This window comes from Nerophis lumbriciformis, linkage group LG06 (assembly GCF_033978685.3).
Source record: "Nerophis lumbriciformis linkage group LG06, RoL_Nlum_v2.1, whole genome shotgun sequence".
NCBI lineage: Eukaryota > Metazoa > Chordata > Actinopteri > Syngnathiformes > Syngnathidae > Nerophis > Nerophis lumbriciformis.
The window spans coordinates 23180653-23252741 of NC_084553.2; the positions used below are offsets into that span (position 1 = coordinate 23180653).

General features: G+C 40.5%; 2 protein-coding genes across 3 annotated transcripts; one reads left to right on the forward strand and one right to left on the reverse strand.

Annotated features, from left to right (window-relative positions):
* Window positions 1–300: 300 nt before the first annotated feature.
* slc30a4 (solute carrier family 30 member 4) lies at window positions 301–19855 on the reverse strand. Its single transcript, XM_061963926.1, has 8 exons — window positions 19709–19855; window positions 18975–19480; window positions 10924–11070; window positions 6408–6561; window positions 6077–6287; window positions 5454–5559; window positions 5230–5364; window positions 301–1323 (listed from the first exon to the last, which is right to left on the reverse strand). The coding sequence occupies exons 2-8, from the start codon at window positions 19381–19383 to the stop codon at window positions 1169–1171; spliced, it is 1317 nt and encodes a 438-aa protein (XP_061819910.1). The 5' UTR covers window positions 19384–19480; window positions 19709–19855; the 3' UTR covers window positions 301–1168.
* bloc1s6 (biogenesis of lysosomal organelles complex-1, subunit 6, pallidin) lies at window positions 19264–45406 on the forward strand. Of its 2 annotated transcripts, none has more exons than XM_061963928.2 (6): window positions 19264–19410; window positions 20198–20275; window positions 34689–34848; window positions 43688–43775; window positions 43838–43924; window positions 44118–45406. In XM_061963928.2, exons 2-6 carry the CDS (start codon window positions 20218–20220, stop codon window positions 44235–44237), a joined length of 513 nt encoding a protein of 170 aa, XP_061819912.1. In that variant the 5' UTR covers window positions 19264–19410; window positions 20198–20217; the 3' UTR covers window positions 44238–45406. The 2 variants fall into 2 exon arrangements, with proteins under 2 accessions (XP_061819912.1, XP_061819911.1); XM_061963927.1 differs by lacking the exon at window positions 19264–19410 and adding an exon at window positions 19836–19982.
* Window positions 45407–72089: the final 26683 nt, after the last annotated feature.

Consider the following 72089-nt stretch of genomic DNA (forward strand, 5'->3'; position numbering starts at 1 on the left):
TTATCTACATTTAAACCAGTGTGGGTGGCACTGGGAGCAGGTGGGCAAAGTGTATTGCCCAAGGACATAACAACAGTGACTAGGATGGCAGAAGCAGGAATCGAACCTGGAATGCTCAAGTTTTTGGCACGGCCCCTCTGCCCCAATCAAAGTGTGCCAATCAAACCGAGCTCTTGCATTTAATCAGATTGGATTGTGCATGTGTGCCTAATGAAGTGACTAATGAGTGCATGTCCTGTGCAGGGTCACACAGGGTGATCATAATATCAATACATAATTAACACACCTACAGCACTGACATGAAACAAAAAATAAAATATTTTATTACAAACAAATTCAGTAATTTAGATTTATATAATCAATACAACTCTCATCAAAAGTGTCATAACAGCATAATTTGCAAATGTGGAAATACTGCAGTACAATACTGTCAGTCATCACTGAGGTGCAGCAGCCTTAATACTGTAGCCATGAATCCTGTCATCATTCTGGCATTGCTGTGGGAGGCGTTTTGATACGCTCTTAAACATCTGTCCAGATGTTGATGATCAAGATGCGGCAACAAAAACATGACTATTTTCTTATTTAAAACATGAACTGATAATGTGAGGCTGCTGAAAAACAAAAGGCCAGTTGGGTGCCATGCAGAATGGTACCAGTCTCAACTCTTGAGTCAGTATCATACGTTTTTAGCATAAATCATTTAAAAGTATCGTGTGGGTTAGTCTCATCAAATCTACTTTTACAGATTGACAGCTAGAAAAGTGACTTTGGTTAGAGGCTAAAAACAGAAGTGCATTAGAGTGACTCAGTCAGTGTTACATTCCTGGTAAAAACTACTAAAAGCAACAAACACAAAAAATAAAAGTTGCATATAATGAGGCATCATAAAAAAAGTGTAAAATACAAATAGAATAGGCCTTAATGGTGAATTAAGAGAATGTTTTCACATTCCTTAGAAGATTGCAGTGTAGCCGTGAATTTAGTCTGCAAAGGTTACAGTAATCCTTACACGACGTTACTGCTATTAATTGGCTCTTGAGGTTACTTTTAGCACCCTGCAAGTGAACTGTGAGAGAGGTGCAACAGCCCCTTTTTGACTCCCCAACGCCATCTAGCTCTATGGCAATGTATAAAGAGGAAGTGAATGTACAGAAGGAGAGTGTCTTTAAGCGCTAGACTGCTGACATTGTGAGCAGGTGCGCACTGGGGTCTGTCTGTGTGTTTGGACCTGCACTGTGCATCTGGTCACGCCGTACGTGTGAAGAAGTAGGTGGCGTGCCTTTGCTTGGACGTCTTCCCAGTTGCTGGCACTTGAGGGCACTAAAAAAAACATATTAAAAAAATGTCACGTGACATTGGGGCAATGAAGGATCCCCTTACTTTTCCATAAGGGTCTAGTTTGTCAACATTCACATTTGAAAATAAGGGAGAAATATTATCAGTCATGGGGGTGCCTCTTGTTGGGGGGTCGACCAGAAAGAAGGGTAAAATACGTCATCTATTAAAATCCATTGGAATTGTTTTTAAATTTGATTTCATTATTACAAGCATTTAGTTGCAGAGTCCAAAGGTCAAAGACCAAAACCAGCTTTAGTGTGATAAAAATCTCAGTTTACCATCCTGACATGACATTGACACTTTGTGTGGTTATGCTAAAAGAGAAAGAACAAGTTTGGTGCAGATAAAAAAGAACAACCGTTCAAACTCAAAGTGTTTACAAAGTACAAAGAAGAAGAATCATGAAAAACATTTATCATCATATGAAATACAACTTACTTCCCTAATTATCGTTTTTTTGTTTTATGTTATTACTTATGGAGTATATTGTGAATAAATTGAGAACAGGACATGAAAAAGTGTCAGCAACTGCTATGTAAAGGAAAAGTGGTAGGATTAAATAAACTGTGCTTCTTCCTACTCCTTTTCAAACATGTTGAAAAGAGAAACTGGAAATAGTGATGTATCATGTGATGTTTCCATGTTCGAAATAAACTCAAACTCAACTCAACCAACATCAGTGTCACATTTCACTCACTAACCATGTTGCACAGTATCACATTTTGATTAAAAGGTGTCTAGATCAGATATTTATATCGGATATCTGTCCAAAAAACAAGTACCAGATGATACCGACTTGCAAGTGTCCTTAATTAAACATGTCCATGAATGTTCTCATTCATCCAGGTCATCGTAATCTCAGGGCATTCAATCGATCACTGCTGGACTGTTCGGTTTGTCTTAGAAGACGTTCTGCCTCTCTTGCGAGTAGGCTTCATCAGTTCATGCTCATAGACTTAGATTGGTCAGATCTAGTCCAGCCTACTGAGGTATTGGCATCAGCCGCTAGACTAGATCTGACCAATCTAAATCTATGAGCATGAACTTATAATGCCTACTCGGATGAGAGGCGAAATGTCTTCTCAGACAAACCAAACAGTCCAGTTGTGATCAATTTAATGCCCTGAGATCCTTAATTTAACAAAATTGCAGTTTAAAGGCTGCAATATACTCTCGCGTCGCGTAGCTTGCGTCTACCGGCGGCGTCTTGTTTGATTTATAGTTCTTCCGTGGGGGTGAGCGCCAGACTTGTAATTCTCTTCCAAAACACTAAGGGGCAGTGTCTCCAGAAGGAACAACTGCAGCTGTTGTTGATTAGATACTGTAATTTCTTCCTATGAAGTGACGACATCGACATATGTGTCTACACTGGACCTAATCATTCACAATCATCAGATTTCTTTTAATGGATGTTTTACTTATAAACCACAGGGAAAATACATTCGTAAAGATGGACCGTGCAACTTCTGAACAAGTCGCGGCAGAGACATTGAACGCTATTCGCCTTTCGGAACATGGGACTCGAGAGCTATCGTGTAAATATAACTGTTAAAAACTATTTTTAGTAAACGATATGCTTGTGTTAATCTGTATGGTCATGTTCAGAGTTCACAAATGTTTGTAAATATACTGAGCCTGAGAGATTATTGACGGAGAAGTGTGTAAGAGAAAAAGATGTGTGCTCATGAGAGAGAATATGTGTTGGAATTGAACCTGTTGTTAGCACAAGATTGACTACATCACAGCTCTCTCTTGTCCCATGTCCCTTGAGTTGAGTTTGAGTTTATTTCGAACATGCAAGCATACAACATGATACATCACAATTTCCAGTTTCTCTTTTCAACATGCTCGAAAAGGAGTAGGAAGAAGCAGAGCTTATTTAATACTACCCCTTTTCTTTTACATAACAGTTGCTAAAACTTTTGTTCACTTCCTGTTCTTAATGTATTCACAATATACTCCATAAGTAATCACAATAAAAATAAATAAATAATACTCGGTGAAGTAAGTTACATTTCATGTGGTGAGATGAGTAAGATAATTTTGAAAAAGAATGGATGGATGAAATAAATTCAGAATGTTTATCGTGGTTCCTCTTCTTTGTACTTTGTAAACACTTTAAGTTTGAAGAGTTTCTTGAAGTGGATCATATTAGTACATTGTTTGATTGCTTTGCTTAATCCATTCCATGATTGAATTCCACATACAGATATAATGAAGGTCTTAAGTGTTGTACGTGCATACAAATGTTTTAAATTAAATTTTTCTCTAAGATTATATTTCTCTTTTTTTGAGAATAATTGTTGTATATTCTTGGGTAGCAGGTTATACTGTGCTTTGTGTATAATTTTGAATTTTGAAATTTGAACAGTAACACTGTGTTTGGATATAAGAAAAGAAAATACTGTACTTTAATCAAGTGATTATTTGGCATACCACTAGATGAATCCCCGCATGACAGCGTTGGGAATAATGATAGCGTCCTCTGCTGCGACTTGTTCAGAAATTGCACGGTCCATCTTTACGAATGTATTTTCCTCTGGTTTATAAATACAACGTCCATTTAAAGTAAACTGATGATTGTGAATGATTAGTTCCAGTGTAGACACAGATGTCGATGTTATCACTTTACAGGAGAGAAAATACAGTATCTCGTTAACAACAGCTGCAGTTATTTCTGGAGACAGTACCTCCTAGTGTTTTGAAAGAGAATTACAAGTCTGGCCAAACAAGACGCTGTCAGGGGGATGCAAGCTATGCAACGCGAGAGATTTGTCAATATAAAGAATGATGAAATAATTATAGTTGCATACCACTTACAAATGCAAAGTCTCCAGGGCAGGAACTTATTAAAAAGTATCCAGTAGAAAATATTTATTTTTTAATTTAATTAATTATTATGACCACTAAGTGTCACCAAAACAAACAAATGACTAATCCACTTCAAACCCATACATCTGCCATAAGATGTGTGTGTTTTTCATACCTAACATTATTCTCTGAGTAATGTCACTTGACAAAGCCTTTTCTAACATTCTGCACTACAAAATAAGTATGTACTATGATTTGGGCGGATATCGCATCACACTCAAGGCTCCAAGATCAGTATTCATTGGAAGTGTATTGGGACACCCCTATTATTAGGCCCAATCCAAATAAACCTTTGGTTTTGCGCGTTCACGTCAATCAATCGGTGTCTGATTTCTCCGTCAGGTAAGGAGGGAAGGCCATACGTTAGGGCCGCACAGCCCTCTAAACAAAGTGAGCTCGAATACCTCCATGGATATCAAGTGCAATACAGCAAACAAATGAATCACTAGAGTGCAAAATAGTGGATTTCATAAAACCGAGCCAGAATTGACGTATAATGATTTCCCTCAACGAAAATTATTATTATTATTAAATTATTTTACATACCATAAGCTGATGCGTCAGCATTTTCCTATAAACATTGTCTTTTCAACTGTCTTCTTCTTGATGTAGACAAGCAAAATACATTAAAAAGAGCCCCATGATGCAAAGGTGAACATTGCATCCGACGGCATCTTGAAAGTAAGCAAACATTTGTCGCATCTGCGTTACATCACTGCCAGCAGACAGTGAGGTTTAATGACATAGCGAGACTTGAGCAACATCTGAATTCTTAGGGCCGTATTTTCAACAGTTCGCCATGGCACTAGATTCTTAGGGCCAAGGGGGAGGTTTAAAACGAAAGGGGAAAGAGGGCGAATTCGGATTGAGACTTAATGTAGATGTTCAGAGAACCTTAATAAACACACAGTAAAGTATGTTATGTGGAAGACTTAACTGCTGCACATGTAACAAGATATATAATCAGATCGTGATATTACAATATAAATACATGCATGTTGTGTTTAAGAAACTCACATAGTTGAAGATGAACAAGTGCTGAAGTCTTATCAGTAGTCAGCGCCCAAACATTCAACTCATCCACAGACTGGACGTCCTCCAGCTTCAGAAGATCCTCTTTAATCTGCACAGTATCTAGATGTCTGGGAACGCCTACATCCCAACAGAAGTGAAAACAAATACATCAATCCTCTTGCAAGAACACAGAGTCGTTCATTTTGCTAGGAAAAAAGGGTACTTGCCCTCCAGCACTATGATTGTTGTGTCGCGTAAGATGCGCACTGTGGTGAGGAGAACCAGCACAGAGAAGATATATGTACAGATGGGGTCTGCCAGCTTGTACTCAGGCTGTGAAGAAAGTACACTTCATAGTGAGCACAACTATAGATAACTGAGCTTTGGAAATGAAACTTTAGAGCAGTCCATGTACAGTTTGAGGAGCAATATTGGTTTACTATCCACTGAAAATATTTCCACCCACAGCCATTATTGTTGAAACAGCTGTCAACACAATGGGTAGCAAGATAATTGTGTCTCGTACATTCAAGCATTGCAATAACATCAATAACAGCCATGATGAGTGCTGCAAACACTGGGTGTGCTTCGGTTCAGTGAGAGAAACCGGAATTTCAACACGAATGTGACTGTGTGTGTGACATGTACTCACATGTGTGCCCATCTATTTACACAATACACAATGCTGAATTATTTTTCAGAAGTACAGTAAATATTTACTGCTGTACAAGTTGTAGTATCACCCCATGAGAAGATGTAATGTAGTAGCTGAATTGTGATCACTTATGTGTGATACTGTACATCAGACAGAAGTGTGCGAGACATAAGCTGTAGTTCCTAGACAAAGCACCTTGAAGCGGACAACATAGGCCGCTATGAGAACACCAACACTCTGGAAGAGGTCGCCCAAAGCGTGGATGAATGCGGCTCGGACAGCCAGGCTACCGTGTGGCCTTTGGTTCTGTCCGGACCCTGCGGACCGCGACACAACTGCTGGGCCATGGGAGTGACCGTGGCTGTGACCGTGAAGGTGACCACCTTGGTTTAATAAGAAGCCCATTCTGAATAGAAAAGACATATCAAAACATCTCACAGCTGCAGTAAGAAATGAACACGCAAGGAGAATCAACTTAGTTGATTTCATGGTGAACCCACACAGCACTTTGGACATTTAAACTCACATGAGGTTGACAGCCACACCCACAGCCGCCGTGATGAGCATAACGTCGCCGTCAATATTGAAGTCTTGGTGTACCGTTCTCTCGACCGCCTCAAAGAGCAATACGGTCGTCAGGATGTAGATGAGTGCCACACTGAGGACCGCTGATACCACCTCTGCACCACAAAAAGACAGTAAGCACTTATTTAGAAGCACTCGGACTGCCTGAATCACAGATGTAATTGAAGAAAACCTCTAGTTGGAACCAAAATGCAAGCGCTTCGAATTTGGATCGCCATTAAATTGTACATCTTCATAAACAGTGATACACACCTGATGCTGTTTGCCATTATGATTTGAATAATATCCTACTGATTCGAAAATAACAATCCATCTTTTTCAAGGCATGTTTTTGGGAAGTACTTTCATGACTAAATTAAAGACAAGAAATTAAGCTTTTTTTTATCATGTTAAAAGCAGTGAAATACATGGTAGATTTTCATAGCGACTTGAAAGTTGTTTGATGACTGCTTCACTTATCACAATTAACTTGAAATTAGCGTCGTAACTAGAGCTTTGAGGGGAACTGCACTTTTTGGGAAATTTTGCCTATCGTTCACAATCATTATGAAAGACATGATGACGGATGGAGTTGTTTTTTAATGCATTCTAAATATTAAATAAAAATAAATACAAGTCTGTTTACAGCTGAACCAATGGGAGTTCCTCTATTTTGCACGTAAAATCCAATAAATAACCATTCAAAAACCGCCAACAATACTCCATTTACATTTTGTGACTTGAATATTAACCAAGTATTAGTGATATTGTTATTATAAGCGCTAACGCAGACAAACTATTTACAGCGGTGCCGTGATCACTACCGTCTGTCCTTATTTCAACATCGAGTTGTTTGCTGCTTTCTCACTTCCTTGTTCCCTGTAAGTTTATTCTCGATCATGAATCATGCATCTCAACAGGACAAAAGTCTAAGTTGGTAATCCGACTAGTTGGGACACGTTGACAGCCAATTTAGGACCCGGAACTGGCTGTTATGAGGCATTATTCAACTAAATGGGAATATATGAACATCCCAGCAGTCGGCATCCTAATGACAGCAGACCTTGCACAGTAAGTGATGTTTTATTATGCTTGATGGCTCTCATGAAGTCTGCAGTGAGTAATCAGTGATGATGAAAAAAAAAAGCCCACGTCGTGATGCGTTTTATTAATTAATGCGCCACGTATGTTTAAAATTATCAAAATATGTAAATATTAACTGTTACTATAAAAGTGCCCCTTGTTTTTTTAAGGGCCGTATAGGCGGAATTGCGCGGCTCCCATAGGTGCCATTGTAAGCAAACATTTGATCGCATTTATTTAATATTTAGAATGCAAAAAAAATAACATCCATTGTCATGTCGCTCATAATGATTGTGAACGATAGGCAAAAATAAATAAAGTGTAGTTCCCCTTTAAATTGATTATTCGCTTAGAAAACAAATCATATTTTGTTGCTTTGATTAATCATTAAATAAGTGTAACTAATAATTTATATATCAGGACTACATGGAGCATCAAGAACGTTTAATATACGGACATAATTTCCGCATAGGCGCTGCAATAGAGCGCACATTAGAGCAGTAGTGTGTGGGTGCTGTGAACGGTTTGGCAGTAAATAATGGAGGTTTGCATTTTTATGATTAAAAAAAATTATTAATGCACACGTTAAAAGTGCAATCAATTTAATTTTTAAAGATGTGCATTTATTAGAAAGAAAAAAATTATGGTTATGGCAAGCAGAATTGTTTTAATTTATGTTGATTATTTTTCCTAGCTCTGACTAGCTTGAGAAGTCCTTTGATGGGGACAGCATGGCGCAGTTGGGAGAGTGGCCGTGACAGCAACCTGAGAGTTCCTGGTTCACCTTGACACATCACCCTTGCACCTGATGGGTCGTGGTTAGCGCCTTGCATGGCAGCCCCCGCCATCAGTGTGTGAATGTGTGTGTGAATGGGTGAATGTGGAAATAGTACCTCGAGTACCTTTGAGTACCTTGAAAGTAGAAAAGCGCTATACAAGTATAACCCATTTACCATTTGGCGCCTCCTGCTGGTCTGCATGTTTAATAAATCTCAAAATTCAGAATATAAAACAAACCCTTTTTTTTTTCTACGGAAAAAAATACTCTGTTATATTCGGCTCGATACAATATTCTCTGACAAACTAAAGAATGTCAAATGTCAGAAATTACAATTTTTCTTTAAACAAAAGCCAGTACCTGAACGGATTTTATAGAAATGTTGGCAAATCTATCAATGTGAAGAAGAAATATATTTTATGATTCCTTTATATGAATTCCTACAACCTTGTCCGCTATGTTCAGTGGTAATGAGTGTGTTTGTTATGTAATCCTAATGAAGAAGGAGCAAGGTGAAAACAGAACATCCTTGGTGGAGGAAATACATCACACACTATAATTTATTTCCCATAATCATTTCAGTTCCCCTTTCTCCGAGTTGTACTGTAAAATGAATGAAAATATGTGCTGAGTTAAATCATCCTTGCAGATACAAAACATGTCCTATGTGTATGCTCCTTTAATGGAAACATAATTATCTTGGATGGATAACTGATGCAGTGATGGTGCCACTTTACTTACCAGTCCAGCTCTTGTACAAATGTTATGCATTTTTGTGATGGACTGCTGACAATGTAATATGGTAATAATGGGCCACAAGGCCACCTACTCAGTGGCCTTGTGGTTAGAGTGTCCGCCCTGAGATCGGTAAGTTGTGAGTTCAAACCCCGGCCGGGTCATACCAAAGACTATACAAATGGGACCCAATACCTCCCTGCTTGGCACTCAGCATCAAGGGTTGGAATTGTGGGTTAAATCACCAAAAATTATTCCCGGGCGCGGCCACCGCTGCTGCTCACTGCTGCCCTCACCTCCCAGGGGGTGATCAAGGGGATGGGTCAAATGCACATCTAGTGTGTGTGTGACAATCATTGGTACTTTAACTTTAAGGATAACCGCGACAAAACTAGTATTATCCTTTTAAATGAACATAATCAGAGATTGATATTTGCACTTTGATAAACTCACAGACTGAGTGGCATCAGCTTGCGATCTTGAATGCGAACAAGAAAAAAGGAGACATTACAGTCTTTCCCAATTAAGAAATAACATACCCCAATCTGTGTTTAAATAAACCCATGGCTGTCTGAACAACTAAGATATTAAATTGTGTACATTGAACCTACAAGATGTGCTTGCTTAGAACAGAGTGATTCTTCAGAGTGAGCCATCAACGCCCATCAGAATTAATAAATAATAGGTTCTATGTGTTAGAAACTTTTAATTTAAATAAATGTTGAAGTTCCACAGTAAAAACCAATATTTAAAACAATAGAAGCTGAGCCATTAAAACAGATACAATACTGATACTAGAACACTATTAGTGAAGCATAAGAAACACAAAACATGCAAAATAGTGTTTTTTTTAAATAATGTGTTTATTTTATTATTACTTTTTAAATAACTTTGTCAAAAGATTTCAGTGTGTGTGTAAATACTTTTTGAGCACATTTAACTATACCGGGATAATAATGATAATCATGATATTTTTGGTCACAATACCCGTGGTAGGAAATGTTCATATTGCCACATCCCTATAATGTAGTCCTAAAGGTGAGTTTCAGCAATCACTGCTAATAAATAAGCATACATTCATATCTACACCAGATATCAGACTTTTTCTTAAAGTGATTGTCTAAGACTTTTCCAGGACATTTTGAGACACTAGATACTAGTTAACACATCCTACACTAATACATTCTCCTGTCCCCCTCATTCTTAGGAAGTGTTCTTTTCTACAGTTTACCAAGATTGTGTCAATCATTATTACTCTGTGACATTATATGGAGTCTCTGGCAATAATTTGTCTATGAAAAACAATTATGACATCCGTCTGTATAATAGAATATTGCAAACCCTACCGCAGGATAGCACTTCATTACCAGTCCAATCTAGAGTTGCAATGCACAACTCGGCAATTCCAGATCAACTTTGTCTTTTTCCAGAATGACTTAACGGTTTAAAAGACATTCAACTTCTTTTTCCCCCATTTCCCATCCTTTTCAGTGCGCGTGAACCCTGATGTGGTAAATGATGAATCGATTTTACTTCAATAGCCCTTTTCTACCTTCTAAGATACTTAAAACGCTTTGACACTACGACCACATTTACCTACTGATGACGCAGCATCAGGAGCAACTGGAGGTTCAGTATCTTGCTCAAGTATACTTTGACATGGTCACAGTAGGACTGAGGATCAAACCCACAACCTTCAGGTTGGGAGACAACCACTCAACCACATGAGCCATGCTGTCCCATATTCCCTTTCATATTAAAATAATTAATACAATTAATGGTGGTATAAATGTATGTGTTATGAGTGCACATTGATTCTGAATCTTTTCTTTATACTAAATCAGTTTGCTTTGTGCAAAGGGTTCTGAAATGATAGCCTTACCAAGGCGATGCAGTCCAAAGGTGAATCGCTTGGTGGGCGGTTTGGTTGAGAGCCACAAAGCCAGCAGAGAGAACAGGATGCCCACCACATCTGCTAGCATGTGCACAGCATCAGTCATAATGGCTAAGCTGTTTGACACATAGCCACCTGTAAATGAAAGCATACACACTTATTGATTACACATGCCAGTCATCTCATGTGATCCAATACAAAAAATACATCAAAAGAATGAGCCTTTAACATGTTCTGTCAAGCGGACTTGAAAGTTATTGCACAATCCTGCAAACAGACAAGAAATAGCTGCAGGTTAAGGAGTTAACCTGCATGAGAAGGGTAATTATATTGAGGATTTTTTTCCCCAAAATAAAATGCTGTGCTTGCAAAGGAGGGGGTGACATATTGCTGATTGTACACTGGTCACAAAATACAAAAGTTGCCTTTGTTACACAGAGTTTTAACAATAAGTTTATCAATGATTTATTTTATGTGGTGGTGGAAACCTAATTAAGAGGTCTAACATTTTGGGTACCTTAATTAACAACATGAATGGAACAAAATACCTTTAAAAGTCATGAAATTTATCTGAAGCCATGCAAAATGTTTAGCTCAAACTAAAATAATGCATGACTTCACACAAGCCCACATTCTACGAATAGACTGGTCATGCTCTTCGCTTTTTCTTTTTTCTTGTCATTCATTATTGTTAAAGGTGATGGTAAGCGTCTGGTTGTTTTTACCTCTTACAGTGGTTAAATTTTTGTCTTAATATAAGCAGCAAATAACTGACTTTTACACACATACATAAGACAGTTTAAAATGTTACTGAAAACATTGTCTAGTCAGCTAATATGATGACACGTTTGACACTGGTATAAATTATTTACATTTCTGTTATTTGCAAAGGAAAATATTGGTTCCGAATTTGAACAAATCCAATTGACCCACAAACCAGGAACTTATTAGAATAACTTCTCAATAATGCAGGGACTTTTGTACATTGCTACAAAAGTAGCAACACATTAATAAATACTCCCCTCCTGAGAGTGAGACAACTATCTTTGTAAAAATGTAGCAATAATTCTTGTATTGTGCAGTGTTTATCTAATGTTATGGCCAGTGAGAGTACAAACAGTGTGACTCTTATCTTGTGATTACCTCGAGTTGGGAGGTTATGCTTTAACAAGCAGCTGTTGCATAAGACTGTCAAACAACTACCAAGATTACTACAAAACAGGGCAGCAGGGTGCAGGAAGAACTTCTTTTGACATTACGATCATTATTAACATTTATCTATCCATTTTCTATACCGCTTGCCCTCATTAGGGTGAGCTGGAGCCTCTTCCAGTTGAACTTGGGCAACAGGCAGGGTAGACTTATAGAATAATATTCACACTCACATTGGACAAATGTACAAATGTATACTTGGCTTTATGTATGCATTATCACAGTATGCGGTTGTTTAAGGCCACAATCACTAGAGAGATTACATGATTATTGTGACCATTCACTTGAGTACCGTATTTTCCGGACCATAGGGCGCACCAGATTATAAGGCGCACTGCCGATGAGCAGGTCTATTTTCATAAAAAGGCGCACCAGATTATAGGGTGCATTAAAGGGGTCCATCTCCATCCATCCATCTTCTTCCGCTTATCCGAGGTCGGGTCGCGGGGGCAGCAGCCTAAGCAGGGAAGCCCAGACTTCCCTCTCCCCAGCCACTTCGTCCAGCTCTTCCTGTGGGACCCCGAGGCGTTCCCAGGCCAGCCGGGAGACATAGTCTTCCCAACGTGTCCTGGGTCTTCCCCGCGGCCTCCTACCGGTCGGACGTGCCCTAAACACCTCCCTAGGGAGGCGTTCGGGTGGCATCCTGACCAGATGCCCGAACCACCTCATCTGGCTCCTCTCGATGTGGAAGAGCAGCGGCTTTACTTTGAGCTCCCCCCGGATGGCAGAGCTTCTCACCCTATCTCTAAGGGAGAGCCCTTCCACCCGGCGGAGGAAACTCATTTCGGCCGCTTGTACCCGTGATCTTGTCCTTTCGGTCATAACCCAAAGCTCATGACCATAGGTGAGGATGGGAACGTAGATCGACCGGTAAATTGAGAGCTTTGCCTTCCGGCTCAGCTCCTTCTTCACCACAACAGATCGATACAGCGTCCGCATTACTGAAGACGCCGCACCGATCCGCCTGTCGATCTCACGATCCACTCTTCCCTCACTCGTGAACAAGACTCCGAGGTACTTGAACTCCTCCACTTGGGGCAAGATCTCCTCCCCAACCCGGAGATGGCACTCCACCCTTTTCCGGGCGAGAACCATGGACTCGGATTTGGAGGTGCTGATTCTCATCCCAGTCGCTTCACACTCGGCTGCGAACCGATCCAGTGAGAGCTGAAGATCCTGGCCAGATGAAGCCATCAGGACCACATCATCTGCAAAAAGCAGAGACCTAATCCTGCAGCCACCAAACCAGATCCCCTCAACGCCTTGACTGCGCCTAGAAATTCTGTCCATAAAAGTTATGAACAGAATCGGTGACAAAGGGCAGCCTTGGCGGAGTCCAACCCTCACTGGAAACGTGTCCGACTTACTGCCGGCAATGCGGATCAAGCTCTGGCACTGAGCATACAGGGAGCGGACTGCCACAATCAGACAGTCCGATACCCCATACTCTCTGAGCACTCCCCACAGGACTTCCCGAGGGACACGGTCGAATGCCTTCTCCAAGTCCACAAAACACATGTAGACTGGTTGGGCAAACTCCCATGCACCCTCAAGGACCCTGCCGAGAGTATAGAGCTGGTCCACAGTTCCACGACCAGGACGAAAACCACACTGTTCCTCCTGAATCCGAGGTTCGACTATCCGGCGTAGCCTCCTCTCCAGTACACCTGAATAGACCTTACCGGGAAGGCTGAGGAGTGTGATCCCACGATAGTTAGAGCACACCCTCCGGTTCCCCTTCTTAAAGAGAGGAACCACCACCCCGGTCTGCCAATCCAGAGGTACCGCCCCCGATGTCCACGCGATGCTGCAGAGTCTTGTCAACCAAGACAGCCCCACAGCATCCAGAGCCTTAAGGAACTCATCTACCCCTGGGGCCTTGCCACCGAGGAGCTTTTTAACTACCTCAGCAACCTCAGCCCCAGAAATAGGAGAGCCCACCACAGACTCCCCAGGCACTGCTTCCTCATAGGAAGACGTGTTGGTGGGATTGAGGAGGTCTTCGAAGTATTCCCTCCACCGATCCATAACATCCGCAGTCGAGGTCAGCAGAACACCATCCTCGCCATACACGGTGTTGATAGTGCACTGCTTTCCCTTCCTGAGGCGGCGGATGGTGGTCCAGAATTGCTTCGAAGCCGTCCGGAAGTCGTTTTCCATGGCTTCCCGGAACTCCTCCCATGTCCGAGTTTTTGCCTCTGCGACCGCTGAAGCCGCACACCGCTTGGCCTGTCGGTACCTGTCCGCTGCCTCAGGAGTCCTATGAGCCAAAAGAACCCGATAGGACTCCTTCTTCAGCTTGACGGCATCCCTCACCGCCGGTGTCCACCAACGGGTTCTAGGATTACCGCCACGACAAGCACCAACTACCTTGCGGCCACAGCTCCAATCAGCCGCCTCGACAATAGAGGCGTTGAACATGGTCCATTCGGACTCAATGTCCAGCACCTCCCTCGTGACATGTTCAAAGTTCTTCCGAAGGTGGGAATTGAAACTCTCTCTGACAGGAGACTCTGCCAGACGTTCCCAGCAAACCCATTAAACATTAAAGGGGTCATATTATTTATTTTTTTCTAAACTGAAAAAACGTCCTTGTGGTACATAACATGTAATCGTGGTTCTTTGGTCAAAATGTTGAATACATTATGTTTTACAGATCATCTTCAAGCCGCTTTCTGACACTCGCTTCGGCAGCGTCTTTTCTCCGTCATCTTTGTTGTACCGGTGTAGCGTGCAAGGACGGGGGTGGAAGAAGTGTCAAAAGATGGAGCTAACTGTTTTAATGACATTCAGACTTTACTTAAATCAATAACGGAGCAGCATCTCCTCATTCGTGGCTCACTAGTGCAATAACAACGCCGGAAATGTGTCCCGTGAAAAAACATCTGACTGGAACTCTCTAATAACTAATGTTCCTTGGGTGAATAATGCAAACTCACTGCACCGGTATGTTTTAGCGCTTTCATGGCAATTTTACTGACCGATATAAGTAAGAACTTTACGCTACTTTATATTAGAAATGACAACATCGGAGGATGAATGTCCCATAACAAGAAGATAGAGAAAAAGAAGAAGCTTATCGACTACGGCGTCATCACAGACTACAAAGGCGGACGCGCTCAAATTTTCAGGACTTATGCAGATCCCAAATACAGATCAGCAGGTACCAGAAGGTTAGAAAAGTTGCTATTGCATAATATTGCAAAACAAAACGCCAGATAATATGTCTTATAATAATATGATAATATAATAATATACCTTATACACACACACACACCATGATAATACTCGTATGTCGAAGCACAGTACAATCCTTCAAATGGTGCGGCTTCATAGCTTACCAAAGTCGTACTAAAACATTTTGATAGATTTTTGAGCGCTGTGTGTAATGTTCTATATTTTCAATTGAACATATACAATTTTGGTGTCGTTTACTTGAGTCATATTGCAGTCTACATGTATCTCTCATGTGTGACTGCCATCTACTGGTCACATTTATCATTTCACCATGTATCAAATAAAATAGCTTTGAGGTCGGTAAGCACAACCAAAATTATTCTGTACATTTGGCGCACGGGGTAATAAGGCACACTGTCGAGTTTTGAGAAAATAAAAGGATTTTAAGTGCGCTTTATAGTCCGAAAAATACGGTAGCTGATCACCGTGGTTGTCGTACTCAGCGGATTTGTTTGTTGTAATTTGATGGAATAAATTGCTTCATAGATACAATTATACTTTGTTTCTGCTAAACTTCTATTTAGCTGTGAGTCATCCTGTCCTTTGTAATAGTTTTAGTTAGTTTATGCAGCATCGAGGCCGCCTCTATTCAAAAGCCCATGGAGATAATCGCTAATTTAGCATCGCTTTGAACGCCGTCATCATGAGAGGTCGTATTTCTAAAACAACCGTACTATTTAAGTTTGGATTGTAGCCAAACATTTACCCTTAAAATACAGTGTCTAAAAAAAATATTTTCATATTTTTTTGGCCATTTATTGTGTTTTGTTCAGTTTTTCAAATAATGCCCAAGAGGCATAGCAGTTTTGAATTGGCTTCACTGCAGTAGGACATATCCAACACTTTTCTTTTGCATTGGACATAACTTATATTTTTATCCCTTGTTTATATAAACTTTAGAGATTATCTGGAATTTATACAGGACTATGGAACATATGTAATTAAACTGAATTCCATCCATCCATCTATCTTCTTCCGCTTATCCGAGGTCGGGTCGCGGGGGCAGCAGCCTAAGCAGGGAAGCCCAGACTTCCCTCTCCCCAGCCACTTCGTCCAGCTCCTCCCGGGGGATCCCGAGGCGTTCCCAGGCCAGCCGGGAGACTGGCCTGGGAACTGAATTGTCGTTGTCAATGTACTTTTTTTACATGATTATTTAAAGTAAACACAAATCTTAACATAACTTGTAAAATATCAACAGCACATTATTTCCGATAATCTAATTATAAAAATACTGAACTGCAATTTTGTTGGTTGTGTTTTTTATGCGCACACCATTGAAATCTACTTCTGGTCACCAAGAGTGATACAGTAAACTCTTTTTTATCGCTGTTTTTTTGGTTCTGGAACTAACCAAAGTATAATTGGCCATGGTAGGAATTAGGAATTATAAATTTAATATTTTCATAGCTCGAGCATAAAAAAACCTGTTTTCGACTTTTAAAATAACATTAAGGAAGCCTACTAGACATGTGTGATGTGGCGAGAGATGACTATATTACAATACTGACTAGGATACAGTATGATCTAGTCCCTAGCGTTTTACACAAGTAATATTAAAGACTGAAATGGGGCCACAAAACACCCTCCATCCATCCATTTTCTACCGCTTGTCCCTTTCAGGGTCGCGAGGGGGGCGGGGGGGTGCTGGAGCCTATCTCAGCTGCACATGGGCAGAAGGCGGGGTACACCATAGACAAGTCGCTACCTCATCGCAGGGCCAACACAGATAGAGAGACAACATTCACACTCTAGGGCCAATTTAGTGTTGCCAATGAACCTATCCCCAGGTGCATGTCTTTGGAGGTGGGAGGAAGCCAGAGTACCCGGAGGGAACCCACGCAGTCACGGGGAGAACATGCAAACACCACACAGAAAGATCCCGAGCGCGGGATTGAACCACAAAACACCTAGGGCAGTAGTTCTCAAAGTGTGGTACACGGGCTCCATCCAGTGGTATGTCAAAGCCATCTGTAAATATGTACCGTATTTTTCGGATTATAAATCGCAGTTTTTTTCATAGTTTGGCCGTGGGTGCGACATATACTCCGGAGCGACTAATGTGTGAAATTATTAACACATTACCGTAAAATATCAAATAATATTATTTATCTAATTTGTGTAAGAGATGAAGCAAATGGCAGCAATCGTCACTCACACGTCAACCAACAATTATTCGGCGGGGGAGGGTCATGGCAGAAGTGCATTGTGGGTCATGGTATGCTAACTGCTATATGCTATATGCTACTGCCGTAGCTATTAAAATGGATCACATCAACATTGGCGGTAACTTACAAAAACTGAGAATGACTGAACAAAAATGGCACCGAAAAGGAAATCAAATACTGCAGATTACAAGCTGGACGTAGTGAAATATGCAGCAGAGAACGCTGATCGAGCAGCAGAAAGAAAGGACATACCAGAGGCGACATCGGGGAAGAAGATTTCATCGGATTTAGCGATCGGGAGTGACATATTGTTTGGTAAACGTATAGCATGCTCTATATGTAATAGTTATTTGAATGACTCTTGCCATGATGTGTTGCGTTAACATACCAGGCACGTTCTCAGTTGGTTATTTGTGCGTCATATGGCGTACACTTATTCAGCCTGTTGTTCACTATTCTTTATTTATTTTATATTGCCTTTCAAATGTATATTCTTGGTGTTGGATTTTATCAAATAAATTCCCCCCAAAAATGCAACTTATACTCCAGTGCGACGTATATATGTTTTTTTCCTTCTTTATTGTGCATTTTCGGCCGGTGCGACATATACTCCGGAGCGATTTATAGTCCGAAAAATACGGTACTGTATTACGGAGTGTTGATGACGTTTGTGCATTGTGAGTAATGTTACAGCGGCCAACAATATTAATTAATTAAGACTCAAGAACAGTTTCTACCCCCGGGCCATATCTGCACTAAACGCAGCTGGAATGTAAAAAAATAAATAAAAATAAAATAAAATAAAAAAAACTCCCTATTGTGTAACATGAGGAAGCCACCGGTCAATCACGATCTGGGACTGTGCCATCAGCGATTACACGCCAACTGGACAATATTTACCATATTTATTTACATATTTAATCCACAATAAAAGCCTGCACAGCATAGGAGGTAGGAAATACTGACTCCCACCCCCTCAGCACACTGGGAACCAGCATTACTCCTCTCTAGTCAGTTTACTAGTCACTTTATACTTTTTATTGTCTCGTTTTTTTTTTTTACATTGCCTCTTAGAGTGGTCTTAGGCCATATTGTATATTGCATATTGTGTATATTGTGTTGTTTCTGTATATTGTGTGGTTTCTTTTTTTTTTTTTTAATGCAAAGCACCTCAGGGAAGCAACCTAAATTTCGTTGGACCTGTACCTGTACATGCACAATGACAAATAAAGATCATTCATTCATTCAATATTAATTGTACTTTTTAAAATAAACCTCTGCCTTGTTTAAATGAATACTTGGGCATACTGTGCTACTGTATTTTAATCTTGGTCATTATGTTGGTACTTGGAGAGCCAAATGTTTTGGTGAAAAAAGTTTGAAAATCACTGGCCTAAGGCGTGTGTGTATGTAATCTCTGGTTACCTATAATTTCAGCCACCATGAAGAGAAAATAGAGCACAGCCGCAATGGCCAGCCTCTTCATCACTCTTCTCTGCTTGATGTTCTCCCTCTTCTTAGTGCAGCTGTCACATGAGTCCATGTTCAAACCGGGGCTGCCTAAGCTGGAGGAAGAGTCCAGCAGGGAGTCGTCGTCATCGTCATGCCGATGTCCGGCCGCCACCACCACGGTGCTCACCGCCAAACCGCCGGACGCGGGCCCTGCAGCGTAATCCGACATCTCACCGGAGACCACCACCTTCAGCTTGTTGAATTTGGGCGTTTCATCCTCCACTAACTCGTCGGAGAAGTCAAAGGGAGCCGTGTCACTCATGTCGCCCCGCTCTCTCCTGAAGGCAGAGCGCACCTTGCTCAGCAGTTTCCCTCCTGACATCTTTAAAAGGAATCCAGGTGTGTCCAGGTGAGAGCTGCACTGTCCTCTGGGCTAATCATTCACGTTTCCTTGGCGTGCATTGTTACTCCGTTGGCAGCTGAGAGTGACGACAAAACACAAAATAGTTCAGTCACAATGTATTTGTATTACTATAAGAGTATATTACTAATTATAAGTGTTAAAAAAAAAAAGATACATAAAAATTTAAAAGAAGCATAGCTAAACAGTAACAGGCTAGCTCGTAAAGATGAGCAATTAAGTATTGTCAGCAGCTGCCAGATATGTTAATCAGGAAGCGTAGTATGTCGACAAAATTCAAACTCACCTCTCGATATTGTTGTTTTGGAACATTTTATGCCAATATCGTCGTTTCGCCTGGGACACTGGCGCAGTCCCACCAACATGATCTCTCGGTAGGAGGAAGTAAACTAGCAAGTTTAGTGTAGCCATCCGCGATCACGTGACCAACAAGTCACGTGATGTTTGTCCTCCCCAGCAGTCACAATAATGTCAACCCCGTCGGTATTCCGTTTGCTTCTGCCCAACTAAACCCCGATTTACGTACGACTGGAGTCATTATTGAGGAGACATTTAATCAGGTAATGCTTTGAACTGAAATACTAGTTCGTTGGACGTGTGGTCGGCGACAAGGCGTGTTGGCCACACGACGAAGAAGCTAACTTGTTAGCTGGCTAGCTGGCGACACACTTTTCCTCTACTTTGCGGCAACATGTGACCCACGTGACGCGTCACGCGGTTGGTCAAGTCTGTTAACTGATGTCAAAAAAAGTGATTTTTACTGTGTCTTTTACAGATTGTTGAGGCTGGCTGAGTATGGAAGGCATTGAGGATGAAAGACCGTCGTCTCATGAGGAACTTCCACACATAGACGGTGGGTGTAATACTTTGATAACAAATATACATTAACACCAGAAAATGAGACTGTCCATAGGTATTTATCACCATAGGCCATTTTAAGAAGTAACAGGATGACCACCATTATTTGGCAAAAGAGTCAGACACTCACATGACAAATGTAAAAAAAAAAAAATTCACATCTATTTACATGATAAAAAAATAAAAAAACACATAAAATCCATCCATCCATCCATTTCCTACTGCTTGTCCCTTTTGGAGTCGCGGGCGGTGCTGGAGCCTATCTCAGCTGCATCGAGTGGAAGGCGGTGTACACCCTGGACAAGTCGCCCCCTCATCACAGGGCCAACACAGATAGACAGACAACATTCACACTCACATTCATACACTAGGGCCCATTTAGTGTTGCCAATCAACCTATCCCCAGATGTATGTCTTTGGAGGTGGGAGGAAGCCGGAGTGCCCGGAGGGAACCCACGCAGTCACGGGGAGAACATGCAAACTCCACACAGAAAGATCCCGAGCACAGGATCGAACCCAGGACTACTCAGGACCTTCGTATTGGGAGGCACATGCACTAACCCCTGTTGCACCGTGCTGCCCACACATAAAGTATGTGAAATAAAAAAATTACCTTAATTTTGATATGGTCGATTGGCTACTTGCTGCAAATTACTCTGTTTGCTAGCAGCATCCGTGCTTAAGTTATCACACAAGATAATATTATAGGCAGTGGGTCATAGTTAATTGCCATTTGGAAGGATTTCCCCTTAAATTGAATTATAGCCGCCACAACTTAAAAATAAGGAATTTTACGTGAAAACAAATTACAGTAATATAACATATTGTAGCCTCCAAACAAAGTCACACAAAGACATATGCTATTTTTAACTTTTGTTGCCAATAGTATGTTAACAACCGGCCCAATTCCAACAGTATTTCCTTCCGTGCACACAAGTAGGCCTGGGCCGCTAACAAATTTTGCAGGATGATATATTGACTGACAAATAATTGTCGATTATTGCCATCATTTTTTGGGACCAAGTTAACCATTGATAATGATAATGCATGTATATCCTTTTGAAATGCAATAAACTTGTATTTCTTGTATATTTTAACATTGTAATTGGATTGTAAACTTTTAAATCTCTGTAAATAAAACAAACAAATAACAATAAATTATACTTTGTCTTAGGGCTGGGCGATATGGCCTTTTTTTTAATATCGCGATATTTTAAGGCCATATCGCTATACACGATATATATCTCGATATTTTGCCTTAGCCTTGAATGAACACTTGATGCATATAATCACAGCAGTATGATGATTCTATGTGTCTACATTAAAACATTCTTCTTCATACTGCATTAATATATGCTACTTTAAAACTTTCATACAGAGAAGGAAATCACAACTAAAAAAATTACTATTTTTTTTCATACGGTGTTGATCTGGAAATGTTTGCCTCTGCATTTTGATGGTGTGGGCGTGTGGCACCGAACGGAGATGTTGATGTGCGGAGTAAGCACTGTTCATTCTCTAGCAGGTGACATTTCAAATGATGCTACATATTAGCAGTAATGCTACTTTTTATAGCAACGCTTTCGCCCCACACTTGACATATTACGGTTGTCTGTTCGACATATTCCCACTTGAAGCCAAACCACCGCCAGACGATGGACCCCCTGCTGTTTTTGGGGGGAATTAATTATTTCTTCATTTGTTACCAGATTCGCACCTTCTTTCGCTCGTATTACCGCTAGCATCACAGCTAACGTTAGCCATGCTGCTATCTCTTTGCTGCGCTAGGACGTATACGTATGACGTGACAGTATGTGACGTGTGTAGAAGCTGCGCTTGCTGTCTGTGAGAAGGAGAGACAGGAAAGAGCGAGGAGAGCCTGTAGTGTAATACCCGCAGCTAAAAGCAACTGCGTGAGAACGCATACTCGAATATCACGATATAGTCATTTTCCATATCGCACAGAGACAAACCCGCGATATATCGCGCATATCGATATATCGCCCAGCCCTACTTTGTCTGATTGCAAAATTTTGCACTTGAATAAAAATCACAACCAAATGCAATAAAATAGGTTAGAAAATGGTTAGGGGCCCTCAAAAATACACATGCCAAAACAGTAAATAAAATGGCTAAATAAAGTATTGACAAACAAAGTTCCACTTCAATATTGGCAGAGGTAGATTTGTACATTACTTACATACTTACAATCACGTTAGAATATTTTTAAACAAAAGTACAGAGTAAAAATATACACACTACAGTATAAGGAGATGTATTAACAGGTCATATGCAAATAAAACCTAAGTCTGGCAGATTCCGAGCGCAGAAACACCTACATGACATAAGATGACAAATGTCTGTCAAACCTATGCAGCGTTTTAGAAATGCAAGTTTTTCAACAGTTTTAAAAGGCAGTATGTATTTGGCGATGTAGTGATTTGACCCACACTATCTGTGAGTGCACACCATTTTGCACTGTTTCGTTTTCCACTGAACTGGTTCACCAAACGCAAAGTGAGTGTGGACTGTTGGTTGGTTGTTTTTGAAGTGGGCGTGCAGGTTTGTCGTAGTCGCACACATTCGGCAAACTGTGATAGGCTCATCTTGTTCCAAAGATTTTATCTGAATTTACGATAGGCTCATCTTGTTCCAAAGATTTTATCTGAAATTTACACACACTGGTGCGGTGGAATTTGGTTTGGTTTTGTGATCATTTTGTCCATGTTCGCTACTACATGTGTTGGTCACGGGCTAAATTGTTGCACTGTGTGATGTGAGCGGGCCAGCGGCCTCGCCTCGCTGCACAACAAGTCGAAGACTCCTAATGGATGACAGAAGGATTAATCTCCTTCTTTTCATTTGCCTATGGCACAAACGTGCACGGCTGCTGAAACCGATGAAAAGCGTGAATGCTCTTGAACCCATGATTACGCTGGAAAACGTACCAACATAATTTAAATTTATCGTTCGGTTAATTGAGTTATTAAATATCAGTCCAGGTCTACACACACATAGGTCTCCCTGCGTCCACAGACACATAACAACACTTCCTTATTCTCTGCCATGTGTCTCCGTGCTTCCCCAAACACACAACACTTCCTCATTCTCTGCCAAACCCCTCTCAGGCACGGACGGTGAGTTTGCGATCATGGGAACAATTAACATAAAACCAAAACCACAAAAACATTAAACCTTATGACCAGCAGGTTGTTACAGTATGAATGAATATACAGGTAAAAGCCAGTAAATTAGAATATTTTGAAAAACTTGATTTATTTCAGTAATTGCATTCAAAAGGTGTAACTTGTACATTATATTTATTCATTGCACACAGACTGATGCATTCAAATGTTTATTTCATTTAATTTTGATGATTTGAAGTGGCAACAAATGAAAATCCAAAATTCCGTGTGTCACAAAATTAGAATATTACTTAAGGCTAATACAAAAAAGGGATTTTTAGAAATGTTGGCCAACTGAAAAGTATGAAAATGAAAAATATGAGCATGTACAATACTCAATACTTGGTTGGAGCTCCTTTTGCCTCAATTACTGCGTTAATGCGGCGTGGCATGGAGTCGATGAGTTTCTGGCACTGCTCAGGTGTTATGAGAGCCCAGGTTGCTCTGATAGTGGCCTTCAACTCTTCTGCGTTTTTGGGTCTGGCATTCTGCATCTTCCTTTTCACAATACCCCACAGATTTTCTATGGGGCTAAGGTCAGGGGAGTTGGCGGGCCAATTTAGAACAGAAATACCACGGTCCGTAAACCAGGCACGGGTAGATTTTGCGCTGTGTGCAGGCGCCAAGTCCTGTTGGAACTTGAAATCTCCATCTCCATAGAGCAGGTCAGCAGCAGGAAGCATGAAGTGCTCTAAAACTTGCTGGTAGACGGCTGCGTTGACCCTGGATCTCAGGAAACAGAGTGGACCGACACCAGCAGATGACATGGCACCCCAAACCATCACTGATGGTTTGGGTTGGTTTGGTTTGCATTTCCTTTGGAAATCAAGGTCCCAGAGTCTGGAGGAAGACAGGAGAGGCACAGGATCCACGTTGCCTGAAGTCTAGTGTAAAGTTTCCACCATCAGTGATGGTTTGGGGTGCCATGTCATCTGCTGGTGTCGGTCCACTCTGTTTCCTGAGATCCAGGGTCAACGCAGCCGTCTACCAGCAAGTTTTAGAGCACTTCATGCTTCCTGCTGCTGACCTGCTCTATGGAGATGGAGATTTCAAGTTCCAACAGGACTTGGCGCCTGCACACAGCGCAAAATCTACCCGTGCCTGGTTTACGGACCATGGTATTTCTGTTCTAAATTGGCCCGCCAACTCCCCTGACCTTAGCCCCATAGAAAATCTGTGGGGTATTGTGAAAAGGAAGATGCAGAATGCCAGACCCAAAAACGCAGAAGAGTTGAAGGCCACTATCAGAGCAACCTGGGCTCTCATAACACCTGAGCAGTGCCAGAAACTCATCGACTCCATGCCACGCCGCATTAACGCAGTAATTGAGGCAAAAGGAGCTCCAACCAAGTATTGAGTATTGTACATGCTCATATTTTTCATTTTCATACTTTTCAGTTGGCCAACATTTCTAAAAATCCCTTTTTTGTATTAGCCTTAAGTAATATTCTAATTTTGTGACACACGGAATTTTGGATTTTCATTTGTTGCCACTTCAAATCATCAAAATTAAATGAAATAAACATTTGAATGCATCAGTCTGTGTGCAATGAATAAATATAATGTACAAGTTACACCTTTTGAATGCAATTACTGAAATAAATCAAGTTTTTCAAAATATTCTAATTTACTGGCTTTTACCTGTATATAGCAGTGGTTCTTAACCTTGTTGGAGGTACCGAACCCCACCAGTTTCATATGCGCATTCACTGAACCCTTCTTTAGTGAAAAATAAAATATTAGTTTTTTTTCAAAATCAAGACAAAGTTATATGTTTTTGGTAACACTTTAGTATGGGGAATATATTCTAAGTAACAAAGACTTAATTTAGAGTTTTTTGGACACTAGGGGAACATATTCTAAGTAACAAAGACTTAATTTAGAGTTATTTGGTTAGGGTTAGGGTTAGGGCCAGGGCTAGAGGGTTAGGGTTAAAGGCCATGCCGAATAAGGCAGTAATAAGTACTTAATAATGATTAGTTAAGAGCCAATATGTTACTAATTTGGATGTTAATAAGCAACTAATTAATGTTGAATATGTTCCCCATACTGAAGTGTTATCATGTTTTTTTTACTGGTGCACAAAATGAACCGTGCATGAACATCACCATGTTCAAACAACAAAACCAACACATTGCATAAACTCACAACAAACTACACACCTGCAAATCAGTCTGACTTCTGCTGTTGCCGTATCCATAATACGCAGATATGGAGAAGTTTTTATTTACACGATGAGTCGGGTGTGTCTTGACCTCCGCCGAACACCTGAGCCTGACTCACCGAACCCCTAGGGTTCGATCGAACCCAGGTTAAGAACCACTGATATATAGCCTATTATTTGTGCACTATTGACTAGTGATGCATCGAAAAAAGACTGAGCGCCTGAAGAGCGCTGCCGAAAGAGGATGTTGTGATGATGTAAGCAATACGCACGGTATTTCATGCAGTGGATGCAGCATGTCTGCGATGTGGACATATTTTATTATATCCGCAGAGAGCAATTTACAAAACCAGTGAAGTTGGCACGTTGTGTAAATCGTAAATAAAAACAGAATGCAATGATTTGCAAATGCTTTTCAACCTATATTCAATTGAATAGACTGCAAAGACAATATACATAAGGTTCGAAATGGAAAACTTTATTTTTTGCAAATATTAGCTCATTTGGAATTTGATGCCTGCAACATGTTTAAAAATAGTTGGCACAAGTAGCAAAAAAGACTGAGAAAGTTGAAGAATGCTCATCAAACACTTATTTGGAACATCCCACAGATGAACAGGCTAATTGGGAACATGTGGGTGCCATGATTGGGTATAAATGCAGCTTTCATGAACTGCTCAGTCATTCACAAATAAGGATGGGGCGAGAGTCACCACTTTGTGAACAAATGCGTGAGCAAATTGTCGAACAGTTTAAGAACAACATTTCTCAACAAGCTATTGCAAGGAATTTAGGGATTTCACCATCTACGGTCCGTATATCATCAACCGGTTCAGAGAATCTGGAGAAATCACTGCACGTAAGCGATGATATTACGGACCTTCGATCCCTCAGGCGGTACTGCATCAAAAAGCGACATCAGTGTGTAAAGGATATCACCACATGGGCTCAGAAACACTTCAGAAAACCACTGTCAGTAACTACAGTTGGTCGCTACATCTGTAAATGCAAGTTAAAACTCTACTATACAAAGCGAATGCCATTTATCAACAACACCCAGAAACGCCGCCAGCTTCGCTGGGCCCTAGTTCATCTAAGTTGGACTGATGCAAAGTGGAAAAGTGTTCTGTGGTCTGATGAGTCCACATTTCAAATTGTTTTTGGAAACTATGGACGTCGTGTCCTCTGGACCAAAGAGGAAAAGAACCATCCGGATTGTTATAAGCGCAAAGTTCAAAAGCCAGCATCTGTGATGGTATGGGGGTGTATTAGTGCCCAAAGAATGTGTAATTTACACATCTGTGAAGGCACCATTACTGTTGAAAGGTACATATAGGTTTTAGAGCAACATATGTTGCCATCCAAGCAGCGTTATCATGGACGCCCCTGCTTATTTCAGCAAGACAATGTCAAGCCACGTGTTACAACAGCTAGACTTCATAGTAAAAGAGTGCGGGTACTAGACTGGCCTGCCTGTAGTCCAGACCTGTCTCCAATTGAAAATGTGTGGCGCAATATGAAGCCTAAAATACCAAAACGAAGACCCCGGACTGTTGAACAACTTAAGCTGTACATCAAGCAAAAATGGGAAATAATTCCACCTGAAAAGCTTCAAAAATTGGTCTCCTCAGTTCCCAAACGTTTACTGAGTGTTGTTAAAAGGAAAAGCCATGTAACACAGTGGTAAAAATGCCCAAGTGCCAACTTTTTTGCAATGTGTTGCTGCCATTAAATTCTAAGTTAATGATTATTTGCAAAAAAATATATACGTTTCTCAGTTCGAACATTAAATATCTTGTCTTTGCATTCTATTAAATTGAATATAAGTTGAAAAGGATTTGCAAATCATTTTATTCTGTTTTTATTTACGAATTACACAACGTGCCAACTTCACTGGTTTTGGGTTTTGTATATATGTATGTATGTGTGTGCGTGTATATACATATATATGTGTGTATATATGTATATACATGTGTATGTATGTATATATATATATATATATATGTATATACGTGTGTGTATATATGTATGTACATGTGTATGTGTATATATATATATATATGTATATACATGTGTATGTATATACATATAAATATATGTATGTATGTATATATATATATATATATTTATATATATTTATTAGGGTTGTACGGTATACCGTATTAGTATAGTACTGCGATACTAATGAATCATATTCGGTACTATACCACCTCTAAAAAGTACCGGTCCCCCACCCGTCATCGTCATCACGTTGTGTCATACAGACGAGCATGTTGAGAATGGACGGATTTTGGCTTAATAATTAAAGATAAAGGTGAAGTTATAACACTGAAACGCCCTCAGGAAGAGGTGCTTTAAGACATGGCTAGCTAGCTAGCGGCTAATGTCAGTCCGTAGTCAGCAGTGTTGTAACTACATCAAAATCACTAATCCTTGTCACAATAGAGACAAATCAAGAACATTTATTTCAAGTATCAACCCTGTCGGACGAGGGGTCGCTATACATGCTCCACTACACACCGGAGTCATGACAACAAATTTGTTAAAATGAGTCGAGAGTTGACAATGTCAAGACAAGATTTTATTATGTCTGATCTTCAACCATTAAGACGATCAACTTAACTTTGAACACACTTAACATATGTGAATGAAGGCCATACTTAGTCAACAGCCATACATGTCACACTAACTGTGGCCGTATGAACAACGCTAACACTATCAGAATCATGTGCCATATAGTGAAAAAACACTAAACCACAATGACAAACACATTTTGGGAGAATATTTGCACCGCAACACAACATAAACACTACAGAACAAATTCCCAGAATTCCCTGCAGCACCAACTCTTCTGGGACGCTACAATATAAACAAACGCCATTGGTGGATCTACACCTAACATCCACTGTAATGAGACCAACGTCAGGAGCGTATCTAGTCGATACTACTATGATTACATTGATATTTTTTAGCATCACAAAATCTTCTTTCGTTTAAAAAAAATGTATATTATGTTTATAAACTCGGGAAATATGTCCCTGGACACATACGGACTTGGAAAATGACCAATGTATGATCCTGTAACTACTTGGTATCAGATTGATACCCAAATTTGTGGTATCATCAAAACTAATGTAAAGTATCAACAACAGAAGAATAAGTGATTATTACATTTCAACAGAAGTGTAGATAGACCATGTTGAAACAGAAAATAACCAGATATTAACAGTAAATGAACAAGTAGATTAATAATTAATTTTCTACCACTTGTCCTTAATAGTTTTGACAAAATAATAGAATGATAAATGACACAATATGTTACTGCATACATCAGCAGAATAATTAGTCTTTGTTTGTTTACTTACTACTAAAAGACAAGTTGTTTAGTATGTTCACTATTTTATTTAAGGACAAACTTGCAATAAGAAACATATGTTTAATGTACCGTAAGATTTCTTTGTTAAAATAAAGCCAATAATGAAATGTTTTGTGGTCCCCTTTATTTAGAAAAGTACCGAAATACATTTTGGTACCGGTACCAAAATATTGGTATCGGCACAACACTAGTATGTATGTGTGTATATATTAGTGTTGTCCCGGTACCAAGGAACAGTGTAATTTGGCCTGTCTCCATCTCATCGCTGACACCACAGCCTGGGGGGCAATAGACTACAGACTGTGGTGAAGTAGGCCGGCTTCGTCGCGTGATAGGACATATATCTCAATATTTTTTCCGTAAAGTAAAAACAAAACAGTCCTAGTTACCTGAGATACTAAGTATGTCATTGTTTTGACTTACCGGTAGTAAATATTGACTTACTAAGACAAAATAATGACTAAGTCAAATGAATGATTTAATGTAAATAAGTGTTTGCAATAAGCGTTTAGAAAAAAAGAGTTAAAAGTGGGGCCACATGCTGACATATGCTCAACTCATCATGCTTAATTTATTACAGCATTTGGGAAGTCTGTAGTTGATTTTTATTATGTAAATGTTATATTTTTATCAACATGTGATAGCAGGGACCCTGCCATTCAAAACTAGGCTGCTACTTTACTAATGATTAATGTAACTATAGCTGAAAAAATAGTACAATAGCAAAAGGAGAGACTATTCATCCCTGAACACCATGGAGTTCATGTAGGCTTTATGATGCAGTTACATTATTACATCAACTATCAGAGACAGAAACTCTTCATTTAACATAATGTCCTTTTTTGAGGCTTCAACACAGCTCAATCAACACAGAAAAAGGTAAAGTGAAATAACTTTGTTTTTGTAGGTCAATAATGCTTGTCTTTCTCTCAGACAGACAGGGCTTTGCTGTTGGTAACACACACACCGCAAAATGAGCTAATGTTAAGCTAAAAGCTAATTAGCCTTCACCTCAAGGACTGCGAGCGAGCTGAGCTGCCGCTTATATTTCTAGAACGTCAACGGGCTCATAGTAATATTACTAGTAGTTGACTGGGAGGTGTTTTATTATAATTTGGGGAGAGTCCACTGCATTATGCTCACCTGCTAAATAATGTTGTGTCGTTCGCGAACGATTCGTTCGAACGAACGAATCTTTTGAGTGAACGTACTGAACCGAATCACTTCATGAACTGATTCGTTCCTTTCTCAGTTCAGTTGAGCTCCGCCGCGACCATGCCGGTATGAGTGGAACTGGCGCATTCTGTGACGTCGGCGAACGACGCAGCCAGCTACTCATCATGGGGGCGGGGGGAGGGACTGAGCGAACGATTCGTTCACCGCGGATTAACGACATGAATCACTCAGTGAACGACAACGCTCTCGCTCTCTGCTCTGCTTGCCCCAATGCCGCGGGTGATTCTCCTCCCGTCGCGGGGATATGTTTCATGCCATTGGCATCCATTCTCCATTCATTCTCCAAGCTAACGGCTAATGTTGACTCAAGCCACATGAAAACAAACACACACATTATCTCAACATATAAAGTTATGAGAGTAGAGGAGACAGAAAGAAAGTCAGTGCAGGGCAAGGCTGAGCAGCAGCTACGCGAGGGGGAGGGGCGGGGCGTAAAGTGTAGGGCAGGCTGTTTGAGAAGATTTAAAATAAAAATAATAACTAATGTATGTACATATACATAGGCTATTATTTATCTTGATTTTTATATTATTTAAGCTATTTATTTTCTTTTTTATTGCATATTTAAGTTGATATTTCCATTTTTATATTTTTAAATATAAGCTACAGAAATGTTTGTTTTAATGTTGGCATTTCTGGCTCTTAATTTATTTGTTTTATTTTGAAGGTATTTATTTTCTTTTTGTTTGCATATTTAAGTTTACATTTTCTTTGCTACAGAACATTAAGTTTTTATGTTGGCATTTGTTAAGCGTTTCTTAATTTAATATTTGTTTTTGCACTAAACAAACGAGGCCTATTTATTTAACTGTTGATTGCAAGCATTTTAGTAGGCTATTACTATTTTTTTATTTCCCACTTTTATTTATTTATTATTTTCATTTCAGTGCAATAAAACATATTTAACAACCAAGACATTTAGTCACATTTTGTTTATTGGACAGGCCGGAAACGCACACAGTGTTTTTAAAAGTAACGGAATCTCTACAGCTGCAATGTCTGTTAATTTGCGAACGTCAAGGGGAGTCTGTCAGGGCAGAGAGCGATTCACGTCTGTCGCCCTCTGGCCCACAGAACTGTAGCTGCTACTGCACAAGTGATTCGGTGATTCGCCGACCTGCGCACAGAACTGCTGCTGCAGAAGTGATTCGGTGATTCGCCGACCTGCGCACAGAACTGCTACTGCACAAGTGATTCGGTGATTCGCCGACCTGCGCACAGAACTGCTACTGCACAAGTGATTCGGTGATTCGCGGACCTGCGCACAGAACTGCTACTGCACAAGTGATTCGGTGATTCGCCGACCTGCGCACAGAACTGGTACTGCACAAGTGATTCGGTGATTCGCCGACCTGCGCACAGAACTGCTGCTGCAGAAGTGATTCGGTGATTCGCCGACCTGCGCACAGAACTGCTGCTGCAGAAGTGATTCGGTGATTCGCCGACCTGCGCACAGAACTGCTACTGCACAAGTGATTCGGTGATTCGCCGACCTGCGCACAGAACTGCTACTGCACAAGTGATTCGGTGATTCGCCGACCTGCGCACAGAACTGCTACTGCACAAGTGATTCGGTGATTCGCTGACCTGCGCACAGAACTGGTACTGCACAAGTGATTCAGTGATTCGCCGACCTGCGCACAGAACTGCTATTGCACAAGTGATTCAGTGATTCGCCGACCTGCGCACAGAACTGGTACTGCACAAGTGATTCGGTGATTCGCCGACCTGCGCACAGAACTGGTACTGCACAAGTGATTCGGTGATTCGCCGACCTGCGCACAGAACTGCTGCTGCAGAAGTGATTCGGTGATTCGCCGACCTGCACACAGAACTGCTGCTGCAGAAGTGATTCAGGTTCACGTACTGAACTGTGCTGACTGTGGTGCTGTGTCAGTCACTCACTGCCTGGTGTACTGCATGCACAGAGCTGTGTAGGGACTCGCGTTCACCCTATTTGCTGCTTCTCCCACGAATGTCTGCACTGTACTGTACTACGCACGCCCCCCCCCCCCCCTCCTTTTTTTTTGGGGTGGGGGGGGGGTGATTCGGTGAACGAATTTTTTTAAAGAATAAATTTAAGGAACTGATTCTAGTGATTCAGTACAGTCAAAAGAACTGCCGATCCCATCACTAGCACTGTACTGTACTACGCACGCCCCCCCCCCCCTCCTTTTTTGGGGGGGGGGGGGGGGGGGGGGTGATTCGGTGAACGAATCTTTTGAACGAATCAATTTAAGGAACTGATTCTAGTGATTCAGTACAGTGAAAAGAACTGCCGATCCCATCACTACTGCTAAACACCTTTCTGCTCACTCCACTGTCTGTCCTTTCTGCCTGTGCCGTGAGCATTGACTCCATGGCTCTGAATACGCACTGCTGATTGGCTGTTACCGCTCTGCGTGTAACCAACCAGTTGGTTCTGTGGGTGGGACAATGCTGGGTGCTGCATAGACTACTGACAGAGGCAAAACTAAGCCGAGCAGCTTTTTAAGACTTTAGTTTAGGCGGTGGCTCTTTGTTGTTAAGGCAGCCGCCTTAGCAACACAGCGCTGCGGGAAACCCTGATGTACGTATATGTATACATAAATAGATGTGTATACATGTAAATAAATTTATGTATACATAAATAGATGTGTATATATAAAATAATATTAATTACATTTAGAATATAAAATAACATGATATATTAACAATAGGGGCAGCACGGTAGAAGAGGGGTTAGTGCGTCTGCCTCACAATACGAAGGTCCTGAGTAGTCCTGGGTTCAATCCCGGGCTCGGGATCTTTCTGTGTGGAGTTTGCATGTTCTCCCCGTGACTGCGTGGGTTCCCTCCGGGTACTCCGGCTTCCTCCCACCTCCAAAGACATGCACCTGGGGATAGGTTGATTGGCAACACTAAATTGGCCCTAGTGTGTGAATGTGAGTGTGAATGTTGTCTATCTGTGTTGGCCCTGCGATGAGGTGGCGACTTGTCCAGGGTGTACCCCGCCTTCCGCCCGATTGTAGCTGAGATAGGCTCCAGCGCCCCCCGCAACCCCGAAGGGAATAAGCGGTAGAAAATGGATGGATGGATGGATTGAGTTAGTATCAATAAAAACTGAGCATTTTTGTTTGCGTGAATGCTGATTTTAAAAGATAAAGCACTAGGGCTGTAACGGTACACAAAAATTTCGGTTCAGTACGTACCTCGGTTCAGAGCCTTCACCTCAAGCCAGGACTGCGAGCGAGCTGAGCTGCAGTTTAAGTTTCTAGAACGTCAACGGGCTCATAGTGATGTTACTAGTAGTTGACTGGGAGGTGTTTATTTTAATTTGGGGAGAGTACGCTGCCTGATTCATTTTCGGTACAGTAAGAAAACAACAAAATATAAATTTTTTGGCTATTTATTTACCAAATGTATAAACAATGGCTTTATCCTTTTTGACATTGGGAACACTATAATAATTCTGCCCACGTTAATCAACATTAAACTGCCTCAAGTTGTTGCCCAGATTAAATAAAATGACAAAACTTTTCTTCTACATATAAAAAGTGCAACATTAAACAGTTTCAAGTCAACTCATCATGCTTAATTTATTACAGCATTTGGGAAGCCTGTAGTTGATTTTTATTATGTAAATGTTATATTTTTATCAACATGTGATAGCAGGGACCCTGCCATTCAAAACTAGGCTGCTCCATTACTAATGATTAATGTAACTATAGCTGAAAAAATAGTACAATTGCAATAGGAGAGACTACACATGCACACACGCACATGCACACACACGCACACACACCGCAAATTGAGCTAACGTTACGCTAAAAGCTAATTAGCCTTCACCTCAAGCCAGGACTGCGAGCGAGCTGAGCTGCAGTTTAAGTTTCTAGAACGTCAACGGGCTCATAGTGATGTTACTAGTAGTTGACTGGGAGGTGTTTATTTTAATTTGGGGAGAGTACGCTGCCTGATGCTCACCTGCTAAACACCTATCTGCTTGACGCTGAAGCGCTGACTACATGCGCTCTGAATACGCACTGCTGATTGGCTGTTACCGCTTTTTGTGTAACCAATCAGATGGTTGTGTGGGTGGGACAATACTGGGTGCTGAGACAGAGGCAGAAGAAGCAAAGCAGCTTGTTAAGACTTTAGCTTAGAAACTTGTTCGGTACACCTCCGTACCGAACCGAAACCCCCGTACCGAAACGGTTCAATACAAAACACGTACCGTTACACCCCTATAAAGCACACATTAACTTGAAGAGAGGACTATTTCTGGCCAGCTTTTTTTATTTATCAGTTTTATTTCTCAATTGAATGCCTTATTTTCTTCCTCATGTTGTGCACTGTCCAAAGTATCTTCTGCATTTTGTTCAGATTAAACAAAGATGAATGTGTCTTTTTAAGAGAGATAAATGTGTTGGACGAGAAATGTAAATAAAACATTTTCCTTCACCCTTCAGATGAGCAGCTGTCAGTGCAGGAGCAAGCATGTATGAAGAGCTGCGCCCCTCTAGGAGACGTGTGTATAGATAAGAATGCTGTGTACAAACTCACAGACGGCTTACTCTCCCACTACCTGCCTAGTCTGCAGAACTCTAAACGTACGCTCCAAGAGCTCACGTGAGTACTTCATGTTATGCATGCTTTAAACTAGGGCTGGGCGATATACGCGATATATCGCGGGTTTGTCTCTGTGCAATAAAGAAAATGACTATATCGTGATATCGAGTATACGTTCTCACGCAGTTGCTTTTAGCTGCGGGCATTACACGACAGGCTCTCCTCCTCTTTCCAGTCTCTCCTTCTCACAGACAGACAAGCGCACCTTCTTACATACGTCACATACTGTCACTTCATACGTCACATACGTATACGCCCTCCCCGAGCAGAGAGGTAGCAGCATGGCTAACGTTAGCTGTGATGCTAGCGGAGTGGTGCGTGCGCGAATACAAGAGAAAGAAGGTGCGAATCTGGTAACAAATGGAGGAATAATTAATTCCCCCCAAAAACAGCAGGGGGTCCATCATCTGGCGGTGGTTTGGCTTCAAGTGGGAAGATGTCGAACAGACAACCGTAATTTGTCAAGTGTGGGGCAAAAGCGTTGCTATAAAAAGTAGAATTACTGCTGTAACAAACAGTTCAGGGTGTCCCAAGTTACCGGAGTGTGTTAGGTAAGGAGGAGGAGTTTTGTCCCTCCAGAGTTGTTGCCGTAGGGCTGTGACGTAGGGTGTGTGTGGTTGTGGAAGGAGGTGTGTGATGTTGACATTAAAGAAGCGGTGGCTACCGAACCTGCTCTAATGTCTCCCGTTTATTATTTTATTAGATAAGTACGCTGTATAGGCGAACCCAGGACACTCGGCTACACTGCTAATATAGCATCATTTGAAAAGTCACCCGCTAGACCAGGGGTGTCAAACTCAAATACAGAGTGGGCCAACATTTTAAACTGAACAAAGCCGCGGGCCAAGGTTGAACAAATTAACCTTTTAATAGGGACCCAAACAAGTTTTGCATTGCATATTGAACAAGCAAGGCTTATATAACTTTATGGTGACATGAATAAATCGAGTTTCAAATAACAGTAATAATAATTCAAAAATATCAATGGCATATCAAATAAAATATTAATAAAAATTGAATGTCTCTTTTCTATTTGCAGCCTTCTGAGGTAAATATCAAAATAAACTTTTTCCACAGGCTAATAATAAATTTGAAAATAAAATAATAATGAATGAATCAAACATTCAAGCCTTGAAGTAGCAAGAGAAAGGGGGGGCAGGGTTTGGTGGTAGCGGGGGGGTTGTATATTGTAGCGTCCCGGAAGAGTTAGTGCTGCAAGGGGTTCTGGGTATTTGTTCTGTTGTGTCTATGTTGTGTTACGGTGCGGATGTTCTCCCGAAATGTGTTTGTCATTCTTGTTTGGTGTGGTTTCACAGTGTGGCGCATATTTTTAACAGTGTTAAAGTTGTTTATGCGGCCACCCTCAGTGTGACCTGTATGGCTGTTGATCAAGTATACTTACATTCACTTATGTGTGTGTAAAAGCCGCATATATCATGTGATAGGGGCCGGCTCGCTGTTTGTATGGAGGAGAAGCAGACGTGGCGACAGGTTATAGAGGACGCTAAAGGCTGTGCCTTTAAGGCACGCCCCCAATATTGTTATCCTGGTGGAAATCGGGAGAAATTCGGGAGAATGGTTGCCCCGGGAGACTTTCGAGAGGAGCACTGAAAATAATACCGTCGGAACGGCTCTAATGTTAATTTGATATTGCCTCAAGGGCCAAATGAAATTACACGGCGGGCCAAATTTGGCCCGCGGGCCAGAGTTTGACACCTATGCGCTAGACAATGAAGAGTGCTTCCTCCGCACGTCAATATCTCCGTTCGGTGCCACATGTCCACACCATCAAAATGCCGAGGCAAACATTTCCAGATCAACACCGTATGAAAAAAATAGTGATTTTTTTTTAGTTGTGATTTCCTTCTCTGCATGAAAGTTTAAAAGTAGCATATATTAAAGGCCTACTGAAATGCGATTTTCTTATTTAAACGGGGATAGCAGGTCCATTCTATGTGTCATACTTGATCATTTCGCGATCTTGCCATATTTTTGCTGAAAGGATTTAGTAGAGAACATCGAGGATAAAGTTCACAACTTTTGGTCGCTGATAAAAAAAAGCATTGCCTCTACCGGAAGTAGCAGACGAGTAGCGTGACGTCACAGGTTGTGGAACTCCTCACATCTGCACATTGTTTACAATCATGGCCACCAGCAGCGAGAGCGATTCGGACCGAGAAAGCGACGATTTCCCCATTAATTTGAGCGAGGATGAAAGATTTGTGGATGAGGAAAGTGAGAGTGAAGGACTAGAGGGCAGTGGGAGCTATTCAGATAGGGAAGATCCTGTGAGAGGCGGGTGGGACCTGATATTCAGCTGGGAATGACTAAAACAGTAAATAAACACTAGACATATATATACTCTATTAGCCACAACACAACCAGACTTATATTTAATATGCCAAAAATTAATACCGCATAACAAACACCTCCCCCCTCCCGTCCATATAACCCGCCAATACAACTCAAACACCTGCACAACACACTCAATCCCACAGCCCAAAGTACCGTTCACCTCCCCAAAGTTCATACAGCACATATATTTCCCCAAAGTCCCCAAAGTTACGTACGTGACATGCACATAGCGGCACGCACGTACGGGCAAGCGATCAAATGTTTGGAAGCGTACTCACGGTACCGTGTCTGCGTATCCAACTCAAAGTCCTCCTGGTTAGAGTCCCAGTTCTCCATAGGCCAATGGTAAAGATTGACTGTCATCTTTCGGAAATGTAAACAATTAATCACCGGCCGTGTTTGTGTTGCTGAAGTCGGCCGCAATACAACGCTTCCCTCCTACAGCTTTCTTCTTTGCTGTGTCCATTGTTCATTGAACAGATTGCAAAAGATTCACCAACACAGATGTCCAGAATACTGTGGAATTTTGCGATGAAACAGACGACTTAATAGCTGGCCCACATGCTGTCTCAAAATGTCCTCTACAATCCGCGACGTCACGCGCTGACGTCATCATACCGAGACGTTTTCAGCAGGATATGTCGCGCGAAATTTAAAATTGCACTTTAGTAAACTAACCCGGCCGTATTGGCATGTGTTGCAATGTTTAGATTTCATCATTGATATATAAACTATAAGACTGTGTGGTCTGTAGTACTGGGTTTCAGTAGGCCTTTAATGCAGTATGAAGAATAATGTTTTAATGTAGACACATAGAATCATCATACTGCTGTGATTATATGCATCAAGTGTTCATTCAAGGCTAAGGCAAAATATTGAGGTATGCTGTGTATCGCGATATGGCCTTAAAATATCACGATATTAAAAAAAGGCAATATAGCCCAGCCCTACATTAAACACCACTATTGTCATGTGATCAGAGCTATTTACTGGTGATGTTACAGTCCACTTGAAGATCTTATTTGATTTTGGCTTAAGTGTTTAGTTCAGTAACACCATTTGCTGTGGTTATGGTGTCTAAATACAAAGTAACACTGCCACTGTATACACTGCTGAATATGATTTTGGAAGAGTATGAGAGGGACAAGCGGTAAAAATGGATGGATGGATGTTGATTACATGCACTGTCTTTACTTAGTGTTGTTTGAACAGTTTTAAAATGTTCAACAAATCAGTCTGTATTTAAAAACCAAAATCTTAAAGGAGAACTGCACTTTTTCAGGAATTTTGCCTATCGTTCACAATCATGATGGCGACAGATGTATTTTTCTTTTTAATGAAATATTTTTACCAATGCAATAGATAGTAAACGGTGTGCAGCGGCAATATTTATGGGTTTAAGTAAAGCATTTGACACAATTAATCATATTGTCTTAATCAACAAATTAGAACAGTTTGGAATCACAGGGTTGGTGTTGAACTGGATTAGAAACTACTTAACCAACAGAAATCAATACGTTAAGCTTGGCGAAAATACGTCATCAGAGTTAGAAATATCTTGCAGCGTACCCCAGGGAACTAGGACCCAAATTGTTTAACCTCTATATAAACATTTCTAATTTTACAAAAAAACTTACAATTAGTACTATTTGCAGATGACACGACTGCATTTTGTTCAGGAGAGAACACACAGAAGCAAATTCAAATAATAACAGAATAAATGAACAAATTAAAGAGCTGGTTCGACAGAAACAGACTTTCCTTGGATCTCAGTAAAGCTAAAATAATTGTATTCGGTAACAGTAGAAGAGAAATTCAAACACAAATTCACATAGGCGGAGTGGATATTGACAGAATAAAATGAATCAAATTTGTAGGTGTTGGATGAGAAAATGAACTTAACATAAGGTGGCAATAAATATTTCTACAATGAATTAAGCAATATATGTACTTCACCAAAAATCACTTCATATTCTCTACTGCTCGTTAGTGTTACCATATCTGAGTTATTGTGTAGAAATATGGTAAAATAACTACAAAAGTACAATTCATTCACTAATCATTTAGAATAATACATAATGTTGGATATTGCTGGGTTATATCCGTTTTTCTTCTTTCTTCGCGGCTTAATTCACATGATGGTCAAGCAGCTAGAACGTATAGCAAGTGAGAGTGAGTGTAGAGTTTGAGCAGAAAATGCCATATTGCTGTTCTGTTCTATGGTGTTCCAGTCGTTCAAATAGATAGGAAAGAGCTTTCATAGAGTCCCAAAATAAGTGGTTCATAAAGGTAATACATTCAGGGAAAAAACTAATGTTGTAAACATGTTGTAAAGAAAAATGTAAATATGGAAAATGTATAATGTATCACTAGTAATTGCATACATGTTGGAAATAAATTTAAACCAAACCAATTAGTAATTAAATATAAATACAAGTCCGCTTACAATGGAGCCAATAGGAGGTCCTCTATTCCTCCATAAAACCCAATAAATAAACATCCAGAAAGCGACAACAATTGCTTGTATTTCGACAAGTGATTTCTTCCCGGAAGTGAAAACCAGTGGTAGTCAACCAAGCTAAAATGGCTGTTGTACAGCACGCACACTGAGTACACAAGGGGCATATATATTCCTGCAAAAAATCCAACTATGCAATGGAATAGGTCCCTATACTTTATCAAAAAAATAAGAATTTGTTGAGTGATAAAGGATTATTCTTCAGTGGCGTTCCCAGACATATCGAACTATCGTGTGCTCCAGACGCAATTCTGCACGACAAAACAGATGAAAACTTGGAAAAGCATGGAGGTCTACAACTTCTTTGTGTGTGACTGGGTCAAGGACATTGGGATCAAGACTCTCCCAGATAAATATGCATCGTTTTTGCTCGGGTAAGGTTGCATTTCATGATTTAACTTTGTGTCTACTGCCATGTTTTTTGCCTGCCCTTGCCATTGCACGCGCCGTTTACTAGTGTGCGTGTTTTTCCCTGTGTTTATCAAAATATAACTATAGATGTCAACATTGTGTATGTGCTGAAAGCTTCATTTAGGGTTGTTGCCTTTGGTAAAAGCTTAACTCTCTTAGGTTTTGCTCACATTTGATTTCTTTGATTTAGACTCACTGAGTTGGTGCTAGGGCTGGGCGATATGGCCTTTTTTTAATATCGCAATATTTTAAGGCCATATCGCGATACATGATATATATCTCGATATTTTGGCTTAGCCTTGAATGAACACTTGATTCATACAGCAGTATAATGATTCTATGTGTCTACATTAAAACATTCTTCTTCATACTGCATTAATATATGCTACTTTAAAACTTTCATGCAGAGAAGGAAATCACAACTAAAAAAATCACAATTTTTTTCATACGGTGTTGATCTGGAAATGTTTGCCTCGGCATTTTGATGGTGTGGGCGTGTGGCACCGAACGGAGATGTTGACATGCGGAGTAAGCACTGTTCATTCTCTAGCAGGTGACTTTTCAAATGATGCTACATATTAGCAGTAATACTACTTTTTATAGCAATGCTTTCGCCCCACACTTGACAAATTACGGTTGTCTGTTCGACATATTCCCACTTGAAGCCAAACCACCGCCAGACGATGGACCCCCTGCTGTTTTTTGGGGGAATTAATTCTTCCTTCATTTGTTACCAGATTTGCACCTTCTCTCTCTTGTATTACCTTATCACTCACACCGCTCCGCTAGCATCACAGCTAACGTTAGCCATGCTGCTACCTCTTTGCTGCACGAGGGCGTATACGTATGTGACGTATGACGTGACAGTATGTGACGTGTGTGGAAGCTGCGCTTGCTGTCTGTGAGAAGGAGAGACAGTAAAGAGCGAGGAAAGCCTGTAGTGTAATGCCAGCAGCTAAAAGCAACTGTGTGAGAACGCATACTCGAATATCACAATATAGTCATTTTCTATATCGCAGAGACAAACCCGCAATATATCGCGTATATCGATATATCGCCCAGCCCTAGTTGGTGCTTTACAGAACACTCGTAGCAAAAATGCGTCTTAAGAAATACAAATAGTATCAAGATAATATTATAGCATAATTTATAGCAGACCCGTGATCCCTAACGTGTGTGGCTATGTTTACACCATCGAGTGGTAACCTGCTTCCTCACCTCGATGCTCATGAAAGTTTTATTCTAAATCATAAATCATGCCTCTCACCCTGATAGTAGAAGGACTAGAATTTAATCCGACAAGTTGGTGATGCGTTTTTTAAATTGATGTGCCACGTATGTTTAAAATGAGCAAAATATGTAAATATGACATGTCATTATAAATGTGCCCGTTACTACATTTTATATATATATATATATATATATATATATATATATATATATATATATATATATATATATATATATATATATATATATATATATATATATTTACATCATGTATATAAAACCTTAATAGAGGGGTTTGGATGTTTTTAAGGGCTTTATATATAAAATATAAAAACTTCCATAGGCTCTAATGCAAGCAGACATTTGATCTCATTTATTTAATATTTAGAATGCATAAAAAAGTCTTACATAATGAATGTGAATAATAGGAACAATTCCAAAAGAAAAGTGCAGTTCCTCTTTAACTTGCAGATGATATCAAAAGTCACAAATGTTTTCTCACTACGTATTGTGGTGGTGAATCTCTGGTTGCTTGTATTTCTTCAAACTGTTAAATCTGCAAGCTTTAAATAGTCTAAAGTAGCAGTCTGCAACCTGCAGCTCTTCAGCCATTTTCTGTGACCCTCTTTGCTTATTTTCAAAACTGGTGTGTTGGAAATGTGCATCTTTTCATAATATCTAATGGCTGCAAGGATGTGAAAGCTCAGTTTTGATGACGTAGGGATTGGATGAGCACAAGGAAGGGAAACAAAAGTAAGGGGAAGTAGGTGTCTTGCGGTGACTGAGACATGAGAGATAGTCGGCTTCTTGGACCCTCGCAGTAATCGAACTATGAATGAATGAAATCCCCAAAATAAAACATCTCAGTAGACGATAGATTTGAATTATGCATTGACAGATTGTTTTGCCTTCACTGCCAATGACAAAAAATATAACTTAAAATACATTTTCAAAACAAGTACTTAGCATTTTCTTAAAAGTAATTATTTATTTTAAAGTAGTGCCTATATTATGCATTCACTTCCGCAATTTTTAAAAACGGGAATTAATTGATTATCTTTAAAAAAAAAAAAAAAAAGATTACCATTTTATATTTATTTACACAAGGATAACTTTTTTCTTTTCTTTTGTGTTTATTTTTGGTTAGATTTTGTGCAAATAATTTGTACATTTTTGTCAGAGCTTGAACTTTTCTGTACACAATTTCAGGGCTGCAGCGATTAAGTGATTAAATCAATTGATTGATTTGAAGTTTTGATTTATATTCTGTTGCTTCAATTAATCGTTTATTGACTGTAATTATTAAAATTGATCAAACACAAACTGCTTAAAATGCCTGACAGACATAGTTTAAGCACATCCGCTGCAATAGAGAGTGGTGATATGTGGGTGCCAAATGTTGTGGCGGTGAATACTGTTATTTGTTTTGTTTTATGCACACATGTTAAAAATGCTATTTTAATGTTAACGATTGATGTATTTATTATAAAAATAGAGGGTTATGGCAGGCAGAAAAATCTTAGTTTTTTTCAACTATTTTCCCTAATATGCTATTATGTTTTTTTTATCTAATTACTTAATTAATGGAACAAACTCAGAAGGTACAGAATTACTAAACAAATTGATAGCTGCAGCCCTAAACAATGACTGTTATGGCTATTGTGTAATCCTACATTAGCATAATCAGTGCATGAAAATAATGTGGAACTGTTGTTTTATTTTGATTGTGGTATTCTTGTCATGTATGTGTGTATTCCCTTTTGCATTAATGTTGTACATGTATACAAGCATTTTTTGACATTTTAGACCCCGGGTAGAGAAGCTACTGCTCTTTCAGCAGCCGATAGCCATCTTAATAAACAAACAATCATGTGTCACAGTAGTCACCTAGCCCAGTCCAGCCTAGTCACATGCCAGCCTCGAACCAGCAAGCACACATTCCTACTAATCGAGAATGAAGCTGCAGCGCTAGACATTGAGCTGAAAGAAATGGCTGGCCCCGCTGTGGAGAGCTCTTCTTGACAGCCACACGAGGCATTTGTTACACATTTTGCACACTGAACTTCTGTTTGTTGTAACGGGTAAAACTTTTAAAAAGATTAAAGCTCATCAAAAGTTTATGAGCTGTATTATGCAGCTACAGACCATTTGTCTCCATTATAAGATGAGGTAAAATGTTTTGACCATAAAGGTTTTCGACCTTTCACATTCCCCCAAACTTGGTTGTTCTTGTTTACTTTGGCATTGTTAAACTATCAATACTCTGCCAAGTTTTGTCCAATGTTGACACACATTTTAACATTTCTTTTGTGCTCCTTGCTGCAGACAAAATCAGCTCATATTGTTAGACACACTGGACCAAGAAGTCACCAAGTTCCGAGAATGCAATGCCTTACTTGACCTAAATTCATTGGTATGTTTGAGCACTTGCACCAGATCCTCATCTTCCTACATCATCCACTTTGTCCACTTCAGTTTACAGAGGCCAAAATTTACCACAACAAACTGGTCAACATCAGGAAAGAGATGATTTTACTCCATGAAAGGACAACAAAACTAAAGGTAACTTGTCTGTTTTCCGCTGGACTATGGCAAAAACTAATTCAACTTAGCTTTTTATTTATCATCTCATTTTGCTTATTTAAGACCTGTTTTTTCTCTTGACTGCATTATTGGTTTTATATGTGGATGTGAAATAACATCTTATTGCGCATATCCGTTTTGATGCTTCCCCTCTGGCGTTTTACATTGGCAGAAAAGAGCTTTGAAGCTGCAGCAACAGAAGCAGAAGGAGGCACTAGAGAAGGAGCACCAACGTGAGAAAGAGCTAGAGAGAGAGCGACAACTCACTGCCAAACCTGCCAAAAGAACATGAGATCCTGCTGCTTTGTGTGCTCTTGAGTATGTCAGGCTGTTTTCTATAATCAAGAATCGTTTGCATTCCTGTCAGTATTTATAAGCGTTTTGAAACATAAAGAGTCATTAAAGAAAATGACACATTACCATGAGGAATAATCGTATTACTCAGTACTGACACCATTTTTAATCCAAGGGTTTTAGATATACAAGTGTTCACATGAACAAAGTATTGCAGTAAAAGTGCACCAGGACAATTTCCTTTTTTAAATCCGTGTCCCGCCAATGGTTTTCATTTGAGAAATAATGGGTTAATGTCCACTTGTCAAGATAGCACTTAAAAATTGCAATGAAGGAGTGGAGAATATTTGTTATTAACTTGGTATTAAAGCGGCACTACTTGGAGCTAAAACAAATCCTGATTGGAATGGCACAAGTACTTTTATGGTCTCATGCAGTGGTTCTCAAACTTTTTTCACCAAGTACCACCTCAGAAAACATTTGGCTCTCCAAGTACCACCATAATGACCAACATTAAAATACAGTAGCGTAGTAGACCCACGTATTCATTATAAACAAAGCAGAGGTTTTATTTAACAAGTATATTTATTATGTTTGGCTAATGTAACATTAAACACAGTTTGAACAGTAACAATGTGTTTGAATATAGGAAAATAAAACACTGTAATTTAAAGTGATTATTTGGCGCACCACTAGATGGAACCTGCATACCACTAGTGATACATGTACCACAGTTTGAGAATCACTGGTCTAATAGGATCCAATGCAAAAGCTGTATTGAACATTCTGCTTTTACTGCTTTTTGTTTTGTTTGACACTGTTATAGCGTTATTCGTTTAATATGTTTGGTATTTTTATTCTTTGGTATGCAGCAATTGTATTGTTTTTGCCATCCTGGAGAGTTTTCCAAAACGACATTGCACCTGTGAATAACTAAAGTGGTACAATACTGTACGTGTTTCAGTCACCATGTATTCACTAGTTAAAGCCAAAGATGATACTTTTAACAAATGATGGTACTTCCAACTGTCAATCTCTCAACACCTCATTCCTTCAGGTACAACTAACCTGTTTGTTATTGTTCAAATCAAGTGTTAACATAATTTACTACTGGGCGTTGAAACCCTCAAGTGTTTGAAATGTTATAAAACTTTGCTTTAAAAATGATTAATGTGTGTCATTATTTCAACCATGTTGGTTGGTCAAGTTTGAAAAGGAGTTGGAAGAAGCAAAGCTATAACCGTATATTTGATAGGCCTGTTTATCAAATTACCTTAAACATTTTATAAATGTCCTATACGTACAAATAAAAGACCAAAAAACATTGCAGTGCACAGCATCCTTTTAATGTCGATATGTCTGCAAAAATGACCCATGGCAGGTGGCGGAAAACGAAAGTGTGAAAAGAAGAAGAATGCAAAAGTGACCTTGTACACAACTTGAGATTTATAGAGCGTTTTATTTAAATACATTTACTATAGTTCCCAAAATACAAATCTGCTTGGGTTCAGATTCAGCCAGTAGCAGCCCTGGGTGTAGCTGTTGTGTGTTTGCAGTGACTATGTCCCACCGCTAGATGGCAGCCTTGTCTTTTAAATAGTGGATCAGCTGTGCTCAGCAGCTGCTTTACACTAGAGCATAAATGATTGTAGGCTCCAGCGACCCCAAAAGGAATAAGCGGTAGAAAATGGATGGATGGATAAATGATTGTACTGAGTAGAAGACTTTAGAAATGAAGATACAATTATGGTTTCACGCAACTTCTCTCTTTTTTGGTCAGCAAGCACAACACTAGTGCGGTTTATGGCAGTTTATGACTGTCATTTTACTGTAAACTGAGTTACCCTGTGCACAACTTGAGATTTATGGAGGATTATTTAGATACATTTACTATAGTTTCCAAAATGAAATTCTGCTTGGGACCCCAATTTAGCCGGAGCAGCTCTGGGTGTCGCTGTTGTGTTTGCAGTTATTATGTCCTACCACCAGATAGCAGCATTGTCTTTTAAAAAATATCAGCTGCCTTGCAGGCGCTTTATCCTAATACATGGACTGAGAATACTTCTTAAGAAAACAAGATACAATTATGACTTCTCACAACTTTACTCTCTTCTAGTCAACAAGCACAACACAAGTGCTCTTTATGGCCATCTTTTATGACTGTGGTCTGATAACCAGATCATTTTCCTCTCGACTGACTTCTTTTTGCCTGCTGGAATATTTTGTTTTTAATATGGTCACTCTTTTTAAAATATTCTCTGCCCTCCTATGAAAAAGTAGGTTGCATTCCTGTGAATTCCAACAATATCATGTGTGTTTTCACATAAAGCTCCAATTGTTTACTTGCTACTTAGTGGGGGCCTTAGGCAGATTTTAGGGTGTGTTCGTTCACTTTTGTCTAAAAGTGCCATAATTTGGCACAGGTGTAGCTCAAGGCATACTTATATGATTTGGCTCGGGCGCCCGCGCTGGTGACCATTGGGGTCGCCACCTGAACACGCTTTTGCCTCTACATTTGAACCAGATTAGCTACAAATCTAAACTTGGTGTCTATTTCATGTTTTTTGACAATTAGAAATATGATGGAAAAATCATCTTTATGATTGGGTGTGCCTGGACACTTAATTAGCATATTTCCAAGATGACGGCTATGTAAAAATTAGGTGTACCTTAACTTTTGATACATTTGGCAAACTATTTTAGGTTTTTTGAGCATCAGAAACATACTGGAATGATCAGATTTATGATCATTTATTTATTGATAAAAATAATAATGGATTAGATTTTATATCGCACTTTTCTATTGTTAGATACTCAAAGCGCTCACAGAGAAGTGGAAACCCATCATTCATTCACACCTGGTGGTGGTAAGCTACATTTGTAGCCAGAGCTGCCCTGGGGTAGACTGACGGAAGCGAGGCTGCCAGTTTGCACCTACGGCCCCTCCGACCACCACCCATCATTCATCATTCATTCACCAGTGTGAGCGGCACTGGGGGCAAGGGTGAAGTGTCCTGCCCAAGGACACAACGGCAGCAATTTGGATGTCAAGAGGCGGGGAGCGAACCTGCAACCCTCAGGTTTCTGGCACGGCCGCTCTACCCACTACGCCATATTACAACACTTTAGTTTCCATATTAACAACATAGCCATTATCTACCAAAATGTATTGCACATATATTTCAACACAGATAGAATGTAAAGCTACATATATATTTCATTGTAACATTAGTAAAAGTAGAGAAAGTCAGTGTTACACCCACCCCCGTAATATAGGTTTCTGTTTCAACAGAAACCTAAAAGTAGAGTAAGTCAGTGTTACCCCCCTGTAATACTTTTAGGTTTCTGTTTCTGATGAAACAGAAACCTAAAAGTAGAGAAAGTCAGTATCAGGGAGGGAGACGTACATTGCAAGCAAGCAAAAAGTGTCAAGACAGTGTAGCTAGAGGCCATGATTCCAACCAGTTTGATCAAGATGAGGCACTTTTGTTTCGGGTGCAAGAAGTCTTGTAGCGGGCGCTGCAAGTGCTTTAAATCTGGGGTCTGTTGCACCTCATTGTGTGGATGTGAGGGTGCATGCACCAACAATGAGGGTCCAGCACACTAACCTGCATGCGCACACTTGGTGCAGCTTTTGTCAAATAATTGGGGAACAAAAACAACAACAACCCCACCCCCTCAAAAAACTTTCATATAAACATTAGGAATCATGCATGTTGCACCTGGTTTTACTCATAATAATGCCCAAGTTACGTCCAATGTCTTCAGAATAGCAAAACGTCACTTGGAAATATGCAAATTAGGGGTCTAGACACACCCAAAAATAAAAATGAGCATTCCAACACATTTCTAATTGTCAAAACACATGAAATAGACACCAAGTTTACATTTGTAGCTCATCTGTTTCAAATGTTAGAGACAAAATGTCAATAAGGGGACGTTGAGGTTTGTTTTCCCGGAATGCAAAGGAAAGTTGGCGCGGGCAAGGTGTGAATGTAAGTACATATTTTTATTTTAACACTAACAGACTACAAAAAAGGAAGCAAACAAAAGGCGCGCACAATGGCGGAGAACAAACTTGACTAATGAAACAAAACTTGCACAAAGGCAGAAACTATGAACAATAAACAAAACCTTACTTGGCATGGAACTATGGTAGCATGAAGACAAAACGAGGTAGCAGGGGTGTCAGAAGAAGCATGGTATGAAAGGATAGATATTGTCACCAGGACGAACAACAGAAACAGACCGGCTTAAATAGCAGTGACATGATCAGTGAAAACAGGTGCGTGACTCAAAGCGTGAAACAGGTGCGTGACATGACAGGTGAAAACTAATGGGTTGCTATGGTGACAAAACAAACAAAAGTGCACAAAGAGTCCAAAAACAAAACCGAACATGACTAAAACAAAACATGATCACACAGACATGACAGAGCCCCTCTCTTAAGGACAGATACCAAATGTCCATAAAATAAAAACAAAACAATGATCAATAGTAATGGGAGGGCGGGAGGGGGACATGGCGTTGGGTCGCCAGTACGTGTCCCTGTATCCACCGGGGCAGAGTTAGGTGGCGGCGATGCATAGAGCGCCGCTGTACCAGACGAGGTGGGCGACCTGGGAATGGCCACATTCATGGACGACGAGGAGATCGGCGAACCTGGCGTAGCGGACGCCCATGGAAGGTGAAAACTAATAGGTTGCTATGGTGACAAAACAAACAAAAGTGCACAAAGAGTCCAAAAACAAAACCGAACATGACTAAAACAAAACATGATCACACAGACATGACACAAAAGCTATTACAAGTGGCGGCCATATTTGATTGGCCGCTGTGGCAACCCCAAAGCTGGGCGCCCAAGCTAAATCATTTAAGTATGCCCTGAGCTACACCTGTGCCAAATTTGGTGCTTTTAGACAAAAGTGAACGAAAATATCCCTAAGGGCCTCCACTAACTACAACGGGAGACTTTGTTAAAACCGACATTGTGCGGTATACCTCGGCCTGGTCCTGCTTGCAGCACAAAAGTGCACCACACTGCTCACTGAGAGGTCCAGATTAGGCAAGCAGCCATCTATCCACACTCCATGCAGATGGAAGTGGAGACAAAAATATTCTTCCAGTGTGGTCCTTTGGTCAACACATTTCTACATTTTTCTGTTATTTTTAAATGCACTTCCTCAACTTTGTAGGACTGACAGCAAACTCTTCAGGAATAGCAATTGCCTTCTTAAAACTGGGTCACTAGAACATGCATCCTGTTTAAATTATTACATCATATTCAAGGTCTGAAAATGTTGTAGACTGGCTTGATTACAAATATCCATCAGCAGGGTCTTATGGAGATCTTGTGCGTAGGGCCCTGCGACAAGTTGGTGAGGTAATGCATGTAAAATGTCAGTTGATAAATGGCAGGGGGCTTCATGTAAAATTGTAATATTCTTAGCCACTTCCTGCTGTGTCACTGATAAGAATATAATAGCAAATTTCCAAACATAGTCCCATTGGCTCCTGTGGTGCACAGTGTTAGTGCTTGATGTTATTTTGCACTTATTGATAAAAAGCTTATTAAAAAATGTATTTCCCATGAATTCGTACTATGTTAGATCCACTAAGGACTGTTCTTTCATAATATTATGTCACTCGACATCCATTGCTCTCGGTCGACCCTAGAGAGGGGGGGTTACCCACATATGCGGCTTCTCATAGTCATTCACATCGACGTCCCTTATGTGGGCTCTGTACCGAGGATGTCGTTGTGACTTGTACAGCCCTTTGAGACTTTTGTGATTTAGGGCTATATAAATAAACATTGATTGATTGATTTATTGATTTAAAAAAAAAAAACATTTTTGTAATGGTGTGGGGGGTGTCCTCCAAATAAAATTCTGCCAATAGGCCCCAATTTAGCTAGGGGCAGCCATGTCCATCACACAGAAATATAATTTGCTTCCGAGCAAAATATTTATTTACATAAAAATACTTTTAAAACAACAACATTTTAACAACTACATCACCTCTTTCACTTTTCTGTATGCAGGCATCGGTGGAAAAAGTCTTAGTTTGTTAAATTTTAAAGCATCCTGATGAAATACCAACCTTTTTATTTGTTTAACATTTTAAATAAAGAAACATTTTTTTTTATAGCTTTTACAACCTTTATACTATCTCTTACATCATAATGTATATATATATAACACGTATATATACATATATATATATATATATATATATATATATATATATATATATATATATATATATATATATATATATATATATATATACGTGTTGCTGCAATTAAAGTCTAAGTTAATGATTATTTGCAAAAAAAAATATGTTTCTCAGTTCGAACATTAAATATCTTGTCTTTGCAGTATATTCAGTTGAATATAAGTTGACAAGGATTTGCAAATCATTGTATTCTGTTTTTATTTACGAATTACACAACGTGCCATTTTCACTGGTTTTGGGTTTTGTAAATATTTGAATGTGTGTTTTGTAGCAGTTGTTGAGTCACAGGAACATAACAACTAATGTTCTCCATGCGTACAAAGTTATATAAGCAAGGAAAGTAACCTCATCCACTGTCCGTCTGGTCAAGAACGCCACTAAGTATGTTTTCCAGGGCAATAATGGGTCAAACTCCAACACAAGGCAAACAATACCGTGCACAAACACACCACACCAACCAAACGGTAAAAACCCGGGGAAATAATGACACCATGCAGCCGTCATCAGTGTGGGTCTGAGTACCATATCCTGTTATGGTGGGTCTATAGGGAGAGGCTTGGTGCTGCCGGTCTGCAGCAGACCACAGCCTCTGAATCACTGTTTACTTAGACAAGAAGAAGGTCTACAACATCATCATCTCCTCCTGCTCCGTGTCTCTGACTGCATTGCGGCTTCGGAAAAAGGGGGCGCTTGGGGTTTTTTCAACTTTCTAAAAGCGGAGACGAGTTAAACCCAAATGCTTGGAGGAGCAGAACCCAGCCTGTCTACCCACTTATTGACTAATTAATTCCAGTGGTGTTTTTATAGGAACACTTGTACAGTGCACATACCAGGCCAACCTCGACTCTGTCTGTTTGCAACTACAGTACACACTCTAAATTGTCTATATGATTGACAGGTGATCAGTCCACAGTCATCCGGCATAGGCTCCAGCTCATCTGTGATCCTGAACCTTGATTGGTAGAAAGTGAACGTGTTTCCTGGTCATGGTGTCACGTTTGTGCAGCAACATGTTGCTTGGCAGGATTTGTGTGCCCAGAAACACTCACACTTAAAAAAAACAGCAAGTGTCTGCAGAGGGAGAACATCTATTCCAAAACTATTGGGAGAAGTATTGTTATTTAGAAGCACAATGTTAAGTGAAAATGCTGACATGATGATATTAATAACTAATAATAACGAGGCATGTGCCGATTGCTCGGCTACTGGTTAGTCTTGGACGAATTTTGTGAAAAAGTTCAATTAATGTGTTTTAATGCCAATAACAAACACTGATCCCCTCTGGCTGACACTGTATTTATTTTTAGTCCCCAGTCCAACAAGTGGCTAGCAGCTAATAACATGTCGCCATTTACAGTGTGGAGCTGCTCTCCTAAGTTAATAAGAACTACCTCCATTATGGCAAATAAACTACAATTCTTAGTATCAATCAGTATCAAGTATTATTATCACTGGAGGACACGGCTAAACTTACTACACACTGAGAGCTAGCCAGGAGCAGTCATGCTAATAGCTAAGCTAAACTAGGTTTCAAAAACACCAAGAAATAAGTGCTTATTAAAGTTTAAACTGTGTAGATAGAACCATGTTACAACAGAAAGTTATTTTGTCAAAATAATTATTTTGTTGTTTTTGTTAATGTTTACAAATTCAGGAAATAGGTCCCGGGTCACAGGAGGACTGTGAGGGCAAAAACCAAATGATTTAAATGAGTAATAGTTACATAATTACCATTAATCAATCAAAGTTCATTTATATAGCCCCTGTTCACAGGTGCCTCAAAGGGCTGCACAAACCACAACAACATCATTCATGCTAATGTGGGAGTCCAGTACATTGGGGGCAATCAGAGGGTTGTAGGAGGTCTCCATCCAGGTCCAAGAAAAGGGGTCAGCAACGCTAAAAACAAATCTGCCTGGAGCCGCAAAAACATATAAGTCTTATAATGGTACAAATGTCTATGTTAGCCTACTATCAAAATGTGTCGTAGGCTGATGCAAATCTTTGTTGACAGAAATGTTTAAATGTAATATTTGTTCTACACATTTTTTACAACATTGGAAAACATTAGTAAAACGGAGGCTTCTCACAAGGTGAGATAACTCCTGGAAATTACTGGCTTATAGAGCCAGTATAGGCGTAATATGATCAAACTTTCCTATTCTTGTCAAAAGTCTAGCAGTACCAACTGTAATATTTTAATGCTAGACATAGGGAGACTCGAAAATAATACGTTACAGCAGTGGTTCTTAACCTGGTTGGAGGTACCGAACCCCACCAGTTTCATATGTGCATCCACCGAACCCTTCTTTAGTGAAAAAAATAAAATATATATATATATATATATATATATATATATATATATATATATATATATATATATATATATATATATATATATATATATATATATTATTATTATTATTTTTTAATTCAAGACAGTTACATGTTTTTTTAGTGGTGCACAAAATGAACCGTGCATGAACATCACCTTGTTCAAAGAACAAAACCAACACAGTGCATGAACTCACAACAAATTACATACCTGCAAATCAGATGGAAAATTAGAGGGAACATTCTTTGGAGCTATCCATAATACGCCGATAGGGAGAAGTTTTTATTTACACGATGAGTCGGGTGTGTCTTGACCTCCGCCGAGCCAGACTCACCGAACCCCTAGGGTTCGATCGAACCCAGGTTAAGAACCACTGCGTTACAGTAATCAAGACAAGACGTATGGAACGCATGAATAATGTTCTCAGTGTCGGTGGTGGACAAAATGGGACGAATTTTAGCGATATTACGGAGATGAAAGAAGGCCGTTTTAGTAACCCTCTTAATGTGTGACTCAAACGAGAGAGTAGGGTTTGAAAATAATACAGAGATTCTTCACCAACTCACTTGGTACGATTGTTTTATTATCGGATTTCAATGTGGTAGCCTTGAACAAGTGCTTGAGTCTAGCAGGACCGATAATCAACATTCCCGTTGTTTTAGCGTTAAGTTGCAAAAAGTTGCTGGACATCCATCGTTTAATTTCATTAGGACACGCCTCCAGGTGACTACAATCTGGCGTGTTGGTCATCTTTAGTGACATGTAGAGTTGGGTGTCATCAGCATAAGAGTGAAAGCTAACACCGTATTTACGTATGATGTCACCTAGCGGCAGCATGTAGATGCTGAAGAATGCAGGGTCTAGAACCGAACCCTGGGGAACTCCACACGTTACCTCAACATACTCCGAGGTCACATTGTTATGGGAGACACACTGTATCTTTTCAATAAGATAGGAGTTAAACCAAGAAAAAGCTAAGTCTGATACATATTCTAAACAAATGGTATGATCAACGGTATCGAAAACAGCACTAAGATCAAGTAGCAACAAGACAGATGGCACAGTAGGAGCCATAGTTAGTAACAAATCAGTCACTTTTTGCGAGGGCCGTCTCAGTAAAGTGATTTGCACGGAACCCAAACTGGAAGGGTTCACAAAGATTGTTAGACACTTAGTATTTATTTAGCTGTTGTGCAACAATTTTTACACAGATTTTTGAGATAAAGGGGAGGTGCGACACCAGCCGGTAGTTTAGCAAGAGAACAGAATTTAATCTTTTAAGCAGAGGATGAATAACCACTGTTTTGAATGCTAAGCTAACAGTACCGCAGGAGAGTGATAGGTTAGTATTACAAAAAAAATATAAAAAATAAAAGAGAGTAAAGAACAATTAAACATACTGTGTTGATATTGTTACAATGACAATAACACTAACCATAAATAAATTGAAAAATGTACAGGCAATACATTTGATCGGAATCGGTATTGGTATCAGCTAATCTAACTCACTCATGGATGATCGGTATCAGAATCGGCAACATAAAAATCTGATGGGAACATCTCTATTGAGAACACAAAGCTTTGTCTTTATAGTTTTCAGTATAATGACAGAATTTTACTCACAATTTTTCATATTTCGTAAATGTATCGTTATCCCAGTAGACGCAGACCTCCACCAAGGACAACATTTTTAATAAAAGTGAATAAAAACAGCTTTTAAAGTTTGTTTTCAGACTACTTCCCTAAAACTATTGGACTGTTGCAATGATGGAAGGTTCTGTATCTTATCCACATCTTTACTACATCTTAATAGGATCCAACTGTTGCTGACTTGTGCCAGCATTCTACAAAGGTTTGTATTTTTGGACGTATAACTAACTGTGTCCTACTTTTAACAATATTCAGTAAAGGTTACTGTAGTTAGCGGTGCAAAAAGGGTACAAAAACTGCCAACAACGTGTGACCTGCATAGTAGCCAAGCTATAGTGACATTGTGGTTGTAGGCGCTAACACAGAGGAACTACTTTTCTGCCATGATGACAAATCGCCTTGCTCACACTGCTCCTCCAATTACTAGCGACTATCCAGATACTAATTACTAGCCAGCTTGAGATGCTAATAATATTTGTTGTGATCTGCCATAAAATAAGGAAGATGGAGATTGACCTGCTGCTGCTATATTGCTTTTGAGTTTGGAAAAGTTCATTCTAGGTTATAAATCATGACTCTCACCGGTAAAGTAGAAGGTTGTGGAATCTAGCTGGAGAGTTGGTCAACTTTGGAGTGGAACGCAGCGGTAGGGAGCATTTGTTCTTATCTGAGGAATGAGGATTATTCTGAATTTAGCATCTCAAGAAAGATAAAACATGCCATGAGTCATCATTCGAGTGAGAGCGGACATTGTAAGTTAATGTTTCATGTCCTTTTTGAAACGTTCAGAAATATAGATTTCACAAAGTGAAATCAGTACGCCACGGAAAAAAGTTCCACCGTAATGCTTAAAATGAGGAGAATTCTTCTAAAAAATACAAGTTATCATGAATGTGCATATTCCTACAATACATATACAGTATACTTACAGCATGTATATGAAACTGTGTTTTAGGTTTTAGAGGGCTTCATAGGCGGAATAGATCGTATCCCCCCTTATCTGCATTGTTAGCTGCCTCTTACTAGCAGTTTTTACTATTTAAATGCACAGAAAAGAGAAAGACGTGTGCTCGTCTCACATAAGGATTGTAGATGGGCAACAAAAAAAGTGCAGTTCTCCTTTAACTTAGACTGACCATACGTCCTCTTTTCCCCGGACATGTCCTCTTTTGCGGGGCTGTCCAGGCGGAGTTTCATAAATGCCTCAAATGTCCGGCATTTTGAGTCAGGGTTGCGTGTATTTTCAGTGTACGTTCAGGGTTAAGAAGGGGTTAAAAACAAAACAAATTGTGAAGGTGTGCGCACGCAGCAACATTCGTGAGGGAGGGGCAGAGATAGAGAGAGCGAGGGAGTGGATTGATTGACATACTTAACAACGGATCAACAACCATACAGGTCACACTGAGGGTGGCCGTATAAACAACTTTAACACTGTTACAAATATGCGCCACACTGTGAACAAACAAGAATGACAAACACATTTCGGGAGAACATCCGCACCGTAACACAACATAAACACAACAGAACAAATACCCAGAACCCCTTGCAGCACTGACTCTTCCGGGACGCTACAATATACACCCCCCGCCAGCCCCTAAAACACTTTTTACACTTTTATACTGAAATAAATACACCTAAAACTTATTAATGTCATGACTAGGACTGTGGCTTGGTTTGTTCTCCCGAGGTGCAAGTGAATTGGACTGGTCATGGCGTGAAGGTAAATACATTTTTAATAATAACACTCAAAAGAACAAAATGCGCGCTCAAGGCGGATGTACAAACTTAACTAATGAAAACAAAAGACTTGCACGGGGGCAAAAAACTATGAACAACAAAAAACACTAACTGTGGCAATAATAAACAAACTTACTTGGCATGGACATGAAGTGCGCAGAGGTGGACAGAGTGTGACAGGGGGCATAAATGCGGGGATGTCGTCAGGACGAACAACAGAAAATGAAAAGCTTAAATAACACAGACATGATTAACGAAAACAGGTGCGTGACTCAAAACGTGAAACAGGTGCGTGACGTGACAGGTGAAAACTAATGGTTGCTATGGTGACAAACAAGAGTGCACAATGAGTCCAAACGTGGAACAGGTGAAACTAATGGGTAATCATGCAAACAAGACAAGGGAGTGAAAAGCCAGAAACTAAACAAAACATGACTAAGACAAAAACATGATTACACAGACATGACAGAACCCCCCCTTAAGGACAGATCCCAGATGTCCAAGAAAAAACTTAACAAGAGTCATGGGAGGGCGGGAGGGGGACATGGCGGTGGGTCGCCAGCCCAAGTGGCCCCGAATCCATCGAGGCAGAGTTAGGTGGCGGCGGCGAGTGGAACGCCGCTGCAGCAGGCGAGGCGGGCGCCCAGGGATTGGCCACATTCGTGGCCGACTGGGAGGTGGGCGCACTTGGCGTGGCGGGCGACCAGGTAGCGGCCATATCCGTAGCCGACAAGGAGGCAGGCGCGTCGTCAACTTGGCAGGCGTGGCAGCTCGGCGTGGCAAGTCAGGCGGCGAAGCTCGGCGTGACGCGTCCAGCGGCGAAGCTCGGCGTGACGCGTCCAGCGGCGAAGCTCGGCGTGACGCGTCCAGCGGCGAAGCTCGGCGTGACGCGTCCAGCGGCGAAGCTCGGCGTGACGCGTCCAGCGGCGAAGCTCGGCGTGGGTCTTGGTCTTGGTCTTGGTGTGGGTCTTGGCATGGTGGGTCTTGGTCTTGGTGTGGGTCTTGGTCTTGGTCTTGGTGTGGGTCTTGGTCTTGGTCGTGGCATGGCGGGTCTTGGTCTTGGCATGGCGGGTCTTGGTCTTGGCATGGCGGGTCTTGGCGTCGTGGAGCTGCGACTGGCGGCACTTGGCGTCGTGGAGCTGCGACTGGCGGCACTTGGCGTCGTGGAGCTGCGACTGGCGGCACTTGGCGTCGTGGAGCTGCGACTGGCGGCACTTGGCGTCTTGGAGCTGCGACTGGCGGCACTTGGCGTCTTGGAGCTGCGACTGGCGGCACTTGGCGTCTTGGAGCTGCGACTGGCGGCACTTGGCGTCTTGGAGCTGCGACTGGCGGCACTTGGCGTCTTGGAGCTGCGACTGGCGGCACTTGTTGTCTTGGAGCTGCGACTGGCGGCACTTGGCGTCTTGGAGCTGATGCTAGCCTTGGAGCAGTGACAGGTGCTAGCCTTGGAGCAGCGACAGGTGCTAGCCTTGGAGCAGCTAGCCGTGGTGCTAGCCTTGGAGCAGGTGGAGGTGGCCTAGCTGGGGGTTGCGGCTTGGCAGGTCGGAAGACTGGTGAGGGCGGTCGTGCTGGAGGCTGTGGCTTGACAGGTCGGAAGACTGGTGGGGGCGGTCGTGCTGGAGGCTGTGGCTTGACAGGTCGGAAGACTGGTGGTGGCGGCCGTGCTGGAGGCTGTGGCTTGGCATGGTGATGCCGAGCCACCCCACCAACACAGCTCCCGACCCCAGCCTCCCCCTCAAGGGGCGGATACCAGACGCGCTCCCTGCGGTCTGGAACTCTCTCTAGGGGTGGGCGGAGGGAGGTCTGGAGGGGGGCTGAAATTTCCCCTTTAAGTTGTCCACAATGTTTTTGTTTTTATCCCCCACCTGGGGTTGTGTGGGCGGAAAAAAAGAAAAAAATTGTGACGGGGGCGGGACTTGAGTCTTGGGGGGCGGGGCATGAGTCTTGGGGGGCGGGGCATGCAATTTGGGACGTGGCTTGGACTGATTAGACCTGATTTCTAAAAACATGTTTTGATAATGATTTATCAAAGTCATGCCATTAGAGTCTTTTGTTGGAGGCGGGTGTTCAAAAGAAAAAGAGTTGGAAAAAAAATCCTGGGCTGTGATGTCATCCTGGGGAAGCCGGGCAGACTGTTGCTTGCTTCCGCCCGGAGGGGGCGGGGCTTGTGGGAGCGGCGTGTCCCGCTGGCTCGCGGATGTCCTTCCTGGCGTCCCTCGCCTTTGGCGGCGCTTCCGTGGCTGGGATGACGCGCCAACGTCCCCGGGCCAAACGGAGCTGATCGGCACCAGTTTGCCGGTCGGACCCCACATGAGATCCTTGCGCTCCGTGGGGGAATAGCGGAGCGTCTCAGCTTCCATGGCGCGCAGGACCTCCCACGTTCCTTCGTCCAATCTTGCGGGAGAACTTCTTAGCTGACGACATCTGTCATGACTAGGACTGTGGCTTGGTTTGTTCTCCCGAGGTGCAAGTGAATTGGACTGGTCATGGCGTGAAGGTAAATACATTTTTAATAATAACACTCAAAAGAACAAAATGCGCGCTCAAGGCGGATGTACAAACTTGACTAATGAAAACAAAAGACTTGCACGGGGGCAAAAAACTATGAACAACAAAAAACACTAACTGTGGCAATAATAAACAAACTTACTTGGCATGGACATGAAGTGCGCAGAGGTGGACAGAGTGTGACAGGGGGCATAAATGCGGGGATGTCGTCAGGACGAACAACAGAAAATGAAAAGCTTAAATAACACAGACATGATTAACGAAAACAGGTGCGTGACTCAAAACGTGAAACAGGTGCGTGACGTGACAGGTGAAAACTAATGGTTGCTATGGTGACAAACAAGAGTGCACAATGAGTCCAAACGTGGAACAGGTGAAACTAATGGGTAATCATGCAAACAAGACAAGGGAGTGAAAAGCCAGAAACTAAACAAAACATGACTAAGACAAAAAAATGATTACACAGACATGACAATTAAATAAAAACATAGAAAAAACTACCAGCAGCGGTAAAGTTTAGATCCATGAAGGAAAGAAGAAAGTGAATGAATGTTTATAACTGAATACATTTACATATGCATACAAATTTGTCTTCTTTTTTTATTATTTCTTTTAATGAATTAAGTAACGTTTATGACAACCGTTTTCCAAATCACAATATAGAATGTGAGATATAACAGGACAATGCATATGTGTATCATTTGTTTTCAAAACGCTTACTCTATTCTAAGGCCCAGTGTTTACAAGTGTGACGTCTGAACAAACGCTGAATATGGCTCAATATTTCTTTTTAAGTCATTAACATTTATTTAATTCTTCCTTGGATTGTGACCTAGCCCTCCACAAAGATTTGTGGAACTTGGTTATTTATTTAGTTTTGGGGTAATTTTTTACGTAATGATGGGGATAAAAATGTATGCTTGCCCCAGAATTCTGGAAGGACTTTGACATTACTTCTGTTACAATACAGTGGTTTCCTAAAAGCAAAACAGCACAGCATTAGACTGTCCAAGGTCCCAGCAAGTTAAGTATAGTTGGTGCTATTGCTGCTTTGAGTGAAGTTAAAGGGCTGCTCTCAGCTGCACAACATACTTGTATGTCTGACCCCATGTGGAGAGTCTGGTTGTGTCTGTATTGTGGACTATTTTCTCCCCAAAGGCAGACCAATAGAGTGTAAACACAGACACTGCTGGTCAACCACAGGAGGTGAGAAGTTGTATTCCCACCACAGGTGCACAGCTCGTGTCCAAAGCGCTGCAGACTTTCATTGGTCGTGCTCTAAAAACAAGCCCTTTGCGACAACTCTCGTCTCAAGTTTTTATTGTACAAATGACTAGTTGTGTGTGTTCCTCGTAGACTCTAGTAAAATATATAAATATGGAGGCCATTCGCTAAATAACTTAAACAGGCTGTGAGGAGCAGAATGTTGTGGATTCATATCTGTCACATGGTGTTGGTGACGAACCCCAAGATGCAGAGAAGGCAGGCTTGGTACAGAAAACATGATTTAATGTCCATGAAATAAAGAAAACACAAACCAGGACCCAGGAGACAGGAAACAGGATGTCAGGAAATCAGGAACTAGAAGACAAGGAACAAAAAGACAGCAAGCTACAAACAGCTACAGAATACAGCTTACCGCTATCGCATACAGCTACACTGACATCGACAAGTCTTAGAGACAATACTCCAGCACTGACTGGAGTGCAAAGCAGGTCTAAATAGCAGCTGGCTGATTGACACCAGGTGTGGCCAGGTGCCAATCAGCCACAGCTGAGGGGACACAGCACTCAGAGAGACAAACAGGAAACTGAACCAAAATAAGAGTGCTGACAGGAAATAAACACAGAGGAACAACTAAAACTTAACCAAACTGTCAGGGACAAGCCTGACAATACCGAATTTGTTAATTTTATAGACATCGATACACTCAAGCAGCACTCAGCCAGACTGCTACTAGGCTATGTTGCAATGTTTAATTCCAACAAAGTAAGTATGCCTGATAGAAAACGGAAAATAAAACTCCACTTTTCAAAAAAATGCGCTAGCTTAATGCTAATTGACATTGGATTTGTCAAAGACATGCTGCTGATTGGGTTAGTGCGTCTGCCTCACAATACGAAGGTCCTGAGTAGTTTTGAGTTCAATCCCGGGCTCGGGATCTTTCTGTGTGCAGTTTGCATGTTCTCCCCGTGACTGCGTGGGTTCCCTCCGGGTACTCCGGCTTCCTCCCACCTCCAAAGACATGCACCTGGGAATAGGTTGATTGGCAACACTAAATTGGCCCTGCGATGAGGTGGCGACTTGTTCAGGGTGTACCCCGACTTCCAGCCGAATGCACCCCCCGCGAACCCAAAAGGGACAAGTGGTAGAAAATGGATGGGATGGATGGATGGATGCTGCTGATTGGCATTAGCGATTTTACATGGCAATTTCAACACCTCCAAATTTGAAACTAAAATTACAATCAAAACAGCTTAGTCATGATCCTTCCAATACCGATTCCGATCAAATGTATGACCTGTACATTTTTCAATGTATTTATGGTTAGTGTTATTGTCATTGCAACAATATCAACACAGTATGTTTAATTGTTCTTTACTCTCTTTTATTTTTTACATTTTTTTTGTAATACTAACCTATCACTCTCCTGCGGTACTGTTAGCTTAGCATTCAAAACAGGGGTTATTCATCCTCTGCTTAAAAGATTAAATTCTGTTCTCTTGCTAAACTACCGGCTGATGTCGCACCTCCCCTTTATCTCAAAAATCTGTGTAAAAATTGTTGTACAACAGCTAAATAAATACTTAGTGTGTAACAATCTTTGTGAACCCTTCCAGTTGGGGTTCCATGCAAATCACTTTACTGAGACGGCCCTCGCAAAAAGTGACTGATTTGTTACTAACTATGGCTCCTATTATGCCATCTGTGTTGTTGCTACTTGATCTTAGTGCTGCTTTCGATACCGTTGATCATACCATTTGTTTAGAATATGTATCAGACTTAGCTTTTTCTTGGTTTAACTCCTATCTTATTGAAAAGATACAGTGTGTCTCCCATAACAATGTGACCTCGGAGTATGTTGAGGTAACGTGTGGAGTTCCCCAGGGTTCGGTTCTAGGCCCTGCATTCTTCAGCATCTATGTGCTGCCGCTAGGTGACATCATACGTAAATATGGTGTTAACTTTCACTGTTATGCTGATGACACCCAACTCTACATGTCACTAAAGCTGACCAACACGCCAGATTGTAGTCACCTGGAGGCGTGTCTAAATGAAATCAAACGATGGATGTCCAGAACTTTTTGCAACTTAACGCTACAACAACAGAAATGTTGATTATCGGTCCTGCTAGACTCAAGCACTTGTTCAAGGCTACCACATTGAAATCCGATAATAAAACAATCGTACCAAGTGAGTTGGAGAAGAATCTCTGTATTATTTTCAAACCCAACTCTCTCATTTGAGTCACACATTAAAGTGTTACTAAAACAGCCTTCTTTCATCTCCATAATATCGCTAAAATTCGTCCCATTTTGTCCACCACCGACGCTGAGATCATTATTCATGCGTTCCTTACGCCTTGTCTCGATTACTGTAACGTATTATTTTCGAGTCTCCCTGTGTCTAACATTAAAATATTACAGTTGGTACTGCTAGACTTTTGACAAGAATAAGAAAGTTTGATCATATTACGCCGATACTGGCTCACTAAGCCAGTAATTTCCAGGAGTTATCTCACTTTCTGAGAAGCCTCCATTTTACTAATGTTTTCCAATGTTGTAAAAAATGTGTAGAACAAATATTACATTTAAACATTTCTGTCAACGAAGATTTGCATCAGCCTGCGACACATTTTGACAGTAGGCTAATATTCAAGATCAAGATTCAAGATGCTTTATTATTGTTCATTCTTTAACATGTACAAGACACATAAGAACTGAAATTTAATTTTTGGCACAGTCCCACTAAGAGCAGACATACGTTACAGGGAGACAAGACGGGACCGCCAACGGATCAGCCATTTACGGCGCTCCTTAAAAAAGGTGGGATAAAGGTGATATTGGAAAGGGGGGAAGAGTAAAAAATATCAGTCTAATGAATGATCCTTCATGACTATTTTCTGTGTTTAGAATCACTTCCTGTCTTGGTGCTCTTGTTTTGTCAGTATTTGCTGTTTGGTCTCTGTGATTTGAAGAACCTTTACTTTCTGTTTCATGCCCTGCCAGCACACCCGATTCTCATTAATGAGTTCTATTTATTTCCAACTTGGTCCTTCCTTCAGGTCTGTATCATTGTACTTTGTAGACTGTTGCTTGGTGCGCAGTTTTTGTTTGGGACTATTAAATTAGTTTTACTTGCATTCTGCCTGCTATCTATGCATCCTTGGAGTCACGCTGCAAGCAACACTCATCAAACCCCTGACAAGCTGATTTGTTATAAGTTTAATACTTACTATATAAACACAATGTAGGGATAAACAAAGGACTAGACTGGTACATTCACATAATGGAAATGACTACTGTAACGCTTCTCGTGCATCAGGGTTCGTTGTGGGACAGGAAGGATCAGGCTTCAGGGTCAGAGTCAATTCATCTTTTTATTTTCTTTGTCGGGTTTTGTGGGTTCTCTCTCTCTCAGCGTCTCTCCTTGCTCGCCCCCCCCCCCCACCTTCCTCATGGTCTCGGGTGCTGCTAATAAAGGAGACAGGTGATTAGATAACCCATTTCAGCTGGGAGATCCACTCACCTGTCAGCTGCTTCATAGCCGGCTCCTGCACACGGCCTGCCCGCAGGAGACGTGTGGGCCACGCCCCCTCCACAACTACTTTCTAGCTACAAAGTGCAGGTAAAAAACATTTTTATTAGGGAAAACACAAAACTAGTACAGGAGGAAAAAGCCAAACCAGACAAAAAGTGGTAACAAACAGGAAGTGGGAAAATAAGAACGCTAGACAGAAATGAATGCAAAACACAGGAAACTAACAATTAAGTCCAAACTGTCATGTTAGATCATGAAATTCCAAAAGTGTCAAGTAAGACCAGAAAAAGGTTCTTGTCATATTTAAAAAAAAACAACAACAATCTACACGGTCTGATACTCGCTAAATATAAATATAGCAACACAATCGCTAAGTTGGTCCTAAACTCTCTCGCTGCATCTTATTTTGTTCCACATATACCAGTATATCGTATTTGTTTGACCATAGCATTAGCTGCTACACAAGTTACTTTTTTTACTAAAGTATATTTTGTGAAGAAAAAAAGCTCCTTTAACACCATTAAGTTGAGTTTCATTCCATTCGCTACATTTATTTATATCGTTACTATATAATATTTTAAATACTGCTTGCAAAAACGTTGTTTTGGCTTCTCAGAGAAACTTCTACCAGCGGGCGCCATCTCATGATTCCATTTCACCAATCAAACAGAGGCTGGCAGTCACATGACCGCATTCATACCACACACAGTAAAAAGTAACAAGATGTCAAGGCGGCACAACTCTTGAATGTTTACTTACAAACTAAATAAACATTTGTATCATGCACATATGCCAACATTAGCCCTGTTTTAAGGTCATAAGTGACTGTAAAATGTGCACCTTTTGTGGGACATGATGTATGAGTGTCACTCTGTCTTTCTCTGTCGCACACACAAGCACACTTACTGCGGTTTTAGTGCAAGTACCATTAAAAAATAGCTACTAAATAAATCAGAGGTTGCAATTGTTGTGTCCGACCAGGCTTCCTCTCAGGGAATAAAACACACTAGTCAATCCCAAGTTGTTGAGTAAGAAGGACCACCGAGACAGAATAGTACTTGGCCAAGTTTTACTAAAGCTGTAGGAGACCAGCCCTTACAGTGCGACAATAGCAGTATCAAGAAGCGGTCTAATCTCAAACGAAAAGAGTCAGCTTATTTAGTGCGAAAACAGCCCCTCCCGCCCAGAAAGAAATACAGCTTTTTGTTCTAAACAGATAAGGCTTTCTCCACAAAAAGGGAGTACATTATACTCCCAGTAGACATTCCAGGCCTTCAAGGTGAAACACAGAGTTTACTAACAAGCACAAGGGAAAAAACCTAAAGTGCACATATGGGAAAATATTAGCTGCTTTAAACATGACTATGGATAAAGAAAAAACACTTAAAAATATATGCATTCTCCACAGAACTCAGTATAGTACTTGAGTAGTATTTTCACTAGATACTCTTACTCAAGTAACTATTTAGATGATTACTTTTACTTGAGTTATTTACTCGTTTGTATATTCCGGAGAACCAGCGTCCTCCAAAGTAGACGTTTAATTTTGGTTTATTTATTTAGATCTGGACAAACTTTATTGATCCCCAAGGGAAATGTCAGAGTTACAGGAGCCCTCTGCTGTTTTAGGGACCTTCTGCAAAATAGCTAGTTAGAGATGATCTCTAAGACAGCACTCTAGTGTTTTTAAGAATCTGCCGCAAAAAATTTGAGTCTCACAAGTTTTTTGAACTGAACTCGCTGGCCACCAGTTGCATAGCCCAAACGATGAAAAAGAGAGGACCTAAAACGGAACCTTGAGGAACACCACTAGTACAACTAAAGAAGTTAAACAAATAACTACTGACTGCATCTGAAAAAAAAACAGGCTACGGCAACACATTAGTTACATAAATCACATTATAAAAAGTATGTGTAACTGCCAAAAAGGAGAGGACTTAAAGGGGACCTATCATTAAATTCATCTTTTCTGAATTACAAATGTTGTTCATGCATTTTGGCATAAGCTTGCACACAGTTTTGGATGCTTTTTCAGTGTTTCAGTCTATGAGAAAACACAAAAAAGTTAGGATAAAGTCTTGTTTTCATATCATCTTGGCTTGCACATAATAACAGCGACACAAGATGCAGTGACGTAAATTCTGCCAAAAGCATCTTTTGTTATGCAGCTCGTCTGATCAATGGGCAAGTGTGCAGGTCTACCTAATATTGTGATCGGCGAATCAATATAACGTCTTTGAAGTTTATTTTCAACTGTGTCTGGAAAGTAATAACGATGATCAAGATTTATATTTAAATAGTGTATGTTTTTTATAGGATCTTGTAAATTCGATGCTTTTTAAAGGGATGCGGCAGGGTTTCAATCGCAATCTGGAAACACCTTCTCAAACGGCCATCTTGCAGACAGATTCAAAAACGTGTAAAAATAAAAATAAAAAAATAAAAAAAGTGACTGTGGAGCAGAATGTATGAATGTCAAAAAACAAATCATCATAGGTACCCTTTGAAGGGGTGCCTTGATGAACGCTTCTGTTATGTGAATCCCAGGTTTGAAACCCAGTGTTCGATGTTTGCTAGCAAGGTTAAAATGTCAAAACAAGGATTTGCCAATGTGTTTATAATGGTCCAACTTCCTCTATAAAGGAGTACTCTAGTGGGTTTAGGAGTTTGCTGCAAAAATGTTTGTCTCCAAAGTTTTGAACTAAACTTCTGGTGTCATTCCCGGGATGGATTTCCCCCAGGGCCGCGAGTTGAATAGTACTGCTCTAAAGTAATGGCATTCCTACTTGAGTACAATTTTTGGCCACTTTTACTATTTCTGCCCCGGACTGGTTTGGTCTTGTTGTCCCTTGTTATCATTCAAATTATTTCATTGATTTCAGTTGACACTTTTAACTTTTTACACTTGTCTGCCAGTTGAAAGTGTGATTTAAAACAGGGCATGATCTGTCCATCCATTCATTAGTTTTCTACTGCTTGTCCCTTTCGATGTCACGAGGGGTACTGCAGCCTATCTCAGCTGCATTCGGGCGGAAGGCAGTGTACACCCTGGAAAAGTTGCCACCTCATCACAGGGCCAACACAGATAGACAGTGATGAGAATGCATATATTTTGATATACTTTGATGCTTTAGTATAACATTGTATTGTGTGATCATGCTACTGATACTTTTCCACTCTGGAGATGTTTGTGCCTTATTATCTGTTGTTGATTTCAATAATTGGTCCTTGAGCGCCGAGTGTCTGCACAAACATGATTAATCACTCCTCAAAAGGGAGGTTTGACCCAGTTGTTTTCTGTGAAGGACACGGTCCCTCTTCTTATTAGCAGGTGCATCCCTCTCTGTAAGGGAGCAGGGGCTGCCTTCTCATTATAAGAGTTAACTCCTTTTGTCTTACTTTTGGACCTCTCTTGGCGATGCTATGGTTGCGTTGTAGGGGCTGGTCTCCTAAAGCTTTAGTAAAACTGTCTCAGTGGTCTCTTTTACTCAACACATACAGTATGTCATCCAAAACAATTTGGGATTGACTAGTGTGTTTTATTCACTGAGAGGAAGACTGGTCGCATGTAACAACAGACAACATTCACACTCACATTCACACACTAGGGCCAATTTAGTGTTGCCAATCAACCTATCCCCAGGTGCATGTCTTTGGAGGTGGGAGGAAGCCGGAGTAACCGGAGGGAACCCACACAGTCACTTGTTTATTTCTTATTTCTTGTGTATTTCTATTACAACAAACTTGACAACAGAGAGAAAGAAGAATGAAAGGAACTTTCGATGTGCAGGAAATTTTGTGGGGCATTTTTTTGTGCTGAAGAACGCTGATCAATAGAACTATTTTTGAACACTATACAGTTTAATGTTATTTATGATTTTTTTATAAAGTTTATTTCGATATGCGAAGCTACGAGAAGTGGACGGACTCTTTTACTCGTATTTATGAAGGAGTATGAAGCCGGACTCGCAGCAACGACCTGAGCTAATTACTACTTTGAGACTTTGTTGGATAAATGTGGGGAAAAAAAGGAGGCAGTACACAAGTGTAATGAATGTAAATAACATCAAATATTAACTACTTGCTTTGTTACATGTTGTCAAAGTAGTAATTGACACTCCATTTGTGTAGTTATTAGTCTCTACCCGAGTGAACAGAATGCTAATGGCCTTGTGGTTAGAGTGTCCACCCTGATATCGGTAGGTCGTGAGTTCAAACCCTGGCCGAGTCATACCAAAGACTATAAAAATTTAACCCATTACCTCTCTCAGCATCAAGGGTTGGAATTGGGGGTTGAATCACCAAAATGATTGCCAGGCGCGGGCACCGCTGCTGCTCACTGCTGCTGCTCACTGCTCCCCTCACCTCCCCGGGGGTGAACAAGGGGATGGGTCAAATGCAGAGGACAGATTTCACCACACCTAGTGTGTGTGTGACAATCATTGGTACTTTAACTTTAACCTAATGCTAACTAGCTAACGCTAAAGCATACTTGCCAACCTTGAGAGCTCCGATTTCGGGAGGTGGGGGGGTGGAGGGTGGGGGGCGTGGTCGGGGTGTGGTGGGGGGCGTGGTTAAGAGGGGGAGTATATTGACAGCTAGAATTCACCACGTCAAGTATTTCATACATATATATATATATATATATATATATATATATATATATATATATATATACATCCTGAAAATATGCAAACAAAACTGTGTTTGGATAATTGATACTTCAAACTTGCATAAATAAATCTTAAGGAATATAACAAAACTTGGCTTCTGAGAGCTTCAAAATGTAATGAATAAAATGCTAAAGTTGTTGATAAACAAGCAATTATTTTAATAATTAAATATGGTCATTTTAAATGAATTATTATGATAATATAAAATAAATTATTTCAAATATGTTTATTTTAATTCTATGGCTGGATGTAATAAAAAAATACAATTAATTTTGATGTTTTTAGCAAAATATAGTAATGTTTTTTTGTTTTGTTTTTAAATTAATAAATATATTTATTTTTAGGTAAGATAAACATAATATTACAATTTGTCTCTAGGCTGGATGATTTAGTTCTTGTCACCTTGTTGTCCTCCCGTCGTGAAAAAAGGCTGTCCTCACTCAGGTCCGGCTGAAAATCGGGAGATTTTCGGGAGAATATTTGTCCCGGAAGGTTTTCGGGAGAGGCGCTGAATTTCGGGAGTCTCCCGGAAAATTCGGGAGGATTGGCAAGTATGCGCTAAAGCCGATATGTTTGTGTTGTCGGCGTGAGATAAACCTCCATCCATCCATCCATCCATCCATCTTCTTCCGCTTATCCGAGGTCGGGTCGCGGGGGCAGCAGCCTAAGCAGGGAAGCCCAGACTTTCCTCTCCCCAGCCACTTCGTCCAGCTCTTCCCGGGGGATCCCGAGGCGTTCCCAGGCCAGCCGGGAGACATAGTCTTCCCAACGTGTCCTGAGTCTTCCCCGTGGCCTCCTACCGGTTGGACGTGCCCTAACTGCGGCCTAGGGTGTCCTGGTACCAAGTGCACATATGGACACCCTTATGTTTGAACATGGTGTTTGTTATGGACAAAGTGCATCCAAAAAGGGTGGGTACTCTGAACTGCTGTTTGGTGCGTAAGCACAAACAACAGTCAGGACCCGTCCCCCCACCCGAAGGCAGAGGGAGGCTACCCTCTCGTCCACCGGGTTGAACTCCAACGTGCAGGCTCTGAGCCGGGGGGCAACAAGAATTACTACCCAAAAGCCTGACTTTTTATGAACAATTCCACACACTTTATTTTTCGAATAATATTGTTTTGTTGATTATTGCTTTGTATTTCATTTACTTGCTTTTTAGCAAAATAACTCTGACCTAATATTTTCTGTTTATTTACATAATATCAACATAGAAATATACTAAACCACTCTTCAATACGTCATCTGCCTGATTTGTATTAACTACTCTGAACTATGAAATGCGGTGGAAACGCAAACCACACACTTCTACAGGAACCAGAGGTTCAGACACCAAAATTCCTGTACTTGCAGCAGAAAAGGCCGCCTAATATGGACAATTGATAACTTGTGCAAGCCGCCTTATTTAAATGAGGTTTTTACATGTACTCTGCAGCTTTCATCATGGAGACACTCATTTACTGCACATTTCATGTTATCGTGCTTCTGCCTGTGGCAATTTGCTGTACCACTCCTGGGCATTTTTGAAGCAGTCCTGCAGTGCATCTACAACATAAGCCACTTTTTTTTACCACTCATGGAAAACGCTGCAACTAACTGCAAGCTTTTACTGGAATGTTCCAGGTGCAAGAAAATGTATATGGCAAGAACTTTATTCATCCATCCATCCATCCATTTTCTACCGCTTGTCCCTTTCGGGGTTGGGGGGATGCTAGAGCCTATCTCAGCTGCATTCAGGTGGTAGACGGGGTACACCTCATCACAGGGCCAACACAGATAGACTCAACTCACATTCACACACTAGGTACAATTTAGTGTTGCCAATCAACCTTTATTCATATATATGAAAAAACGAACGTCATTAAAAAAAACACCAGCAGACACTAAAATGCCTCAATTTGTTTTAATCAGCCCCATAAGTCATCCAGTAGCTTTATAAAATGATATTGCTGAAAATACGATATTTCTAATCTTTTTTGTTGACAGTCCAAATATGTTAACATGCATACGTAGGGCGGAGCTGCGTGTCCTTTCTAGACATACTAAATATAGACCCAGAACAGCGGCCGCAGAACAGTTTGTCCTCAAAAATCACTCTGCGAGTGCTAAATAATCATATTTGCATCTCCTCCTCCCAGTGTTGTGGGCGTTCTGAAGATAAGCATACAGTATATTCTGCATATTGAATGAATGAATGAAATGAGTTTATTTTGGTCATATAATCAACCATTTTGTGTGATCAATTTAACAGCACAGATTATACATATTTACTATCATACACATACACACACAAAAAGAAAAAGAATGACCGAAAAAGGAATAAGCTGAAGCCAAGGCTTATACAAACCCCGTTTCCATATGAGTTGGGAAATTGTGTTAGATGTAAATATAAACGGAATACAATGATTTGCAAATCCTTTTCAACCCATATTCAATTGAATGCACTACAAAGACAAGATATTTGATGTTCAAACTCATAAACGTTATTTTTTTTTTTTTGCAAATAATAATTAACTTAGAATTTCATGGCTGCAACACGTGCCAAAGTAGTTGGGAAAGGGCATGTTCACCACTGTGTTACATGGCCTTACACTCAGTAAACGTTTGGGAAAATGATTTGCAAATCATTGTATTCCGTTTATATCTACATCTAACACAATTTCCCAACTCATATGGAAACGGGGTTTGTATTTGCCTATCCTATACATTCACTGAAAATTAGATTGCCTGGAACATCAACGTTAAAAAAAATCAATAGGTTGAAAATAATCGTTGCTCTATTTCATAATGTTCCATTATTTCACCTTTCAAGGCTCTCTTAAACCTTAACAAAGAACTACATGACTTCAACTCATCACTGAGCTTGGTCCACCATTTAACTCCTAAAACTGAAATACTTTTGTATTTTATATTCGTTCTTACTTTACATATTTCAAAAATCAATATCCCCCAATATTCATGAAGACAGACACGCTAAATCAGGGGTGCTCACACTTTTTCTGCAGGCGAGCTACTTTTCAATTGATCAAGTCGTGGGGATCTACCTCATTCATATATATAATTTATATTTACTTATTTATGAAATATATGTTTTTGTTAACAAGTTAAAGGTGTTTAATGATAATGCAAGCATGTTTAACACATATAGTTAATATTGTTAAAAAATTAAAGGTGTTTAATGATAATACAAGAATGTTTAATACATATAGTTAATATTGTTAACAACTTAAAGGTGTTTTAAGATAATACAAGCATGTTTAACACATATAGTTAATATTGTTAACAAGTTAAAGGTGTTTAAAGATAATACAAGCATGTTTAACACATATAGTTAATATTGTTAACAAGTTAAATGTGTTTAAAGATAATACAAGCATGTTTAACACATATAGTTAATATTGTTAACAAGTTAAATGTGTTTAAAGATAATACGAGCATGTTTAACACATATAGTTAATATTGTTAATAAGTTAAAGGTGTTTAAAGATAATACAAGCATGTTTAGCACATATAGATTCCTTTCTTTCATGAAGACAAGAATATAAGTTGGTGTATTACCTGATTCTGATGACTTGCATTGATTGGACAGTGGTGCTGATAACTTCCGCATTTTCGAATGGAGGAGAAAAAAAGTCCTCCTTTCTGTCCAATACCACATGAAAGTGGTTGCTTTTTGGCGTCTTAATTATCCAGCTTCCGTACTCCTTTGTATACACTTTACAAGAAATACATTGTCGGCAAACTCCGTAGCTTGCTAGCTTGTGCACGCCAGCTTTCTGAGACTCCTATTTTGTTAGCGCAACTGTGCAGTCGGTCTTTGGAGTTTTGACGACAGGTACGGCGCCAGAGTCTGTTGAAATAAAGTGTTTCTCGCCTTCCTGTCGGTAATTTTAATGAGCTGGCAGCAGCCAGCGTCATCTCAGAAGACCCTCGGGTGCCGTGAATGTCA

Coding starts and splice junctions, on each gene's coding strand:
- slc30a4 (XM_061963926.1), bottom strand. CDS start 19,383: ATGTCAGGAGGGAAACTGCTGAGCAAGGTGCGCTCTGCCTTCAGGAGA. Junction 6,562..10,923: donor CTTTGGACTGCATCGCCTTG/GTAAGGCTATCA, acceptor TTTGTGGTGCAG/AGGTGGTATCAGCGGTCCTC. Junction 1,324..5,229: donor ACTTGTTCATCTTCAACTAT/GTGAGTTTCTTA, acceptor TGTTTTTTTTAG/TGCCCTCAAGTGCCAGCAAC.
- bloc1s6 (XM_061963928.2), top strand. CDS start 20,218: ATGGAAGGCATTGAGGATGAAAGACCGTCGTCTCATGAGGAACTTCCA. Junction 34,849..43,687: donor CGTACGCTCCAAGAGCTCAC/GTGAGTACTTCA, acceptor TCCTTGCTGCAG/ACAAAATCAGCTCATATTGT. Junction 43,776..43,837: donor TACTTGACCTAAATTCATTG/GTATGTTTGAGC, acceptor TGTCCACTTCAG/TTTACAGAGGCCAAAATTTA.